The sequence below is a fragment of the Passer domesticus genome, chromosome 4 (assembly GCF_036417665.1).
Source record: "Passer domesticus isolate bPasDom1 chromosome 4, bPasDom1.hap1, whole genome shotgun sequence".
Lineage (NCBI taxonomy): Eukaryota > Metazoa > Chordata > Aves > Passeriformes > Passeridae > Passer > Passer domesticus.
This window is the reverse complement of record NC_087477.1, coordinates 21,656,810-21,722,775: the sequence shown is the minus strand read 5'-3', so window position 1 is coordinate 21,722,775 and position 65,966 is coordinate 21,656,810. Positions and strand designations below refer to the sequence as shown.

Below are 65,966 nucleotides of genomic sequence, written 5' to 3'. Positions count from 1 at the left end.
CCTTCCTCTGCCACAGCCTTCTAGGGAAGGATGTATTTACAGCACTTAATCCATAGCATTGAGTTTCAGGCTACACCCTTTTGTCATCTTGTGTCGGGGTATTTTGGTGAGGAGATGGGACAGAACATACAGTGAAACCAATTTTTTATGCCTTTAGGCTCTGGAAGAAGTGCCTTTTACAGGACAGGGAGAAATACAGTAAGCAGTAAATCAAAAATTTGTGCAGATTGAAGCTGGGCAGTGAAAACTGAGTTCTTTCTTTTGTCTGTCTTAGGTTGGAAGATGTGGCTGGGGGTGTGTATTCTCTCACCCTCTGTTAGAGTTGAGGTAGTTACCTTCTGTTAATTGAGCAGTTTGCTTTATCTCTTCCACAACCAATCCTCCCTTCAGGGAGATATCTGCTGTTAATGGGCCAATGAGTGTCACTGCATGACTAATAAAATTACATCATCCATTGGGAGATGCTCCACCCAGGGGGAGGAGCCAAGCATTCCTACTTGGAGATAATCTGAGACTTGGAACACCACAGGCAGGCTTTTCCCACTGGATTTCCAGAGGCAGACCAGGCCCATCTATACCACCACTGGACCTTCAGAGGAAAACTCCACCCTTCTCCAGGATGACTGCTTCAGCAGAACCACACCTATCACTGCAGGAGGGCTGCAGCCACCATTTAATGGGACTGCTACAACACCCTGACCCACAGGGTGTCAGGTCGTATTCTGACTCTTTCAGTGTTGTTTTGTATTACTGCATTTTTATTTTATTTTTATTTTCTTCCCTAATAAAGAACCATTATTCCTACTCCCATATCTTTACCTAAAAGCCCCTTAATTTCAAAATTATAATAATTCAGAAGGAGGGAGGCTCCTGCCTTCCTTAGCAGACACCTGTCTTTTCAAACCAAGAAATTGTCCCAGTGAAGGAAGTCCATATCAGATCCACATGTTCTTCCAAGGTTTGCTCAGTCAACGTGAAGATCACTCCCTTTTTTTGACTGCCACTTCAGCAATATGTATCAATAAGACAAAGGAAAAGTTATTGACACAGAAAACACTGTAAAGCAGCAAGGAAAACCAGAGACATTAGAGCCAAAAGCTAAAATGGAGTTTTCCCCTGCCCAGGTACCAATGCTATTTACTAATATCTGTGGCTGGCCCTCATCTTCAAAGTGAAAACCATGAGAAATATCCTGTTAGGAAAACCTAGCTGTTTGTCCATCCTAAAAAGATGCTTCAAGAAAAGTTGTGCAAAACAAGGAATTTTTGTATACTATAATCTTCCACTGGTCAATTATAACCTGAGGGAAATTAATCTTTATTAAAATAAATATCCTTATACCTGCTATGGATTGGGTGATAGAATTTCCTTTTAAAAGTCTTGGTTTGTGCTTTTTTAAGCTTTTCAGTTATGTAAAGAGACTTCAAATTGTTTTTCTAGCTGGATAATCTAATCTCCATTTCTCAGCAAATCAAAGTTTAACCAATTTTATATTCTGCAAATATTCACATCCTATTGCTTGGAGTATCTCTGGGCTATTAGAGAAAATTTTAGTGCTGATAGTAAGGACTGAAACAGAAAGATGCACATTTTTATGTGCTTAATTCAAACATGTCACTTGTTCAATAATTTAGAATAAGGGTCTATATAGGGAAAAGTAAATATTATTTATTCTTCTGTGAGAGTCTTTTACAGCCATCGCCCTTATGGTGGCTGAGCTCCAGAAATCAATATTTATTTCCAGCATATTTAAGCTTCTTATATAGCTAGAACATTAAGTTTATAAAGCTATGTAAAATATCTGAATTTAAGACTCTGACAAGGGTTTAATGTGATACAAATATATTTGCAGAGTAAATGTTGTCCCCCGGTGAATAAATTGCATGAAAACAGTTGTGAGAGGTGAATACAACACTTTCTAGCAAAACACACCATTTTCTCTAGTTCTGCTATAGAAAATATCAGAGAATTAAGTACCTCACAAAGCTTCAGCCATTTCTGCAGAGGTTCATTGAAATCTCAGATTTAATACTTAACATTTGAACCACAATAACTTTTTTTTTTGCTCTTTGATGTTATACAGCTGGAAGGAGACAGAAATAACAAAGAATAATCTGACTGCTTGTAGGTTTGGTTACTTGGATCAGCCATTTTCAAATTGTACCTGGTCTTCTTAAATTGTGGTCATACTTGTCAGTAAGAGATTACTAAATTCTATGAAATGTGTGGATTTTACATTGGCTGAGAACTGAAACTCCAAATCAACACTTTCTGTAGCTCTGGGGCACTGTGTTCTTCAAGAGCTGAAGTTGGTGATATAGTTTTATCTGTTGAAGTTGTATTGTCTGAATCACATCTAACTTTCAGAGAAGTGTAATTCCTTGGAAAGTAGTGCTTGATAGTTAAGCTCTCATTATTTTTTTTTCCTGTCACTGATATTCTTCTACGTAGTTTTGCTCAGAATTGACCTTTCTTTGTTAGTTCTCACTAGGTTAGAATGAAATGTGTGTTTTACAGTTGGGCTTGGGCGTATAGGACAAGCCTGTCACTCAAATCTGATTTTGTCTTCTTCAGTACAATCCTTTTGTTCTTATATTTCCTGATTATATCAAAGCTAATCACATTTTATAAATGTGCTGAAGTGTTGTTCTGGCTCTTGATTCTCATTTCTTTTTCCCTAAAGCTCACAATTTCTTTCAATCATTACTGCCTAATCTCTGGCTTTTACCTTTCTTTTTCCTCTATCAAAAAAAAATAAAATAGGGAAACCAGAAAAAAGGAAGAAGTGAAATATATATTACGTATATTCTATATAAAGATATGTATTTATTGATAAATTGAATTTGATCTAAATTCTAACTAAGCAAGTTTTTTGGATAATTTATCCCTAACTTTATGATATTTTTAGATGTTTCCTGTTACTTCACTCTTCTATATGACCTGATTATGTAAATTTCAACTATGATCTAACCCTCATAGAAAACTAGTTTGTAATGGACTATTTTGGTGAATAACCCTTCTTATTCTTAAAACAAAGATTTTTGTTCTCTGTGCCTGATGGTTGTAAAGTTAGCCTTAGAGTTGTTTTGAAATTTGAAGATCTCCTGTTCATAGTTTAAGTTGACTTGTGTTATTAAATGTATATATTTCTGTGTAGTTTACATTCTATAAACAACAGTAAAGAAGAGTCATTCAAAAGATGCAGTAATTCAAGTGCATTTAGATTAAGTGAGTAAAGTTTCTAATTTTAGATTGAGTAAAGTTTCTCCAGTTAAAAAAAACCCATCTTGCTGTTTTTTATCTGCTTAAAAGGATTTAAAGGAGGGAGAGTGAAAAAAAACCCCAAAAGTGCTTTGTATGCAAGAAGACTTATGGACTATTTTGTTACCTTTCTATGATAGTTTAAAAAGGTCAGTTGCCATATTAGTTTAATAATACATTGATTTTATTTATAGATACAGACTTCTTTAAATTAGGATGGTATTTTTAAGAGAAAGGGTTTTTTTTAATTATTTTAATTTAGTTCGTATTTCAGGTTAAGACCCTTCTAATAGCAGCTAAAGAAAAAAAAGGAATGACAATAAAAGGCAGGACCCTCTTTAATCAAAGCTCTACTTTAGATTTGCATAAATACATGAAAGAGTTAAATAGCAGGCCAGAATGAAATATCAGGTTCACCATGAAGCATTATTGCATATAGTTTTAGGATAGGGAAATTTAGTTAAATATTAAAAGGAGCTCTTGCTCATTCTAAATATAATTTTCAAAGGATGCTAATTAGTCTAAGATATATACTAAAAGATGCTGTTTTTTAATATCCTAATCTCTCAAAAGAACCCCCCATTTTAGTATATGGGATACTTTCTCAATTTAAAATCAAATTCTGTTTAATGAAAATCATTGATCAGCTGCACCAGACACTGTCATGGAGATGACTTTTAAATTAAGAAGTGAGTGCATAGGCATTTCACCTTTGAAAGTAAATTGTCCATTTTTCTTGAGACAGCATGAGGTTTCTCTGTCCCTCTAAAATCTCTGGGCTTTGAAGAGACATGAGCTCTGTGAGCTAAGCATTCCTCTGTGGATTTTCTGTCAATCCCTATGAATTTGTTACATTTATAATGATTTTTCCCAATCTCCTCCTTCAGTGACAATCTTCTTTTAGTTTTTTTCAAGAGGTTTTTCTTTAAAGAAATTGTACAAAATTAGGGAAGGAATGATCTTTACAGTGACAGATTTTGCCTGAGAAGAATAGTGATAGCAATGAGTAATATCAGTGATGATGATGATAATGATGATAATAAAAAATATTCCAATTTCATTTTCATTGTGGACAAGAGATACATCAAGTTTATGTAATCAAGAGACATCTTTCAGGTTTTATACTCTCATTTGCATTGATATTAATTTAATTGATACCACAATTAAGGATAACATTACTATAATGGGAGTAAAGGGTGTTATGGCACAAAGATAACTAAAAATTTAATCACAGAAGCAAGACAAAACTAGGGCAAATTATAAGAAAACTTGATACATTATTACAAACAGATAAAATTGTTTTGATCATGTTCTACTAAGTAATCAGTAAACATATAGATCAAGCTAGGCAGCTTAACTACCTTCAAATATTAATAATTATAATTTCATGGGACATAACGGGACTAGGTGGGACTTAGGCAACCATACACAATGGAGAAGGTGCCTGCTAATTTTCAAAGTATTTTTAGCTTGGTGCATGTACTGAAAAATACAAAACTTGAGATATTGCAGGCTTTTTGAACTGAATATATGTTATATTACACAATTTCTTTAAAATCCTATTAGGAATGAAGGGACATATAGGGCAACTGGTGAGGGATCTAAAGAGTAATTCCTATGAGGAGAAGCTGAGGGATCTGGAGGTGTTTATTCTTGAGAAAAGGAGGCTCACACAGGAGATCTTATCACTCTTTACAAATCCCTCAAAAGTGGTTGTAGCCTGAAGGATAGCAGTCTCCTCTCCCAGGTAACAAATGACAGGACAAGAGGAAATGAACTCAAGATGCATCAGGGGAAGTTCAGATTTTACATCAGGAAGAATTTCTTCACTGAAATGGTGTTAAACCATTGGAATGGGCTGCCCAGTAAAGTGGTGAACTTGTCATCCCTGCAAGTCTTCAAGAAATGACTGGATGTGTCACTTTTTCCTGTAGTTTTGTTGACATGGTAATGTTCGGTCAAAGGTTGGACTCAATGACTTTGGACATCTCTTCCTGCCTTGATGATTCTTATTCTATTCCCCTATGACTCTGTGACTCTAGGATTCTAAGATTCTATGTTTCTGTAAATAGAAAGAAGCAGCCAACAACTTCCCTCCAGCTATCTGGACCAAATTTATCTGAGAAGCTGTGTGACAGGTGCTGTGAGGGGTATGCAAAGAGCCAGTAGAGATGATGAGGCCATGACAATGTCACTGCACAGGGGTGGTTATCAGACAGCTGGGGCTCCCAAAAGCCTTTCCTTCAGCCTTCAGCCCCCTGAACAAGCACTACTGAGTGAAAATTAGAGCTTTCAGCTTCTAGTTGTGAAGAGGAGGCCTTGATGGCAGAAATGGCAGTAATTCAGCTGTTGGTCAACGGCTTTGAGTGCCTTGAACAAAAGAGATGTAATATTTTCATTAGTGTCCAGCTTGAGGTGGTGTTTGACATAAATTAATTCAAATTGCTCTTTATATGTTTTTGCTCTTTCTGCTTTAATATCATTCAAGCATTTTCCCTTGCCTCTCCCATTCCTCTTTGTAGAAAAAGGGACAGGGAGGTTGAAGAACCACTTACCTTGCTTAACTCCCTGATCATCTCTTGCTGGCTCTCCTGCCAATAATGACCAGTGCCCCAGAGCACACTTTTGGTTTGATTTATGTGTTTGAAAGTCTCTTTTGGAGGAATAGTGAAGAGATAACATAATTAAATCTGCTGCCTCTAACAACACATGGATGCAGATAATGACAATTTGATTTTTGCAGTCAGATTTTGTTTTTTAAAACTCACACAACTGATGTATGATTTGAGTGACATTTTTCAGAAACCTAGTTGATATAACTCTGTTTTCATTGAATTTCTTAGATTTCTGTGGGAATTGATACAGACTCTGGTTTTGTGTCTGTAAATTAAGCGATTCATATCAGTGAAGGGCTGCATGAAAATCCTTTCTGACATTTTTATAGCCATCTTCTAAGCAGAAAAGCATTTTGAGATTTTACTGTAACAGTGTTGTTGTACAGACCAAAGTAATTTCCTGATTAAAATGAGTCTTATTGCACTTCTGTGCAATATGCTCCATTGTACTAGCTTGTGCTTTTAAAATGCATGTATTTCAAAGAAATTACTGACTTTTAGACAAATTTCACTCTTCTAGATCATTACATAAACTTGCAATGCTTTGAAAAGATTATTCTTATGTATGTCCACTTATCATGACAAGTTTCTGCAGTTGCTCAATAGTCCTAGTTTATTTACACAATTCTCATATTATCTCTGATAGAGAGGCATGTCAGTTCATTAGAGCAATAAATAATTTGGTAAAAAAAAAAAAGAGATAAAAATATTTTTTTAGCACATTTGCATAGAGAATAGGAAGGACAATCTGTGACTATCTTTGAAGACAGCAACTTTCTAATTTAGATAGGTCAATCAGTTTAGATAGGTTTAAAAAAATGAATACTATTAAGTAAAATGTAGTTTTCTAATTCAGATATATGGTATAAGGACACATTAAAAATATAGAGTGACTGTATTGAAAGGATGGTGATGTACATCAGCCAGTTACTTGTTTTATATATATTTAATCCCAATTTATCAATTGCAATTAAGAATTAATAGGTGGTATTCTAAAATATAAATGATGCCATCTCAATTGCTAGTATTTCACTTTACATACAGGTCTTCAGTGGCACAGAAATGTTACATCCCATTGGTTTAGCTTTTTCACTTGCGATTATTTTAGCTGTTCAAGCAGAAAAATTCAGTCAGCAATGTCCTTATTTGTGAGTGAAAATGAAAATGACAATGAAAGAAAGCTCACTAGAAGCAGAAATTTTAATAAACAGACTGAATTTTAATTCATTGATAATTGCTATTCAAAACACTAGATAATGTCACTCAGCCTATCAGAATGCACTCCTTTGTGTAGAGGAACTAGGCAGTGTCTTTCTATTTTTGTCATACAAGTTTTGAATTTCCTTTCATGTTACTGTTAATTCCACATGAAAAAGAATTCAGAAATTCTCTTTCCTCTTTTTTGCTTGTAGATCTAGTATGTTTTAAGATAATAATTGAATTAATTTCTTGCAATATAAGACTGCAACTATTTCGCAATTTGCCTTTCTCCTTTAATCCACACTCTTCAACTTATAAGCGATACAGATTTAGGTTTCGGTTTTAAATCTTAAAATATTTCTCAAATATGCTTCTATACCAGATTTAAAAAAAAAAATCTGGATCTGAAAGGCACTGTGCAAAGTCACATAATTGAATGAATATAAGCATGCAATTTGTAGTCCACTGGAAGTGACTAGAAAGTCTTAAAAATTTTGATATGGTTTTCATTATTTATTTAATTAATACAAAGCTTATTAATTTCTTTTTCTCAATGTTTCTTGCACCTTTCTGCCTATTTCCAAGCAACTGTTCTTTCATACCTTCTCATTTTATTTGGATTTTTTGTTTATTAATTTTTGGGCAAAAAAGTCATTGCAATTAGAAAAGATCTCTTAGGACAGAAAGCAAAGCCCCGCAAATACAGAACTGTAACATAGACTATAGTCCCCTGTGTTTTAACCATTTCATTTTAATTGTTTTGAGAAAGATCTAGCACACTGTAGAATACTCTCAAGAGAAAAAAGTTAAAGGAAATATCCTTTAAATCTTACAGTAAGTCATTCTTCAAATTCAGATTACATCGTCCTTTTCTCAATTTGATCTCATTATTTCTAGCTATATCCCATTTGTATTTTAAAATAATTACTCTTGCCCCTTGGTGTTTACCTTCTCATTGCTTTTGACAGATATATCTTCTCCTTCTCCCCCCACTTAATTGTTGGTTAGTCAAGCTGTACATATTTAATCTTTCTAAGCTTTTCTTATGCATCATCCCTTCCAACCCATTAAGCCCCTCTTTGCTCTCAGTTCCTTTCAGTGTGTCAAAGTACAAAAGCTGGAGCTGATTGCCCTTGTCAAGTTCTCCAGTTCAAATTTGAAAGGATAATGTGATCTTCGTTGACTTGCAAAGAAATGACAGCTTGGTCCCTTGTTTGTGCTAAGGTCCAGTTTCTACTCTCTGTGACGATGCAAAAACATTTTCCTAAAGATGCTGATTTCCTTGCTGCTACTGTAAAAGAGCCTGAAAGCACCAAGGCGCTGGTTGATGTCTAATCAACTTGGTTTACACATAATCTAAACCTGAAAAATTCAAATTTTCATGAATCTTTTTTGTTGTGCTATAGATACCTATGCATATGGAGGAGTTAATATCATTAAAAGGCCAGCAGAAATGGAAATATTTTCATGCTGTTGCTTGAGAACTGGCCACATTTGAAAGGACATGGTGAGTCTAAAATACATAAGGTTATGAGGATAAAGTGTAATGACTTGGCTTGGAAATCAGTGTTAAACTCCAGACATGAGCTGCAAAATGGATACTGACACACAGATTACAACAGAAAACACAGACTATGCTAGTACAGCTTGTGATGGGAGCGATTTCTGAAAATATCAGAATTATCAGATGGGCAATATTTGCCAACAGAACAACGTCTGTGATTTTTTTTCTGGTGCTGTTTTTACAAATAAATGGCCTTCACTTAAAAAGTCGGAATTAAATTGGTAGGGTATATCTGAATTACTATCTGCTGGTAGGGTTTATCTGAAACCACAGCTTTATTGGCAGGTGATATTTCAGCTCAGAAACAGATGAGCAGCTCTTGCTGTTTCTCTGACGCCACTGGCTTCTTATGCAATCTAAATAAATTACTGAGCATGGCTCTGTAAATCAGAGGGATTTGTATTGACCAGCCTTGGAAAAAATGACATGTGAAAGACCCAAGCTGGGAAGAAGATGGGAGATGAATTTTCTCACTAAATCAAACAAATAAAACAAACAAAAAAAAATCTCCACAAGGTAAATGTGTTTGTAACTAACCATAGAGATTATGCTTCATATCCATTTTCCTGTGCTTGTCGGCATATTTCAATTTTTAGAGATCTCTCATGTTTACTGGAGTACCTTGATTTCAAAGATGGGAAAAGATCCCAAATTCTAAAACTATACATATAGGTGGAAATGTAATGTGTTTAAATCTGTGTATATATTGATACAATTTTAAATTAATATAAACAAAAATATTTATATCAGCATGTTTTCTTCTGTTGCTACGTGAACATCTTGATGAAGGCTTTTGCCAAATGTCTGTTTGCAGACTCTGATACCCTACCATCATTACCGTTTAATGTTTAAAAAAAGTCATTAAAACTACTGTATTCACATTTAAACCAGGTCTAAACATTCAATTTTAGTCCAAAGTATTTAGGTGGTCTCTAAATGCATAAATAGAAATGAGAAGGAAAAACATGAGAGATACTCTATCCCATGCGTTAATAAAATCTCTTTTAAAATAATGTGCTTCTCTGAAAATAAGAACATAAATTATATGTCCTGCATGTAACTTGTCAAATATACTTGCTTGCCTGTGGATCGTAGTTTTTGAGATGGCTTAATTCTGAATATTTTCTTAATTTATTTTTAAAATATTTCTAGATTTCCAGTTTAATTTCCACTTGACTCTCTTTGCTCACTAACTCCTTAAGCTTTCTACTTGTGACAGATTACAAAGGTATCATTAAGTAATGCAAGTTCATGTCCTATTGGTAGACAATCCTGTTGACCTTCACTTCCCCCTGTCCCTTTTTGCATCCCATTTTAATGCTGGCAGTCTCATTTTTACTTTATCTAGGCTTTTAGCTCTGCATTTCTAAAACAAGCACAGGAAACCATGAGTGCTTTGGTGCCCTGATCTCACCTTGGAACTGTGGCTTTTCAAGGCAAGCTAAAGGGTAATGATTGTCAATGGTTTTATTCTCCTGTTATTTATATTTGCATGCTACTGTTTTAGTAGAAATTACTCCTTTTTTTTCTGAAAAGGCTGTAAAGTGTAAAGGGATAAGGAGTTTGTGCTCTCATTGTCCTTAACTCTGCTAAGTCAAGACATGAGAATTATCTTTTAAGTCTCACCATTCTTCAGTCTTATCACCTGGTCCATTCCTTGGCTTTGATGTTGAAGTTCCTGTGTAGAACTAATACGGTCACTCATACATTAACCTGGGACATTAATGCTTGATGGCAGTGGTTGGCTGAAGCTTCTCTGTGGTGTTTCTTCTTCTGTGCGTAGCTCACTTTGACCTGGCTTTAATATGCATGATTTGATTAACCCCTGGCCAGTAATGAGTAAAGCCCTGAAAAAAATAAGGTGTGGTAGCAATACTAATCACCCTCTAAATCTCTGTAAAACAAGCTGGTGTGAAAAGGACATAGGGAATTTAATGCCAGTGATTTTGTTTTCTAGGCAGAAGGGTATTAAGCAAGCTTTTGCAAAATACATATTGTACTGCCCTTTCGTTTCAAGTCAGAGAAGGGAGCAAAGGCATCATCTGTCATGGGGGTGAAAAGCTGCCAGGTATCTCAAAACCTCATCTTTCATCTTCAGCAAGGAAAACTGAAATTAACACTGCTGATATAAAGGCAGGTATAAAATCATATGAGTTCAAGATATGAATCTAGATATAGACATTCACCTTAAAATACGAAAAAGGAGGAAAGTAGAACTCTTCAGCTGAGTAAATCTTAGTATTCCATATTTATGAAAAGCAGCATCATAACTATAAAGCACAGGGAAAAAAAATCCCTCCAGATACTATACTGAAATCTCCCTTTTTAAATGTCAAATTCAGTTGCATTAGGATAGTTTTAATGAAGATACTTATTCTGACTCTTTTGAAACCTTTATTCAACTAGCCAATACAAAAAAGAAGAAGAATTTGCATTTTGAGTTAAAGAAAATTGCCTGTAGTATGTCTTAAAAGTTGTAAATAGTCATGACCCATTATCAATTGTTTAGTCAATACCCACATACAAATTTTTCCCTTTTATTATGTACAGCACATCTATTCAAAATGCTGAAAGTACAGTATTTCACAATAATCTTATTTTATTTTCTAACTAGTATCTCTAAGATACCTTTTGATAACATGTAAGCTTTACATACCCGGACATTTGTGAAACTCATCTTTCTACCCAGCCTAACTGTACTCCTCTGAAGTAAATTTTTCCATCAAGTGTTTCCCATCTGTTCTGCTTGTTTGGAAATAGACATCCTGAACTATGGAACAGCTTAGTGGATACAGGATTTTTACATGCTGTATGTGCCACTCCTGAGCTGCTGACAACCACAACCCCAAAAGTTTGGTCCACACCATTGTTTCCGTGGTGGCAGAAAAGATACAGCAAGCTTGTTCCTTGCTGTAATTTATATTTGAATAGTCACTTCTATATGACATGGAAGTGGGTTTTCTCATAATACTAAAACTGATCAACTGTGTAACAAGAATTGTGTTATGATCTGGAACAGGCTTTACAAAAGGTGAAGAAAGGAGTATTACAGTGAGGACTGATTTGAAGTGTTTTTAATATCTCCCTCTCCTTCAAATGGGACCTTTTTAACATTTTCTGTTACATTTAGTAATTACTGGATTCACAAAATCCATTATAAGGCAGAAAAATTCATCATAAGTCAATTTCTCTGAGGTCTGAACTTTTGTAAAAAAATGGCTATTGATAGCCTTGAGACACCTGATGTGACAGAACAGATCTGGAATGACATGACATGGGCTTTAGTTTCCTTGTTTACTAGACATAGCAATGAATAAATATGGGGTGTATTAAATTTCTAAAAATATATTCCTTAAAATACCCCAAAAACCAACAGGCAATCTAGGTAATACCAGTTAATCCAAATTAAGATTTTCTAGATCTTTACTCTAGAGAAATCTGTACTTTTATATCATTCAAAGTTGTCTCACAATCATCTGAACAATTTATCCTTACTATACTTTTATCAAACATAAACAATATTAAATGAACTGCTGATTTTTTCCCTGAATTGTGAAATATGGTGTGAAAATTAACTCACAACAATTAAAAATTAAATAGTTTTTTTTTCTTCAGTGATTTAATTTTGCCTGCACATGAAAAAAATATTTTCTCTAACATAATATTATTTTCTCTATAAGATACTCCCTTAGTAATTGTGTTTGACTTTGTCCACAAAAGAATGAATTTGTATCAGGTATAAAGCCTTATTTTTATTGTGCCAGTGAGCATCTGCAGGTTTAGGTATTGAAGATGTGGCTCCAGCCTCTCCAAGTCAGAGTGTATTTGGAGAGAGGCTCTGAAAAAAAAAGGCTGCAGAAAGGCAATTAAGATCTTCCAGCTTTTTCAGATTATGTGCATCTGCAACAGACAGGCTCCAAAGATGTGTCTCTGGACATACTGGAAGAAAGACAGGTTTAATTAGTAACAGAAATTATGAACTCCTTTGAAAGTTTTTGATGATTAGCTTGTATGGATAAAGTTGTCATTCTTCTCTTGCCTATGGGACACGGGTCTGCAACTGGATCCCTGTGCAGCTTTGCAAAAAGTAAAAAGGCAGCAAAGAGGGAACACTTCTTTATGCCAACCCACTGTTAATAGAAATAGAAACCCTTGTCAAAGTAAGGTTATTAAGAAAGTTATTAAAAATAAATATTTTTTAAAAAGCAAGGAATATGTGGTTCTTTGTTATTCTTAGGGGTGGGAATGTGGTAACTTATGTCGCAAAGAAGATGGAAGCATCACAGTAGGGAGATTATTTTATTTGTTTGATGGTAAAGGACTGACCAAAGAACAGATCTGGAGTAAGCAGTATTATCAGAAGATCTCAGTGCTTATTTGCACAGAGAAAAGTGATGTTGACTATAGTTGAACTTTAATTACTTATGACAGCAGGGGAAACTAAAAAGAGGGAGCAGGAACGTTGATGTTACTATATTGTCTTTGGTATGGACCATAGAGTGGAATTCAGACAACTTCTAAATATCAGAATAGTAATCAATGGGGCAATTGTGAAAGTATTGTTTTGTATTGTATTGCCCTGTAGTTATCCAGAAGGATTGAAGAAGTCAGCCTAGAAATCCCCTCAGGGGCTAAAAATATAATTCTGAACTCCTGGATAAGACGAAGTCAAAATCAACAGCACTTCTGTTCTGCTTCATTTCAAGAAGCTCGATTGTTGAATGTTGCTCTTTGAATGATATTTTTTTTCTCATTATGACAAGGAAAAAAATCAAACAAAATAATTAAAAGTTTATCCAGCCCTTATCTATTTTCTCCTAACTGAGCATAGCTGCCTTTTAACAAGTGAATAATCCTTCCTACCCTTGTAGCTCTTGTGAGTTGCTTTAAATTAATCGTTTTACTTGATTGACAAACTAACACAGTGGTTTTTTTTTTATTTTAGGACATAACTCTGTCCTTCACTTTTGAAACATAATTATGTGATCATGTTGGAAACTCCAGGAAAAATGTTAGCCCAAGAGTTAAGCCTGACTGTTAAACAAAACCCAGACTTTCAATATTATAATGTCTGAGCAAAAATTAGTATGCCAGTTCCCCAGGCAATCAAAGCACACACAAAGCACAAAGGATCAGGATTTCATCCTAGCAGATGTGTTATTGAGAAAAATGGCCACTTTTGGCTTTGTGATTATTTGCTCAGATGTTTAATCTTCACATGATAACAGAACTTGAAGAAACTAGCTGCAAATCTGTTTACATATCTCTGAAGCCAAGAGCAGGACGTGCACTCACTGAGCTGAGCGAAAGTGGCCAGCTGAACACAGTGCCCTGACAATGGGGCAGCAACCAGAGGTCAGGTTCAGCATATTGATCTCCTCATGCCAAATGAGCCAGACCTAGCCACAGAGCCACAGGGCATGTTTGCTCTTCCCCGTGCAGCACAGCGCAGGAGATTTGCATTAACCAGCTCCAGCCCTGAGCCAGGCTCTGCCAGCTCTACTGCTTCTGGTCCAGGCATTACATTAGCCACAGCTAGATCAGTGAGGTGGTGTGGGATGGAAAAGCTTCCTGCAAAACCTGGGCTTCAGAGCAGAGCCTCTTCCCTTGAGGCGTGACACTTCTGGAGCCAAACCTGCCTTCAGCTCCCCTTTGGAAACCAGATGTTGGAAGGAATATTTTTCAAGCATATCACATTTCCAAGATAGCTACCCTGATTAATAATACTGTGGTAGCATTTATTAAGTTTCCCATCCTGAGAATCTGCAAGTTATGAAAGGACAGGGTTTGGCACTGGTGTGCATCTGACAGGTTGGTGAGCTTAAGCCAATGCCAGTAGAAGGAGCAGGACTACTTGTATGAAATGTGCCTCTACACTAAAACTGGTGTTCTGCTAAACTTTTCTTCCTAATAGCTGCCAAGTTCCGTGTTTTTTGGGTTTGTTTTTTTTTTTTTTTTTTTTTTTTTTTTTTTTTTTTTTTTTTTTTTTTTTTTTTAACAGACCATTTAGCCTCACCAGTTCGGGTCATTTTAAAGGCTGGGAATTAATTTTCATCTTCCCTTGGTATATAGCCATGCCCTTAGAGACAGGTGCTTCCTTCTTGTCTGTCTTCCACTCTGATATAGTCCCAGGTTAGGAGGGTTGGAATGATTGCTTTATTTAAAAATTCTTTTATTTTTTCGCACATTGGGACACTTGTGATATAAACACCAGGATGGAGTTGTCAGCAGAAGGAGGTTGCTGCATCCCCACCTCTGCTTCACCCCAATATAGACAGTGTGCAGTAGCTTTAGCAAAGACATCAGTGACAAAGTTTACACAAAAATGCAGTCTTGCCATGTGCACAACAATGGTTAATCTGCAACTTTTAAATTATATGAATTGGCCTACAGTAACTGTACACTTAAAAAGTACTGTGGAATTAAATGTGACTCTCAGAGAGCTGTGTATTACCTCCACAAATTCTAAAGGAGTGCCTTCAGATTAGGAGACAAGCAGCACAAATCACAGCCATGAGATATGCTTGCAAACATGTAAAGCAATGTAGGTAATAAATACATCCAACATTTATATATACTGTTAGGTGATTAAATATTAGAGCAAATGTTTCTTAAAGTAACTCTTAAATATTTTAGCCTTTATTTAAGTTCGATACATGCCAATGTAGCTATCTCTGTGTAAAATGTTTGGCTTAATTTTTTAACACACATTGGTATACTCACATTTATTTTATTACGTTTATTTCTGATTTACTCCAAAATTACTGAGAGGGGTAGTTCAGGTTCTTCATGTCTGGAAACAGTAGTACATCTCAAAGACAATTCAGAAATACCAAGATGAATGGCTTTCAGAAATAGATATAATAACTCAAAGGAAATAGTTGCTATCTGTGCTACCATTGTTTGGTACATTTTCAGCTGTTTCATAAAATTCATAGAAAATTTCTTAATAACAGATTTTCACGTATAGTCTGCACATTAAATTTGGACTCAGAACTATTGCAATCAAGAAGACTGGGTTTCAATTGATTCACATTTCCAGATTCCAACAAAGATATTCCTGGAAATTGTCTGGATGCCTCAAAGACAGGGGTTATCTTTCCTGGTGAATATGGTGCATGAATGTGAGTGATAGAAAGAGCAAAAGATAATGGACAGAAAAGATCAATGTATAGCTCTGGCAAGGGAAAACACTGTGAACTTTAAGAAAGGCAGCATTGTGGAGAAATATCTGGCAAAACCATCTTAAATTTATTGCATCTTAGATCATTACAAATCCAACTGCTGATTACAGGACATTACATCATGGAAACTCAGCTGTTTGATGGAGAAGAGGCATCCTTGTGCATGAGGGCTTATGCCAACAAACTGGGAAGCCAGCCAAGGTGACAGACCAGAAAAATGAGGTACCAGCTCTGCAACACCAATAAGGCATCAAGGCAGAATGCCATTGTTTCAAAATATTCCAAGTTCAATCTACATAAGTGATTTAATGGGATGGCATTTTTTACCAGTTAATTGAAATTATGTGTTTAAAAGAACAATCTCTTCACTGACAGATAATTCCTTTTTATGAAAATTCAAGCTGGAACACTTTGAGCAAGTCCTAGGTATATTTTTTACCCAACAGTACTCCTATAAAATTATTTTTAATCCAATAATCTGCTAATGTAATTTCAAATTAATTTAAAAAGTGTAATAGAATCTGTCATATTTTAAGAAGAAAGGAAAATTTCTTTTGCCATCGAAAGGTGGAATTTAGATAAGCTATCATGAAAATTTGTTGATAAAAACATGAAATGGTAAATTCCTCTTCTCTGTCTGTTGTATTTTTTTTCTCAACTCCACCAAAAGAGGGAACAGATTTAGGGTTTTCTTTAGCTCAATGAGAATTCTAATTAATAATGGCAAATATAGCAATTACTACGCAAACAAAATCTAGTACAATCATGCTTAATTGTTATTTTGTTTTGGTAATCATTTATCTTTCCCCAAATTTAAAGCTTTGCACAGTTAATGAATAGCTTTCATTAAAATTCTGTAACTCCTCATTCTATATATTGTTCATTAATTTCAGTGAACACTGGATGAGAGAATATGGCTATCTGCATCTCAAAAAAACCCCCAAAAGTCCTTCTCTGAGAAAAAGCTGTTCTGTATGGAAACTACATATTGCAATATCAGTGGTTTTTTAGTTCAGTGAAATACTCAATCTTATGAAATAATGTGAGTCTGGAAGAAGTCTTGAGAGCATCCATTATTTTCAAAATTAAAAAAACTAATGCACTTCTTATGTCACACATTGTAATGAGGAAAAGTTTATTTTTAATTTTTAGGAGTGCTATAATACCATAATGTTCCTAAATTATTTCCTGGGTATATCATTCTAGTAAAAAGACATTGGGAATTGTTTTCACCTTTAAGTGTTTTCCTGTAAATATATATGTACATTTTTACTTTTTTTTTTTTCCTTATACACATGTTCTCATATATGTACATAGGAAAATAAGCAAAGTATGTATATGGTATAAATATATGTAAATACAAAACTACACGTGTGCTTGCAGGTTTTTTGCACATATTTTCAGGGTGAGACTTACTGATTCTGCACAGTTGTCTGTCTAAAAAACACCTTCTGCTCTCTACCATGAGAGAGTGGAGTGACTCATCTGCCAGACTTGGGGGGCCTGTGTCTCTGACCTATATTATTCCTGTGCGCAAAGAAAATGCAAGAAAACTGAATTTTCTGCAGTTGGCTACTGTTGCAAGCAATTAATATTATGTGCTTACATTCTAATGCACAGAAACAAGTATGTTGCAGATGTGATGGAAGTAATGGTGTATATTTATAATCAAAGGTTACAGGCAGTATGAACCTAAACTAAAAAGTTTGTGAACCACTGCTGTGTTTTCATTACCTTCATTAAAAAAAATCAGGGGAAAAAATTAATCCCCTCTTTTTTTTTTTTTTCCTCCATCTAGTTGCTATGATTTATTTTAAATATTAGAATTACAGTTTTACCAAAGAAACAATGTTTATTATTTAATTTGGTTTTTTAGGTATGCTCCACTCCAGATGTGTATTGGTTCATAGGATGCCCCCCAATACCCTGTAAGTTTGGAGAAGAGCAAGGAAACCTCTCCATTTCAGTCTAAACAGTTCTTAAGTAGTGAGTCAGAGACAAAACTTAGAAGAGTTTTTTCCTGCATAATTTCACCTTCTGCACACCAATGCATTTAAATAAACCTTTATTAGAGTAGCAGTGTTCTGGTCATGACCTGGACTGTTTATGTTGCACAACAGCTTTCCTTCCTTCTTTGGTCTTGGAAACATTCCCCATTCAGGCTGAGACTTCCTTTGGTTCTCTCCCTGGGGCTGAACTTTAATGGCATGTTTGGGCAAAAACATTTGTGCCATTTGCCAATTAGGGGACAGGGAATAAACAAACAACTCTTTCAATTGCAAAAGTATTGCTTTTGACCTGTTCAATTTTTTGTTTGTTTGGGGTTTTTTGTATTTTGTTTAATCTGAAACTCAATATTTCAGAAGTAATTTTCTTTCTCTGGTTGCTAATGGGTAGACACTGAATTGTATTCCTGAGGATTACTGCAGTTTTCTGTACTTCATACTCCTTTTATACAGCAAATTCATATACATTTAGCTATGAGGAAAAGAACTGGGAGGAGAAGGTCTTGTCAGAAAAGCAATGAAGCAAAACCTAGGATACGTGGATTTAGTTTCTAACACAGCTGTGCATGTCTTGAATGGTCAAGCTAGCTGCTTAGAGACAGATCTTTCAAAAGAACCTGAAGACTTTCCAAGTGCAATTCACTTGCTTTTTGGAAAACAAAAGTCACAGTTTACTTCTCACAACACACTTTCAACGTCTATTGGGTAACTCCCAAGGATGAGGAGCATGTAATAGATTTTCAGAAATTCCAGCAAAATTATTTTGTAAAAAAGAGATGATAACGCTTCTTTTATTTCTTCTAACTTGTTACTTTGTGAAAGAAGCTTTTATTGTGTTTGCTTAGTACAATGAAGCTGGGAGCTGAATAGCAATCTGCTGAATAGTGGTGGTGATACTAGGAACAAATTTTTACTTCCTATGCTGCCCATTTCACAGTCTGAAGGAACAGGGCCACAAATGGTAAATTGCTCAAGGGCATCAAATGTCACAGGAGGAATAGATGGCTGAGTACTTCTGCAGATGACTGAAACTCAGCCAATTAAATAAATATAAGGGACTGCATTAATTATGGACTTGATTTAAATCATGATCTTAAAGTTCCAATTAGGAAAACATTTGAAAACATGCTTAAGTCCCACCATAGGCCATAACTGCATTTCAGCTTCTCACTAGAAATTAATCTGCCATTAAAAAATTAAATATGAATTAAAGGATAATTTTTCTATAAAATTCTTTATCTCTCAAAGTCAATCTTTTGGTAACTTGTGGATATCTGAAAGTAGTTTCATATCTGTGAAATGTTGGACAGTTGTAACTTCAGTAGTCATTGCCAGATCCATTTCTGCATGTATACCCATGTGAAAAAATATTTTAATATTCACATTGCTGAGAAAAGACAGTGTTATAAATGAAAAATAAAACCCATATGAGATTGTCCTAAGTTATTTACATATTGTATACTGCAGAGAATGAGTATAGAAAATTACATTTCCAGTAATAAAATATAACATAAATTATTAATTATTGATTTATTTTTCATCTTAATACCAGAAATTAAAAATTAATTCTGATAAGTCCTGATTTTGCCTGGTAATTAATGAAAATTATACTGTAGGTCCACAGGTATTAGATCTTGCTGTTCCATAGGCTTGTCTTCTGAAATCGGTTAGTGTTGTTGCATATACATTATTAAATTTTTATTCAGGGATTTCCAGACGTTTTCAAACATATGGGGGCAACAGTTTCTAAGTGTTAACTGAATGGCATCTGGCTTTGAATCATTTCAGTGATTGAAATACCTCTGGCACCTTTGGGTCAATTGTCAGTGAATTCAGACAACAGTTTGGGGGGTGTGGACAATGTAGCACTAAGAGATAATTATGAAAATTCAAAATAATATATCAAAAAATTCCTACATTTACCTCAAAAATTATACTCCAAACAGTTAATAATATTAAGATTATTAAAATAACTGTTCGGATACATGTGTACAAGCAACATAATTTTCTCATCCAATTAACAGCACCAGGAGTGATGTTTCTCATGGTGTTATTTTCTATTTTGCTTAAGGTAAGAGTCCTAGTCTTTTATGTTTAAAAAAACCACTGATTTAATATGTAGAATTCTCTTATTTAAAATGTATGACACACTTTTCCTTCTGCATCAAGCAACTGGATTCAGGGGAAGAAAGTGTTCCTGACACAGTATTATGTGCTGTGGGCACTGGAAAAAAGGCACCCCAGGAGGCACTGCTAGTCCTGCATTTCTCCAGACATCCAATGGATATGTAAAGGGACTCAAAGGCATCTTTTATCCTTCAGGAGATAGGTCTGGGGAGAGGAGATTGGGGTCCAGCTCCTGGTCACTGTGAAGCTTGGGTCCTAGGTAGGGATGTGTGAAGACTGTCACATCACAAGGCACCATTGAAACTGGCTTTTTAAAACAACTTTTGCAGGCATATCTTACACTGGTTTCTAGGCTGACTTCTTAGGTCTTGTAATAAATCACATCTGATTCAGGGGGATCAGTGTGAGACCTGTTCAAGCACAGGTCAGAAAAATCTGATTTTTGGCAGGTGTGTGATGGGGACAGGAGCCCTCCTAGTGGCTTTAGTTGATAGGACTGGGATGGCTATGTTTGTCCCAGGTCAGTTCAGTGGAAAAATTATAATCCTTGTGAAGTGACTTCCTTGAAACCACCACTTGTATTTCCCACCCTCGGTGAATTCCTTATTTGTCTCTCTCAGTACTGCCTTTCCCCAAAAAAGCTGCTTACTTACAGATAAATTTCCATACTCTCTTCACTCTTCCAAATGACTCATAACTCTCCCAGTCTCTTCTCCTGAACAGAATAATAGGATCCTTCTTGCTGTCGTTTATCTCTGTGAACACCCTGAATTATAACAGTCAAGCAAATAAGATTCAAAGAAATGTTTTAAATTATGGGGGTTTTGGTCTATTACATTTGCATATGATGAAATTATACGACCTTTATGATAGTCCCAAATGAAGTGTACAAAGTGGAATTGGTATAAAAGAGGAACTTTTCTAAGATTATTTCCATCACTGGATATAACCAAACCTATTATTTTTCTCCTGCAAATGGCTCCCCGGTTGGCCAAAAATACAAATGTATCCTTTAAGGAACATAATTGGAGAGTGCTTTCAGATTTGGTTGTTTCTGAGGAAGTTTTGGATCTTTAATTCATTCTTTATAATAATGGGGTAGTTCCTCACTGTGTCATTATAAATTATGATAGAGATCCAGCTGAGCCCTTGGAATTGAGTGTAAATTTAGTATTAACGTTTCTTGGGAATGTAGAACTTAATGAATAGGAAATTTATAAACGACTGTATTCTACTGAAGCAATCTGCTTGTAAGCTCTTTGTTCTGAATCCCATCCCTTGTGCACAGTCTCAAAAAATCCTTTGGGAGTGATGAGTAATACACCAGAGTGAACAGAGGCTGGATTTGGAGAGAAGTCAAGATGTTTCTGATCACTTTGGAAAGAGACAATGTCATTATACTAAGTAAACACTAAAGTGAACTATGGGGTGGAAATTACAAGATAAAACCAAGAGGGTTATTTTTAGTCCATAATCTACATGTTTTAGACCCTATAGGAAGACTGAGTTAGTTTTACAGAATGTTGTATTTAAAATAAATATATTACTGGAGATATATTAAAAATCACTGTGGCTTTAGGTAATGTTTTTAGTGTTCAGATCTATTTGACACATCTGTCTGGAGCCATGGGAAAATTGCAAATTAAAAAGATCCACAAGATAAGCACACACCAGTGTCTGAGGGAGACTAGTCATTTGGGTAGACCCTTTTTTTTTGCATTCTCTGACCCAAATAGCTTATTTTTCCCCTTTGATTTAGAACACAGAAGTTATTTGCTATTTGCAGATCAGGTTATTTGGGTCAAAGCACTGGAGTAGGCCTAAAGTATCTGAACAGCTGGGGGCTTTCTTTTTTTTTTTTTTTTTTTTTTCGTGCATCAGCTTTGTTCTACTTCACTGCTGCTCCACATTTTAGCATCAGCAACCAGTGCCAGCTCCCTGATCCCAGAACCACAAAACTCCATCTGGGTCAGGGAGCAGGTGGGATAAATATGCCTTGCAGGTGTGTATGGTGAGGACATATCTTTTCAAACAGAATTAAATATTAGTTTACAAAGTATATGAGCTGCATGCAATACACATGCTCTTTAATAAGCCAGTTGGTGCAGCATTTCTGAACTGAAAATATAATTCAGAAAGTTATCTTGATTGAGAACTCTGCCATTAGGAAGTAACAGGGAGAAGGTATTGATCAAAAATACTGTAGCAAGCAGAGAGATGCAGGAATCCCCTCTTAGTCCAGTGGTCCTTAATATCTGTGGAAGAGCAGGAACAGCATATTACTATTTTGGAGTGGATAACTAGCTGGGAAATGTTAAAAATACCCATACGGATTAAAAAAAAAAAAGAAAAAAGAAAAAAAAAAGAAGACTGGAGTGCATTTGGGAAGAAAAGATAAAAACTGCTGCTTTGAAAATTATCTGAAACAAGGACAGTGTGGGGAAAAGCGATAATGATACAGACTTCAGAAGTGCAAGAGAAGAGATGATTAGATGTCATAGTAATAGACAAAAATCAGTTTGGGTTTATATATACAGAATTAATGAACTGTGAAAGAAAGAAATGATAGTGAGAGAGAACAAAGTATGCATACACCCTCCAAGTATACTTGATGAGTCTGATAAATTTCCTTGTAACTCTGCAGGGAGTCACAGAGAAGACATCTCTCAGATGGAGAGAAGGCCTTTGTTTTAGATTTGGTCCTCAGAAGTAGGTGTTTGAAATTTAAGTCTGAAAAATCATTGTGTTTTATGCCCCAGCAAGGAATGTCTTGCTGTCCTGAATGCTTTCCTTTCCTTTACTGTCTTCAGTTTTGTCAGTACCTTAATATGAGTTAGATTTACTGCTCATCCTTCACGATTCATGGGAGAAGCTGGGTCCAGGAATGTTTGGCAAATGTTATTTTATGTGTTGTTTAAATTTGTGAAGAATAGGTGTGAAATTCTGCTTATCTGAATCTCTGCCAGGTTTTGGGTTTCTGGATTTAATCTTCAAGGGTACTTCAGTACCCTTGTCTACCCATTTCTTAATGAGATTACAAGTAATAACACAGTAATTGTGCATGGAGTAGTGCATGAAAGATAGACAGAAACTTTTTGTAAGGGCATGTAATGACAGGAAAGAAAGAAGGAAGATTTAGATTAGAGATTAGAAAGAAATTGTTCTCTCTGAGAGTGGTAAGGTCTGGCACAGGTTGCCCCATCCCTGGAAGGGTTCAAGAACAGATTCAATGGAGCTCGGAACAACCTGATCTGGTGAAAGGTGTCCCTGCCCATGGCAGGGGAGTTGGAACGCATGTTTTAAGACTGCTTCTGTACCAAACCATTCTGTGATCCTATGATTTTTCCCACATCTCCATACCAGCTGCGTCCTGCAGGGTAGAAAGGCTAGTTTAGCTTTGCATTTGAAGGGTGGGAAATATGATGGGGAAAAAACAAAACAAAACAAAACAAAACACTCTTTGTAATAGTCTGTAACATTTTAATCAAAGTAAGGTGAGGCCTTTTATCATCTTATCTCTGCTCATGTACTCCAGCTCCTTACCAGTCAAGCTTGTTCCTATGGCACATGTGAATATTCCCTTCCATAAATTCACTGTGTTGGGATACGAGCAGCAAGGTGAGCCACTCTTTAGCCAGCCTTTGCCCAAGGGAACTCAAAAATATTTTTGTGGTTTTGTTACATCACATTTTTAAAGATCTTTAAACACCTGGAATAGGGCTATAGTTCCTTGTTGGCATGCCTGCAGAGTGACCTGTTTAATAAGGAAAACACCACTTCCATTTGCAGTGTTTTAGTGTCAGGCGTGTAACAATCCTCTGGTAGGAGCTGCTCCAAAACTTAACACCCTCAGAGAATGCATCCAAAGGTTTGCTAGGTACACTTGGGCTATGGAGGGCAATAGCTGAAGGGTTTGCAGATTTCTGCTTAACAGTCAAAAATGTCATGTATTTAGACAAAAGATAAATTTTTGCTGAGAACTTGAGGGAAAATACAGGCTTATATAAAAGCCTAACCAGGAATTTTGACATGCATTTTTTACAACATTTAGATTTGCAAAAACCTTCAGGCTACTAAGTTTTATAGTTAAATAAGAAAAGTATGTGCATTTCAACTGCCACTTTGCATTGTAATATTGCTAATTTTACCCAGTTATGAAAATCTATGGTGCTGACATCAAAGAAAAATATTGCTAAAATTAATGAAAAATTAATTTTATTATTGCTATTTACTATCATACCTATATATATAATATAGGTATAATATAATATAATATTTATTATTGCAACCCTATTACTATAATCAATAGATTAAAAAATTGTTGAATAAAAATTAAAAGGTTTTCCTCACAGATCCTTGCATTGTTATATGAAGATTCTAAATGAATATGTGCTAGACATGATTGTTGCATGTTTCAGTGAATGATGAAATTACCTTCAATGGTTCTCTTTTACTGGTAGCTCTTTCACATGCATTTCCATTAGAAAGAACAAAGTGCTCAGTATTAAGATGAGAGTGCTCTTTAGTGGCCTCAATAGCTGGCTCATTCAACAATTCCAACTGTCAATATGCCAGATATTTCTATGTAGTGTTCCCATTTAATGTTTTAATCAAGAAAAACTACTGTAATAGCAGCAAATTGGGCATATAATTAAAACAGAAAAATTTCATATTTTCCCTTTCATGTAACTGTGCTAATTCTCTAATAAATTTCATAAAGTTGACTCGTATTTCTGCTTTGGCATTCTGACAAAAGAACAGAATTCTTTGCAAGTGTTTGCTTAATTTCCATTTTTCAAAACTAATTTCAATTTGTATTGCTTCACTTTAAATTTATTGATTAAAGTAATATTAAGTCTTGAGAAGCTTTGCCAAAGAAAATGAAAGAATTAAATTATGTATATTTAATTAGCTACAGCTCTTATTTATGAACAACCTATTCTCTCTCTTTTAAGGGTGATTTCTTATCAAGTAAACTGATTCACTCATAACACATTAGTCAATCCTGTGAGAAAGATGAGGGGTAAGGGGACTGAAAAAGTCCTTTTATATTTAAAACCTTTAAAGAAAATTCAGAAAGCTTTTTATAAAATAAAAGGCTTCTGTCTTCCTCAAATCTCCACAAGATTTATATTTTTATCTGTTCCATTCCAGTTGGCTTCAAAATTGCTACTTTCAGGTAACAGATTCTTGGAGAGTGAAAGAGTGAAACTTGGTAACATATGAAGGAAAAAAACCTCAGCAGTCTGGATTTCTGAAATTCTTGAGTGTCCATTTCAGATTAAGATTTATGTTTTAGGTATGGATTCCATTAAAATGAGGAAGTATTGCTGTTGTTTGTTGGTTTTGAAGAGATTTCACAATGCTAACCACACAGGTAGTTTTCTTTGTTATGAATAGAGGTTTTGTTTTTATGGCCAAATGTTTTTGTTAAATTGGGAGTGTGCTCAGCACCTTCACAAAGAAGTCCTAAATGTTCAAGCCACATTAAAAAAATGACACGTCACATTACAGCAATAACAATGAACAATAAATCAGTTAATTAAACGTGTGACAAAAGTAATTTTGGGGTGAAAATTAAAATTGATTTCTATTAGAAAGGAAAAAAATAGAACTTACAATTCAGCATCATATTTGTGCAGAACTATAAATTTAATATACCCTTGTTTAGAGAAACTAATATTGAAGATGACAGTCTCTGAAAATTGAAATAATAAGGTTCTTTCTATGATAGCTTTTCTTTAATTCTATAGAGAAGAATAAAAAAATTTAAAATTATCTCTTTTCCCCAGACTAGGGAAATATGTTCCAATGGAGGACAAGAACTTTCCCACTCACAAGTAACCTTTATAAAAGAAAAAAAATAGGGATTAAAGCAAAACATACTTTTAAAACCAATAGGCAAAATGGAATAATCTACCAAATCTGGGAATGAGAACACTTTGAAACCACTTCTTCTGCTACAATTGTAGAGTAGCTGATGATGTAGTTGGTTTTTCCCTTCTTCTCCTGGATAAGCTCTTACAATTTTTTGTCCAAGCTCCACAAAACATACAGTCGTTGGATAGTCAGTCACTTAAACTCCGGCTACATAACTACTGACGTATTTTCTGTTAGATAATAATAAGAAAAAATCATAAATAAGATCAACCTCTTGCCTTTGAACTTTTATTTGATTTCTTCTTGCCCCAGGCTCTTTTGCATTTTTCATCACTTTATATAAAAACTAACTCCTAAATAAATGGTTCTCTTTTCTTTCCCTCTGTTCCTCCCTTTCTTCTCTCTCTCTCCTCTTACTCATTTATGGCTTCTTCTTTTCACTGTGGGGGTGGCTGCAGTGCAGATGACACACACGTAAATGAATTTGGACATGATTTTTAACTATTCCAATATGAAGAATAGTGGCATATTCATCCTAATATCAGACTCTAATGTTGTAACATTTCTATCTTAGCATTGTAAAGGTCTCCAGAGAGCTGGTCTGTAATACACAAGAAGGTTAGGCATGATCCATGCTGACAGTTTCTTTGTACCAAAACATGCCAGCAAAAATGTATTGCTTTATTAGGACATCCATTAGGACCCAGGGAATTCTGGTTTGCTCTTATGACTTCTTTAGGGTGTTAAAAAAATATATTATAAAATCCTATCTTCTAAGATTTGACCACAGACTTTAACTTACAGCAATAAATGTCCTGTACTATACATGTAGTGCTGTACAGCTTCCCTGGTCATCCATCATTTGTTAAGCTGTTTTAATTTAAAATATATAACAGTAACCACGGGAGCAAGGAAAAGCAGCTTCTGGGTACAAATGGCTATAATGCTTTAAAATTCCCATTCAATAAGATTTTGGTGTAGCATTGATGGAACAGCCTGTTCTCTGTGTTCTACTGGTGGGAATGTTCTCGTGGCACATGTAATGCAAAATACATATTGCCAGATTGGTTTTATTTAATACTTGTTTAACAAGAGTGTCCCAATCCACTAATTGGAACAAGTAACCTAGAGGTCCATTACAAATTGCTAAAAGGACACATATGATAACCCTAGGAAAGAAATATGATTGCCTTTATTTATTATTAATCATTCTATAGTTAACCAATTAACAAATAATTTTATTCTTTCAGGCTTTTAAGGAAAGGCATATTTCTATGGTAATTATCACCACTCAGATATGAATACTATAGAATAAAAGAATTAAACATTTTAATGCTACTTTGCTCTAAGCAAACAATAACCCTTAAGATTTGTAACCTCCAACCCCATTGATAATTTATTTAAATAGCAAAACAATTAATTTTCTAAAGTATATAACCATTTTTACTCTGAAAGCCCATTCTTCTATGTCAGTAGGTAAATATGCTGTTCCCATATGTTTTTCCAGCTCAGAGTACATTGATAGGAAGCTCATGGTGGCACTGCTCTGTGGTTGTTTTATTGATTTGGAGTTGATTTGTTTGAGTCCCACTGTCAATTTTTAGTTTTGCTAGAAGAGGCTCAACAAAACATTTCACGTGTATCTCTAAAATAAATACTCTTGTGCCTAAGGAAAGAGGATGTGTCCTATTTCCTTTGCTTTGTGTAAAGCAGGTTCACTCTCTTGAGAGCAAATATTGTAGTCCTTGTTCCCTTGATTACCATGTCAAGGTTTTCAGTGGAGCAAGAACTGGATGTGTGCTTCTTCATCTTAAGGGAGGTAGGTACCCATGGCCCTTGGCTAAGGAATTGCTCTCAACTGCAGTGTTTTTTTGGTGCACTGAATATTTAATTAGTTATTGCAAAGTGGAACAGCTTTCAGGCTGAAATAGGAGGGGGGAAATATTTTCCTCCCTCATGAATATCTTATGGGATATTCTCCTGGAAGGTAGAGAATTCAGATCTTCTCAAGCAGAGAAGAGAGTGAACCCAGGTCTCTTACACTCAAGCTTGGGGCATAGGCTTGGAATTAAATTAACTAGAAAGCTGTCTAGTTGTAAATGGGTCAGCCTGTGTGTGAGTAAAAATAGTCCAGGTAAGTTAAGTCACCTTGCTTCTGCTCCTGTGAATCCTAACCAGGGAGAGAGGTCTGCATCTAACATGATCCATATTTGAAGCATATTTTTCCACTCCTTAAGCATATGCACTGAATTTTGGTGAGTCCTGCTATGATCCCACTGTTAGAAATTAAATTGTTCTGCGTTGTGTATGAAACCTCCAAGCCAAAGCAAAGATGGGCATTTGATTTGGTAGCTACATAACAGAAAGTCATTGTTTTGTCTAAGTATTAATCATATGTGAACCATTACTGCAGCCAAAACCTACATACACCATGGTCTCAGGATAAAGCAAAGAGAACACCTTATATGCCAGGATAGCAGTATCCTCTCCTGATAGGTACACTGAAAGAAAAGTTCAGGAAATGATTGAATTCTGCTAGCAAAGTCTACTTGACTGGACATACACACTGTGAGGAATTAAAGATTAGACTTGGTACTAGGTTTAACTTCAATATGAGTTTATTATTTTCTTTTTTGGGGGGTGAATTATCTTTATTTGAAATTGTTTAGCAGCTAAGATTAAAAAATTAGAAATAGGTCTAAGATGGTTTCACAAGTGAGAGTCATAGAAAATAGAAATCACAATGTGTTTCTCAATAACTTTGTTCTGTGTTCTAACCTAGATATTACTTTTTGCTTTTGAAAAATCATCAGACCTTTATAGATAGCTAGCATGTTCTATCACCTCACTTTTTTACATATTTAAATACAATGGCAAGTATTTTGCTAAATAAAAATGATTTCACTTTAAGATAAATTCTCACATTGTGACTGTGTTGCTACTAAATATACTTTTATCACTCAGTCAGCAAATAAATTTTGGGGTCCCGTTCATAGTCAAATCTCTGAAGGGAAGATTCGTCTGAGAAAACATTCTGGCAACTCCAAATAACAGCAGTTATTAATGATGTGAAAAAAATATTTTTGCAAATTGATGCTGAATGATTTCTTTAAGATAACTGAGACCCATTAAAACCGTTTTTCCTAGTGAATAAATACCCCATACAATTTGTAGGTTTTCTTGCTTTCCATTCTCTATTTAAGCCATGATACAAAGCTCTTCTCTTGTCAAAGCTTTTTTGCATTTTAATGGGCATCTAGAGAATATTTCTACTACAAAGGCATGTGTGGGTGAGAAACAAGAATGGAAGAGATGAAGTTGATTTCACTTCGCCTCTTTCACTTATGGCTTGATGGCACCTGCCAAATTTGATTTTGGAGTGTGCACATACAGCATATATTAAAAAGCTTGTAAATTTTCAGAAAGGGAAATCAATAGAAGAATTCAATATGAAAAGCTCATTCTTAACTGATAGGTTAGTTGAGGTTTCATGGCTCACTGTACATTTTAAGAGCAACATTCTAGGCTGTTACTGATCATGAGAAAGAGTTAATTTTAAGAGGAAATGTGTATGTTGAAGAATGCTAACTTCATAATATACTTTCTATCCAGAAGGTCACAAATGGATAGCACTGCTAGAATAAAGGCCACATCCTAATTTTTAAATCTCAAAAATAAAGTCCTTAAAATTTACATTAAATAGATCTTATTATTCTCTTCTTCTTGTTCAAACAAAGGTTCAGAGAGATGAACTGATTCAGCTGAGGTCAACACTGCAAGTCCACAAAAAAAATCCCTAGGGTGAGTGATCCATTTCAAGCCTGGCAAAAGCCTTTTTTAAATTCCCCTCCCTTTTGTAGTCACATAAAATTCTATAGCTCAAAGATAAGCTATCTTTCAACACTCTTCATGTAATCAATCTGTGTTGCTAATAGCTCACCAGTGAGATGATATGTCCACATCACCAACCCTTTTGATGGACAGCTTTTTATCAGTAAGTTGCAGAAACTATATAGTAACAAATTTCTTACTTTCTCTTTTGTAGAACAAAAATGTATTTGTACTGCCACAGGCAGAGATGTACACTAAAAAATTGAGAGGTATACACATTTCATTAGAACCAAACTTAAACTGATACATTTTCAAAAATGTGATTATTTTTAGTCCTATAAAATTTGTTGATATTTTACATCCTACTAAGTTCTCCTTCTCCTCCCATCTGTCTCCTTCTCTGTCTCTCTCCATCAGTATCTCTTCAGTATCCCTAGAAATCTGGATCAAAACATTAAGGGTCACTGAATGCAGCAGAATCTGTCTTCTCAGCACTGCAATTAATCCAGAGATTCACTAAATATCATAAACACAAAAGAATCTGGATATAATTTAAACCCAAAACAAACAAAAATCTCAAATTTCCTTTCTGTTTCATACATATTTACAAAAAGCCCCCTCAAGAATCCTGAACAAACCAACATTACTATCAGTGCCTGTAGTGGAGGGTACTGTTATTAGAGTGTCTCACTTCAGCAGTGAACCTTTTCTTCAGATAAGTACAAAAACTCTGCCTTATTAAGACAAATCTTCCAATTAAAGAAAAATTTTTCATTGTGAGGATTGATCAGAAATCTTTTCAGGGCAGAATAAGTTTTGAAGGTCCTCATTCTATTAGCTGTCTGGCAGATGAAGTAGTAGCTTATACATCAATTAATCTACAGAAACTATTTATGTCCTTTTGTAAAAAATGTACAGATTTTTATGACAAGTGAGGGAAATAAACCTTTTTACTGTTTCTTTCTATCTGAAAGAGAATTGGGAAGAAACCAATACTTGATATGTGCCTGCGGAGAGGAGAAACAAACACCTAGCAGGTAAGAAATCTATTCAAATTTGCTGAGGCTCGTCAAAAAAAGGACAGATGTAGGAGCTAACAGCTCTTTTCTGAGCTGATTGAACCTAAAAATAGTTCATTTGGGGGTTGCATAAACTATAGTTTGGGTTTTATATCCCTAACTTTTATTTTTATCTCAACTGCCCATGCTTCTTGTGATTTTCTTCAAACAGCTTGAAAACTATACATCAGCCTCCTATCTGTTGTGTACATTGTGCACAATATTCATTATTTAGATGATCTCTAAGAAGTCTGTTATGGTAAAAATGTGTTAAAAATTCTTAGCATAGATTGTATTTTTATCAAAAAGATTAAAATCTGCTACCGAAAATCAAACATGCAAGCCTGAATGTTCCCTGCAGTTGTGACTTTTAAGGACTGAGCGTTGACTTGCCATAAATCTTCTCTTTCACTGAAGTTTGAAGATGTGGGGAAGTTTTCTTATTTCTAGTTATTAGCTATGTGTTGAAAGAGATCCATTCATGTTCCATAAGGTCTCCTGTAACATTTTTAGGTACTTCAAACATTTGAATTTAACTGTGGACTGCAATGCAAATGTGAGGTGAACTTTACAGCATCTCTTAAGACAGTTTTTTGACCACAATAGGTTTGTAGTTTCAAAGTAGTTTTGAGGTTTCCAAAAAGATCATAAGGAGCTAGAAAAACAATAATTCTTGACTGTTTATTATTTAATTGAATTATAAAATGGGGAGAAATAATAATGAAATTATAAGAAGGGTTGTGAAATTGAACTGTGCTGTAAGATGAAAAGCAGTGGTAATAATTGCTAAACTCTTCTCCTTAGTCAAAAAACAGTCAAGCTTCAAAGGAATGGCAGAAACTCAGTCCCTTCAAGGGAAACATAGCGATGGGAAAATACTTTTATTTTTGCCATAGGGACTATACACACTGAAGGAAAAGACAAAATGTATCAAACACAGGGTGACTCACAGGGTGAGTACAGAAATTTAGTATATCTTTATTTAATCTGCTTAGCTTTTCCTTAACACAAAAGAAGAAAAGCAGTTCTGCCTTTAGTACTGAGAATTATACAACCAACCAGAGGTTTCCAGAATTCTGTAAACTCAGCCTCTTTAATATCAATATCACAATAAATAAACCTCAGGGGTTTACTGAAATTTTGTTATTGAGTTTTATACACTCTCTTATATGCTGTATCAGAAATACCTCATGCTGAATGTTAGTCTTAATAGCCATTTCCAAATGGCTTTTTTTTCTTTTTCTTTGATTCATCATGTTTAATAATAAATAAAAGTTTTGATTAAGATGGCTGCAGTTTATTTTCAGAATGACTTTCAAGCTCTCTGTTTGTCTGCATGTTGAACAGAAAATGAAAGCAATATTAGTGACAAGCATATTTTGTTTTTTTTCAGATTTCAAACATTTTTAAGGTCATGTGGGTATTGCTGGCCAAGCATCAGTAGTTTATTTATTGCTGGATTACAAGTGGAATCGTAAATGGAATGAAATAAGATGGATATGGAGGATTACCAACTGCTGTTGGCATACAACCACATGCTTAAAGATGTCTTCATTCATTAACAGACTCTTTTAGCTTGCCAAGGTTGGAAATGAAATGCAAGTCACAGCTTGTACATTTATCACTGTAAGGAAAGCCTCCTGCCAGTACTGGTTAGGCAAAGTGTACTTGCAGCCATTAGTAGTCCAGTCTGATTACTGGGCTCAATCTGTTGCCAATGGCAACCAGTGCCACTGCCAATGCAGTGACAGCATTGTTTCCATCTGTGCCTACAGGACAAATTTTAAATCTTAGAGTTTAAATTTCTGAAACAACCTTACAGACACAATTAATTAATCTGTACTTTTCTTAGGGATTCTTTTTTCAGCTGGTACACCTGCAATAAGCAAAATGACCCTTACCTTGCGTAAAAGCCAAATAGCAGTTGGCCAGTAGCACCTCAATTATAACTTGTTCTATGAATTGATGTCTCAGGTTTGTGCTCTTAACTACCTGCAGTTCTCCTTCCCAGCATTACAGTGAGTGCCTGTGCAGCTTCTCCTTCCAAGACAGAGCTGGTGAGTGCTCGTCAACAAAGCTGAAGGGAGAATTTCTTGTGGGATTTAATACAGGAGAAGGGTGGAAGAGAAGGCATTAGGAAAAAGAAGCAGGATGTAGGGGTTAATGGTAGAAGATTGCTGGTTGGTCCTGAGAAAAAATATTGGACAATATATATGAAAATAAAGCACTTGAATACAGCCCTCTGTTTATTTTTGCTGCTGCATTATATCTTGTACAACAAATTTTGATCACATAAACGTCATGCTGTGCTGTTAGCTTTGCTAACTCAAAATCTTTATAAAATTTCTCTCTGTAGTACATGGTAATACTCTTTTGCTGAATTATTGCTTTAAGTCTGAAAATCTACATCAGAAACTGGGTGTATCTAAGTATTTTCTTGTGTTTTAAATGCGTCTGGTGCAGCAGAACTTTTTAATCTGAGCAGCCTTTTTGTAGTTTACCTTGGAGGTCAGGAATAAAAGGTAAACAAGCAATTATTTTAAGTATGGGCATAAAAATGTAAGAAGTTAAGAAGAAAGTGCCAGCTCTGTTTCAGTTCTTAACAAACTAAAACATGCCTACCTTTTTGAACAGATGTATTTTTAAAAAGCTTTGTTTTTCTTCTTTTTCTTGGATAGGCCACAGTAAATTTACAACTGGTATTCATCCTCGCCAGTTTTCTTACACGATAGAAGAAACAGCCAGGCCAGTCTAAGATATGACTGACTCTCGTCTGCCTCTACTGTAATTTAGTGATCTTCCAGCACAATTGGAGAAACAAATTCATAGCTGATATACTGCCAGTTTCTTAAGAGAAAACCTGCTAGCAACAACATGTGAAACTGGCCTGGCTGACTTGGAGATGAAACAGACTAGCTGGGATGGATGGGCTTCCTGGCAAACTCCAGAAGAAGCAAGAAGCCAGGCTGGTCCTAAAACGGCTTTTCTGCCCTAAGTATCCCACAAGAAACTGAGCACAGGGAGCTCTAGATGGTACCATTGTCTCAGGAGCAAGGCCAGTTTAGCAACCCTTTTCCATTCTCTGAAAGGACAATAAGGAATTTTTTTTTTCTCCCAGGGAGGATTTGAGGATGGTCACAAGTGTTAGAGCATCTCTCTAACTGGATGATAACCATTTTATCTACTGGTTAGTATGAAAAGAGTGGCAGCACCTCTGTGTAAATTAATATGACAGCTTACACTGAGAGGCTAAAAAGTCTTAGTATAGGAAAAAAGAGTGCTATCCACAGCATTCTTTAGAAAATAACTTGGAGAGAAATTAAACTGATTTAAAAAAATGCAAACAAGAAGATAAAGGACAAGGCAAGGCATTCAGGGTGCAAAGTCAGGAGAATAAAACAAACTAAAACCCAAAGAAAACAAAATCAAGAATAACTATTGTGAGGAACAAGATCTTTTCATAGCTCTGACCATAACAAGATGGTAAGTATTTAATAAAGTAATTCTACAAAAATAGGAAGAAGTGAGTGCATGTATTTTTTTGTTCCTGAACATCTTTCTCAATCTCTGAGCAATATCTGATAAATTGTGCAGTTTGTTAAAAAGAAAAAGAGAACCAAAACCCCCTGCAAAACTGAAGAATTGAATCACAAGGACTTATATCAAACAGTTTTAACCTCAACCTGTTTTAAAGTCTGATCATATGCCTTTATGCAAATTTCCTAAATAGCTAATAAACTGAAGCAAAGGCCAAAAGCCTTTGACATACGGGTTTAAAATATCTGACAATTAGTTTCATTTAAAGGAAAACCATTGAGCCAAAGCTTGAACTCCCGTTTCATCCAAATCCATCCACAATTTGTCAGTTTCTGCTGTGCACATTCTGTTTCTGAGATAGTAATTTAGCACAAGTCCCTTCTCCAAAAACGAAATTCAGCGTCCTTGACTGGTATTGAGAGAAAAATGGGCAGAAAAAAGTGATCATTATCTATCCAGGGAGAATAGTAGGAGAAACTCACATAAAACAAGGGCTCATTCTCTGGAGGTGAGAGTACAATTAATATATTTCAAGATATTAAAGGCCAGAGGGATGTTGTGAACAAATAAGCATAATTTAATTCTTAATGAATTATAAAAAAAAAAAAAAGAAAAATAGAAAAAAAAGAGAAGTCTCCCAAATGACTAGAAGCAAAAATTGAGTCACTACAATCTAATTTTAGCTTAATTCTGTTGCAAGCTTTTCCTAATATCTAAAAAATGAAATGAAATTGTGATAATTGTCTGATTTTGAACAATTAAGCTGCAATAAACAGGAAAACAGGTGAAAGAGCTCAAGTATAGAATAGGTTTGAAAAGGTTTAGAATAGCTGCAATTAATGACATGTGGGAAATAACTGAGCAGTCACACTTATTTCTATGGAGGTCTGCTAAGACAGAGACAGCAGCAATGTTTGGAGAAGTTAGAAGACAATGGGGAAAACTGAATCCTGAGATGGTTATAGAACAACAGATTAGACAAAATGCATTTCCCAAGGTAAAACAAATCTTGAAATAAGGACACTTTACAGGTCCTTTCTTATTCTGTCCCAGAGTGAGCTCCGTATGCTGTAGTTTAATGAAAGTATATTGGAGAGAAAGAACACAGAGGCAAGTTTCTGATTTGATTATAGCTGCAGTTTAAAACAAGGACGTGAAATCATCCAAGTTAGGAGGAAAAAGACACAGATGAAAATGTGATGAGAAACACAAATGCTGAAGAGAGGAGGGGAAGGGAGGGGAGGGGAGGGTTAGAGTTAGTGGGTTCCTGGGAAAGAGGCTGCTGGCCTGTGGGGAGCAGAATAATATATCACAGATTCATAGAATGGCTTGGGTTGGAAGGGACCTTAAGCATCACCTCATTCTACCACCCCCCCCACCCCCGCCCCCACCCCCTTATCTAGTTTATGATGTGCTGAGTCTTACTTTAAATACTCAATTTTAAAAATTATTCCATATACTCACATGGCAAATTAAACGGACTTGTTGAAATGCAGCCAGACCCGTCAGAGGAATATTGCTCTCTGTCCCTCTCTGTCCCTGTGCTGCCTGCTGATATGAAAAGGTTTCAAGAAGGTAACACTTCTGAAAGTGTATGGTGTATATGCAGAAAGAAGTATATAATAATACTACTAAAGATGCTGTCATAAAGATTGGAAAGAAGTTATTACCTCTCTATAGCAGTTGCACAAGGAGTTCATTCTCTCAGCAATACTCCATATCACACTCTCGTCTGAAAGTAGATACAATGACTACGACTCAGTTAAACAATACTCAAAATTCAATCAGTAGGAAAAATGTTTCACGTTCATTTGAAACGTTTTTTGTTTTATTCTTCGTCCTCTTCCAATAACAATGAATTAACATTTTCCTTATTATCAAAATAACCCAGATTAAAAAAAAACAAAAACAAAAAAACCCAAACAAAACAGTGTTCTAAATTTGCTCAATAGCAAGTTTGACACATTTATGGATTGATGCAGAAGTCAAATAATTAAAAAGCTAATAAGGAAAAAAAAAATCCAATCCCCTATGTCCACATCTCTGTCAAATCACAAATATAATCAAAATATAAAGAGGGTTAAAATAGAAACATAAGCTTGGCTATATTAAAATTAATTTGAAAGCATGAAATAATCACTGTTGAAAATTATGCTCTTAAAAAAATTCAATTAAAATTCATGACTCACTTTGGTTTTGATTTTATCCCTTCTGCTCTGGATAGTTACAAACTGCATATCTAGAGTCCAGTGGGGTTTGGGAGGCAATGACGAACAATCAGTCCAAGACATTTCTTTTGGATTCAGGCAGTACTGACTGAGTGAAAAAAGGATGAAGATACTGAGTTTCCTGCATATTGCAACAGCATTGCATCTGACCTGGTTTTCTTTATTAAATAACGTTTTTGATTTGGTTTACAATGTTTTGAGAAGGCAATGTTATGGATTTTTTTCAGGAGCATAACTTCGTGGGATTTTACATTTAAGATGCATTTCAAGTAAGATCTATATTTTGAAAGCAGCAGCAGCATGTTTCTAATTTTCTCATTTTGCTGCATCTTCTAGCTTTAGCTCAAATAGAAAGTCCAGAACTGTTGAAGCTCTGCACTGACATTGGCACAAACTGTCCAGAAGTGGAGGAGAGAAACATACTGCTATATCCATTCCTCTCATTTTAGCAGTTCTAGTATTTCTGTTGCTTTTATGGCACAGTCTCTCACAATCAGCTGAGCTCAAGAGAATCCTCCCATCATGGGACCTTAACCTAGAACTGATCTGATTTTTGTCAGCATTATGCCAGTGCCAATGAGGATGCTTCTGCCCCAGCCCCCCAAGTATTAAAGGAAAAAAAAGTTTTCTGTACAGGGCTTGTATTTCTATAGATTAATATCTCATCTGCATGTAGGAGAGGAAGAAAGGAAGCAAAACAAAGTATGATATAAAAGAAAAAAAACAACAGTATTTAAGGCAACCTTAGTATTTAAAATCAAACTGGCAGCTATGAGAAAACTCTGAGAAAATCATATCAAATTCTAGATGACCTTCTCCTATATATTCAAGTTACCTTGGAGTTAACCAAGATTATGACATTACCTAGACAAATTATTTAGGCTCCATTACAGATGACAGAGGAAGATTTGTACTGAGGGACAGTGTTTCATCTTGCCCATATTAGAGCACAGAAAAATGTGGTCACAACAGCAGTGAAGCAGAGGAGGAGGATACAATCTTAAAAGGAAAGTGAGAGGACCAGCCACAGGAAGAATGCACAGAAAATTGTTGCATTATGATAATGGTGTTTTATTGATTTAACAGCATCCTGCAAAGTAATTGTAGCAAGATTTTTAGGACAAAGCTATAATATGTGTTGGCCCTCCAACATAAATTTTATCATTAGTTTTGAAAGGTAACCTCACATGAAGTAGTAAGCACTGTCTTTGTATAATTCTGAGCATAATAGAGTACAAAATATGGGCAAAATTAATTTAGATGTAATGAAATCACTGAAGAAACTCTCTCTTGTGGTACATCAGGACAACTCCAGAGGTGCCAGTTGGCTTGTAGAGGCAATTTAGCCTGACTGCTTCAGTTTATCAGTATTACTGTATAAAAAGCACTGCTTATGGTGGGAATTAGTTGTCTCAGCTTACCTCATGTTCTGAATAATAAATGTTTATGCATGTTGCCTTCAATATGATTTGTCATATAAATGCTACATAATTTAGTTATTAAGATAAGATACTATGTGACAATATTTATATAACAGAATCCTCCCAATCACTCAACTGCTTCTAAATGCTAAGGGCCAATTAGATGATTTTTGCTTCTGAGACCTGGTAATCATTTGTTGACAGATATTAAATGATTCATATAAACACATTCAACTATTTTCTCCCATGAAATAAATACCATTTTCCTTTCTTTTTTATCTTTTTTTTTTCTTTTTAATGAATGCAGTGGTTAATTAAAGCTCAGTAAATTTAGAGCACCCAACATTTGAATTGCACTACACATCACTTCAAAATTATAAGCACTTAATTTATAGTGCATTTTTAAAATTAATTACAAGTCCTACCACCAACATCATATTATTCTCCATAAGGAGTTCTTCACTATCCAGCTGCTTTGTTCTTTGTACCACCTCAGCATTTTGGCCTATCAAAAGCCAACTCATCAGAGTGAACACATTGCAACCCAGTTTCCATGGCAAATGTCTTCTGTTGACAATATCTAGTGTTACACAGTATAGCACTTCCAGAAAAGCTCCCTAAATTTGCTCTTTTCCCCAGGGCCAGCAACACAGCATTCCCAGAGCTGGAGTAGGGCTTGTAGTTGAAGAGTGGCTCTCAGCACTACTCATGAATTCCATGATCTGTTACAAAGGCCTTCCTCCCACATCTACCTATTGGTTTTTTGATTTGAAAATTTGAATGGAAGTTGGTGAGTTCCCACTTCACTTACATAAAAGATAAAAAAAGTAATTTTAACAAAACCTCAACAGATTGCAATTTTATGAATTGCATCCAGCATAATGCAAGGCAGAGATTCGACCTTGAAGTATTATATCCAGTTAGGTTTGAGGCAGAGTTGGAAATAAATTGGCAGAAAATGTGCATAAATCTGCTACAGTAGTTGCTTTGAAGTCTGTATTTAATACAAGCTCATGGGCTAATTACATTATCATAGTTTTGCATTGGCTTATATGATATATAAGCCAGCACAGTAATTTATAGCTTTTCTGCTAAACCAGTGCAGAGGTATCTTGTCAGGCTGGCTGGGTACACCAGAGAGGAAACTTTTTTTCACTTTAGAAAACAGTACAGCAAAATCCCAAAATTTCTAATAAAATAAACCAGCAGGTCTAGTGCCAGATGCTCATGAGCTGTGTTTGGGTCTGCCATTACCTTCAGTGAAGAGCAGACGTGGTCTGACTGTGAGCCAGCCCTGGAGTCTGCCCGATGTCTGTCCAGACCTCCCACCAGCTCCTCAGCCCAGCGTGTGACATATGCTGCCTTTCCACTGGCAATCACAAGGTAACTCCTCCGTTTGGAGTTAGAAAGCCACGAGCCGCTGAACTTCTGCAGCTCTTTGGATATGTCACCTCATGAAGTGCATCTAGTGCCTGATGGTTCATTATGCCTAGAAAGCATAACACAGCATTTTTAATGAGCCGGGGCAAAGACCACCTTCCCTTTAAAAATTATGCATTTTTGAGAGTCTTCTCTCTTTTTCATATAATCAGAAGAAATTAAAATACATTACCAAGGCATTGTGGCATCACAAAAGAGAATTGTGTCGTGAATGTGAACAAGGCTATTCTGGTTTTTTCAAATTTTGGGTGTGGGTTTTTTGTTTTTTTTAATTAGTGCTGCTTCAAACATCAAGCAACAATAGAGCACAAGTTAAAAATACAAAAAATTCTATCAGATACAAGATTTTTTTATTGTTGGTACTAATTTTTTATAAGGTAGATATTTTTCAATAAGTAGATTCATATTCATACATGTATGTATGAATAAAGTACATGTACACATGTACGTGTATGGTTATTTTCCCAATTTAAATAATTTTTCTAGTTACTATATGTTGTTTTTCTCTTTCTCACAGAAAGGGACTTAGTAAACAAAATGAAATGCATAGTATTCTTGTTTTGCTTAATTTACATAGACTTTCTTTTAATATTATACATTCACTTTCAAACTAAGAAAAGGGTTTATTATATTTGTTTATTATATTTGGGTATTTCTATATGTACAAGAATCTGTCTTTAAATATCATCATATGGCTTGCTGCTTCCTAATGATGTAGAGTTAACAGCAGGGAAACTTTCCCTCATTTAAAAAAAACAAAGGAAGGAAGAAGAAAAAAAAAAAACCACCAGTTTTTTTCTTGCAAATATAAACATATCACATTTTATTTTTAATTTGCATCAAAACCCACAGAGAAACTAGAGGTGAATTTAGGCCCTCACCAGCTTTTTGCACATTTTGCTGGCACATTTAACTTCCTCTGTTTAGCCCCAGCTATTTGCAATGCCTCCCACACTCCTTGGAGCAGGCATCCTGTTAACTAACTTCTTGTTTAAATGAAGGGCTATGCTGACAATTAAATGTAGGATTGTGCATGCTTCAATGCTGCGCCTTATTATAATCACCGTGAGTAGAAGCAGAGTGCTGAAATTATGGGTTTTAGTCTGCATCTGCATGGCATTATTATGCTTATCAAGGTGAAAATGTCAACGCTGAAGAATATAATTGTGTACCTTGTGCTGCAGCAATAGTTAAACTGAACTCCTGCCCCAACTATTAATGCATCAGAGTGCTACACTTAAGAGGCACTATAACTCTTTATGTGGGCAGAGCTTTCAAATCATGAATTTATTTCCTTCCTTTCTGTTTTTTAAAGACTTTCAGACATGAGGGTTTTCTATTTGCTTACTACTTCAATATAGATGTTCTGGTGCAGTTTTTTCCTTTTTAACAAAGTTCAGGAGCAGAAAGCACAGCGTAGGTTTGTGCACAGCTCCACTGCCCTCCAGGAGGTCAAGTGTGAAATGAGTTGAGAGACACATTGACAGTCCATACGTGAGACAAAGCTGCTCAAGCTAGTTATCAGTAATTCAGATCCGTGGGTCTAGTCTGGGCTCTTATTATATCAAATCTAATCAAATAATCAAGTAATTCAGTGAATTATCTATGTTTACTAAATTATCATTTTGATCCAAACATTGTCGCATACCAATTCCGCATGTTTTATTTGTTGATTTTAAAGTTTAGTCATCTTGAATATTTTGTTTTGTTATTCATTTATGCAGAAAACTAAATTCGATTTTCCTAATACAATATACTTTGTTGGGTTTCATGCACTTGCGCTGTTTATAAGTCAGTCATAACTTTTAAGTTATCTGTAGATAGGGGAATATCGCTTCTCTTTATACAAAGACAGGGAATGTTTTCACCTCCAGTCACAGTGATTCTTTGTGCTGAAGCCATAGAATTGGCTCAAAACATATGCCAAAATACGTCCCCATGCCTGCACGTTAGTTAGTATTTTCCAAATTGTAATACTGAAAATTCAGTTAGCTTTCTTTCTTTCTTTCTTTCTTTCTTTCTTTCTTTCTTTCTTTCTTTCTTTCTTTCTTTCTTTCTTTCTTTCTTTCTTTCTTTCTTTCTCTTCCTTCCTTCCTTCCTTCCTTCCTTCCTTCCTTCCTTCCTTCCTTCCTTCCTTCCTTCCTTCCTTCCTTCCTTCCTTCCTTCCTTCCTTCCTTCCTTCCTTCCTTCCTTCCTTCCTTCCTTCCTTCCTTCCTTCCTTCCTTCCTTCCTTCCTTCCTTCCTTCCTTCCTTCCTTCCTTCCTTCCTTCCTTCCTTCCTTCCTTCCTTCCTTCCTTCCTTCCTTCCTTCCTTCCTTCCTTCCTTCCTTCCTTCCTTCCTTCCTTCCTTCCTTCCTTCCTTCCTTCCTTCCTTCCCCATCCCCTCTCTCCATGATTTCCCTGTACAACAGATTTAACAAGAAATGGATATGCTAATATAATAAACAATCTTTTAATAACTTCAATCAGTTTTAATTTCTAAAAAAAAAAGAAAAAAAAGGAATTGCACAGTCTTCAGTATTTTATGACTCATTATTTTAAACTCATTTATTTTTTGTAAAATGCTATTTTTCCTCTCTTGATCTGATTTTTGCCATGAAGAAAAATACAACACACACTCGGGGATCTGAGGATTACATACATGATCTATTACATACATGATTGAAGTTTGCTTTTCTAGTCCTTTGTGTAAAGGAAGAAAATGGCCAGAAAATATTTGTATTTAGGAATTGTTGGGAAATTTCTTAAAGATAAAATTAATCTTAGCAACACTGAAAGAAGATTTCACTTCTTTTATTGAAACACTTGGCAACCTAACAGAAAGAGCATCCCCCTTGTGCTTCTGAGCAGCTCTAAGGAACTCAGTGCAGGGGTGAAGGAGGGCTGTGGCTGCACAGTAGTCAGAGAGAGACTGGGAAGATTAATACTTCTAGATTTACTCCTATATCATTTGTGGGAGTGAAGAAGTTACTCATACCACTCAAAATAAGTAAGAAAAATTATTTTGCCTTTGCAGCACTGAACCTTGGCATGCTTTCCAGCTGCCAAGCATCAGATTTCTGCTCATCCTTATATGTGGACTCCTGGAATCTGGAATTACAGAAATTAGAGGTGATGGCATGCTTATGCTGCAGGGAGAAGACAAGGTATAAGGCTAAGAGGGTCAGATTTCTATTAAACAGCATTAAAAGTGAAAAAAATATATTCACTGCAATTTACCAAAACAGGTGTATTTTCTGCTACTGGACTGGGAAGAGAAAAGAACTGGGTTGCTTGGAGCAGTAGTGGATCAGTCTGAGAATCAGAGATTTCTTAATAATAAATATAAAAGTTGCAGATGTTGAGTTTGCTTCTAATCTTGCTTGCATCAATATAAATCTAGAAAAGCTTCTTGAAACCAATGAAGTAAAACTAATACAAATCAGTATTTTAAAATGAGACAGTCAGCCACTTTTTACACATTACTGTCAGAGCTGTATATCTCCACTGATTTTATTAGAGTTATATGTCAAGATCAGACTTTTAAATCATTCTACAATCAAACCTCCTGCTGCAATGACTAGTAAGCCCTTTCTATTGCATACATTGAAATAGATGTGAGAAGCCATTATCAATCCTGCAGCTGGAAAGCAGAGTCTGTGCTTCTGACATTTTCTCCCTCACTCCCCATGTGGAGTTCTCTATGCAGGCCAATATTCCTGTAGAGGTGGAATTTTTAACTCATCTCAAGGAGCAGTAGGCCTTTTGAGAGAGAAGCCCAGACTGACTCAGGCTGGAAGGGACCTCTGGACACCACCTAGCCCACTCCTCTCCCCACTGGTGTATGATCACCATGTCCAAGTGCTTTTGAACATCTCTAAGGATAGAGACTCCCTCCCTCCTCTCGCTGCAGGCCCAGCACAGAGTAAAGAAGGGCAATGCCATGAGGCTGGAGAGAGAGTTTGTGCTGTTTGTGCCTGCAAGTCGAGTGGGAGGGAGGGGAGGCAGGGGAATAGGCTGTGACATGACTTTGCTTTGAAGCTCCTATCAAGTGCAAATAAGGCTCATACTAAATAAGTCCCTGCTAGGGACTTGTATATTTTTATTTGTAGTGTTTAGCTTGCAACCAAAAATCTGTTTTGGTTCAATTCTTTCAGCATTCAGAAAAGCATTGAAATGACAATTTACTTCTGGTTCAAGCAAAACAATGGTTTGCATGATTATCAGTTCAGCTTCATGGTTTGATTACAGAAAGCTTTGATTTTAAAACATTGAGTTTAACTCTGTCAAAGCATCAAACCTCATAATTTTTTATCTAAACCTGACATTTTCCTCATGCATATAACCCCTTTCTGCCCTTCCTCTTTCTCTCTTGCTAATAAACTGCTGACAAGCCATGTTTGATTGTCTTGTGAAGGCAAGAAGATCAAATACATACCGAATATTAACAAAAAAGAAAGGATATCCTTAGGGGGAAAAAAAAATGTTACAGAATATATTCACTTGCTCTGCTGGAAAGAGTTGTCAGGCACAGTGAAAAACCAGTTCAGAGGCATCCTGCCATGCTGAGGGAGCAGGACCCTTGGCATCCTACAGGGGATTTGGGGATTTCAGGAGTGCTCTGCTCACCCCTGTCACTCCTGGGCTGGCCTGAGGGAGGCAGGAAGAAAAGGAGGGGCGCTGCTCCCAGCCACTGATCTCACCGCTATTTTTTCTTTCTCACAAATGGAGGTTAAAAATTCCTGCTCAAGACTGAAAAACAAGGCCCTTCTTCCCCAGTTACATTGTGTGTGTTTTGTGCTTGTTTATTCTTTTTTCCCTGCTTGTTTTTTTTGTTTTGTTTTGGTTTTTTTTATTTGTTTGTTTGTTTGTTTGTTTGACTGTAACATTTTTTCCCCTAGTTAGATCTACACTGTGGAGAATAACACAACCCAAGATTTATCTTTAGCCTTCTGGAATTAGGGCCACATGAGTGATTTCTGGAAAAACAGTATGGGACTTGGCTTACAAGTTTACCACAAGCAGTGATGATTCCCATAGGTCATAGAATCATCCAACCTCCTGAGTAGTAAGGGACACAGAAGGATCATCGAGTCCAACTCCTGGTCCAGCACAGGACATCCCACAGCCACACCACAGGCCTGAGAGTGTTGTCCCATTTCTTCAACTCAGTGTTCTGTCCCCTTTCCTGGGGAGCCAATTCTAGTGCTCAGCAACCCTCTGTGTGAAGAACCTTTTCCTGATATCCAGCCTAAACCTCTCCTGACACAACTTCATGCTGTTTTCTCGAGTCCTACCCCTGATCACCACAGAGAATTCCTGTGTGGCCACTTGCTGCTGCCACTGCTGTACTGGGTGGGCTTAGAGAGCCAGAGAACAAAGTGTGGCTCACATCTTAGCACCTTTGGCATCTTGAAATGTTACATGAAAACTCACATTGCAGTTTAAGAACCAATTTAGTAGCTGCAATTTTACCTTGGAACTATGTTTAAATATTACTTTGTACAAATTCTATAAACATGTTTGCATTTAATGTTCCACACAACTACATATAGAAAAAAAAAGGCTATACCTGATCCTTGATCTGTATTAGTGGGTCTGACATTTCTCCTTAGTCTTGTCTATGCCAATTTAGCTAACAAAAATGTTAATTTACTACTAGCCTCAGAGTAGGTCCTCTCTTGTCCTCGTATTCCAGCCAGAACACAGAGGTAGCACTGAACAGAAAAAAAACCAAAAGGAAATTTAAATAAAAGAACCAGAAAGGGATAAAAAAAAGTGAAACTTTTCTTGAGCAAAAGGACAAGTAAAGAGGTCAACACCTTGAATTATTTACAGAGGGCCAGCAACTCAGGTTCTTTCTGCCCAGTATACAAGCAGTCTGTTTATTCTGATAAAGAAACAGCTTTTTATGTATATCAAACAACATATTCAGAAAGCTTGCAAAGAAAACTCTATACCCTCAAAGACAAGTGCTTATCTGGAACATGGAGGAAAAGAAACTCTAGAAGTTAATGTTTTTGCCTCCCTATATGCACCAGCATTCGTATTTTCACCATGAGTTAAGATACTCACATATTTAAAAAACTATGTATACATACACACACACACACAAACACATACTGAATCTCCTGTTTTCAAGCTGAATAATGCAGCAATTTATTTTAATATAAATGAAACTGTGACTCATGCTTGACTTGAGATTAATTTGAAAAAGAATTTCCAGTACCATGAAAGAACTGTGGCTTCCTAGCTGTTGTCTTGACCTACTTGACAGGTAAATCAGGCACAGCTTTTTTTCTCCAAGGTTATCTATTCCAGGGATAGGTTTTCTGTTTGGTATGCAGGCTTGCAAAACCACCCTTTGAAGATGTGGAGTTGTCTTGCTCTCTCTAGATGTTAAGCTTCCTTTAAACTGATGAAGTTTAGGGAAAAGAGTTCTAATCACCAAAGAAATCCTTTAAAGCATTGATGTTTTTAGCTGTTAGATCACCTTGTAACAGCAGCAATGGAGAATTAAAACTTGTGTCCAGTTGTGTGTGAAACCTTACCTCTGCACAGAGGCCTCAGTGTGACAATAACAGGAAGCAAACATTGCATTGGAGCTGTTCTTGTGTCAGTCACTGCAAAAAAATTCTAGTGCTAATTTACTTGATGTTACAACCTAATCCATTACTGATGCAGCAACGCAAAGTTAGAAAACAAAATATTTTATTATGTGCATGTTTCTTATTAGAATAGAATAATCCAGCCAGAAACACTCTGAGACAGTAAATATTTGCAAGTTTGGATAATATGCTTGTCTTCATAATTGGCAGAATTGATCTTGCTGAGTGTTCACAGTTCAGAATTATGCCTCATTGTCTCATATATACAGACCCCTTTCCTTTTCAGATTTGTACAGGCGAGTAGCTAGTATAAAATAAAAATTCACTGCAGGTTAATTTTAAATTGATTAGAAAAAGAGGGTGAGGTTTTAGGTGGGGAAAATAAAAACCCCAAATTAATTCTCAATCCTCTTTTCTGGAACTATGCTGATTTGTCACATAGACTCAATAAATATTATAATAGCATTACATTGTTAGTATCGTAACAGACATTCTATTTTTTAAGCAACTCTCTAATGCAGAAATTCCTAAATTTTTTTGGCATACTTGGTATCTGATCCAAGAGGAATTTTAAAATCACGAGACCTAAACTGAACAGCTTCTGTAATTTCACAGCTCATTCAAGTTTGCTTCATGTTATGCTGCCATTTCTACCTCAGAAAAGCAAGTGTTACAACCTTGAGTTGGACTGTGGCCCTTCAGGCTTTCTGTGAGCACTGCAATCCACACAGACACAAGACAGATGTTTTAGTCTGGTCAAATGTCTTATGAGCTATTGTGCTTGTCCATCAAAACACCTGTCAGGTAATGGCAGAGGAGTGTGAGTGATGATAGAAAAGACCTTTCAGGTCTGTTGCACATACAAAGGGCTGCTTCAGATGTGCTCCAGCCACTAAAGTTTCTTGCATGATGAGACATCAGTTGAATAAATTTTGATTATGCTGTATGCAACAGTAAAGGAAAAAACATAGGAATCAACAATTACTTCAATTTGGATTATAATACTACTGACATTTCAGCATTTTTGGTCTCTACTCATCTGGGAAATTATTTTGCCTTGATTTGGCTTACCTCCCCAGAGAGCTGGTGTCAGAGCAGAGGGACTTGTGCTGCAGTGCAGTGAAAACTCTTCTAGTAAGGTTCCTTTTGTGATGCATGGGCATGGTTCTAGTCAACACATACCATTATTCCACTTCCAGAGCCAGGAAAGTTTGGAGTACATAATCTATTTTACTGATGAAGTGCAAAGTCACATAGTAACCACAAAAGTCAAATAAAACATCTACTCCAGATGATTTATAATGGAGGAAGTTGTCCTGTGGTGACTTTATGGTGCTTGTATCCCCAATTGTCTGTTCTGTTTATGCTGGATATTTAACCAAATACCATGTGAGGACAAGCACTTACTCAATTTAAGTGAAAGCCTTACAAATGTTTTTAAAATAACTACATGGTATGGTGAAATAATACTTTTCACTTTTTGGAGGAACTTTTAAGCAATAAATTTTGTAAGCTTGGTACTAAAAACTTTATAGTCCAAACTTCAAAAAGCCAGGTGCAAGGAGCAGCTTGCTTACACATAAGCACAAACTTCAAATAATCCATGCGACCACTCAGTGAATTTAAACAGGAGTAAATCCTAAGTCAGCCACAGGCAATGGCAGGTGTTTTAGGAAGTGGTGTCCCTCAGCTGAGCTGTGTGAGGGTGGTTAATTCCTTCACTGCCCTACACCAAGGGGACGTACACAGCTGCAAAACAAGATTCTGCTTCGGTTGCTCAATTCTCTCACATTCTCAATACTGTTGGCTATATTAAGTAGATTAATTATGTTAATTAGGACATTTCATATGTGAGTATAAATGATGCCATGGCAATACTGCAATTTTATGGCTCTGTAATATGTTGTCATTCCTAATATTGAGGTTTAGTGGTTATGTTAAATTTAAAGGTGGGTACCTGCTTAGAAGGGTATCTGTCTTCTTCTCTCCCCTGTCCCCAGGTACACTGCTCCATCCCTAATATTTGCCAAAACCAACAGCCCAGTTACTTCATCTTAAACTTGATCAAGAATATGCTCAGACTGATTTATTTTTTCCATGCAGATGTGAAAACCAGGCCCATGATCCATCTCCCTACATAATTCCACTAGCACAGCTCTGGGTACAGAGAAGCATGAAAAAGTCCGTGTAAGGAATAAAAACAGCCCTGTTTTGCATCAGTCAAAGTTTCCATCATCATCCTACTGCAGCCCAGGGCACCAAAGGTGGAGCTACTACAGCTGCTATCTCTAAAATGCTTTTCACTGGCAAAGAAATGTAAGTTTTAGAGAGCAATAATCTTAGAATTTAATTTCAAAGTATAATTAATGAAGAAATTCACAAAAACTGTTTATTTGTTCTGTACTCACCACTCAGTAATTACGACTTTAAAAAAAAATGGTTCTTTAATGTGAACTCCTGACAGCAAAAGTACAGGAGAACTAACATACAAAGTTTTCCTTGGCCTTATTGATTTCCTTGGCAAAATATATAGCATGGGCTTAAGTGATCATGAAGGGGAGCTGCAAAGAAGCGTAGACATAAAAGAGAACAAGCATAACAAGGAAAACTACTGGAAAGAGCTCAACATTGTACCATGTCTAAGACTCATCACAGGAGAGCTACTTTGAAGGTGTAAAATACTCACATGCTGCAAAAATAGAGAAAACAACACTGAGAGAAGGATAAAAAAAAGGAGGAAGATGTGAGAGTATGAGAGTATGAGAGGGAGGCAAAACCAAAGAATAAAGGAAGTGCAGGAAGTGAAATGGCAAAGTGAGAACCAGGGGGAAAAAAAGTGATGTGTTGCAACTCTAGTATCCTGTAATGGACTAAAGATGAAACGAGAAAGGAATTTTTAAAGCCTGCAATCAAAACCAAAGGATAAATTTACTTTCTATTTGAGATTAAAATGATGGCTTAGGCCTAGTTTTCTATTAGATGCTGTTGTGTGAAACCAGATTTCATTTGTAGTTTTTTTCACTTCTTTTTTGGTTTTAAAAAAATTATTTGGAATTTTTAAATTAGCATTTAAATATTATTTAAATGCTTATCATGTATATCTAAAGCAACCAGTAGAGATAATAACTAAGATCTTCTTAAATTTTCTGACATTTAACAGTGCACATAATGCACAGGCTTTATGAAATGCTGATTAATTTCCTTGACCTACTGCTGAAATTTGAATAAACATATCATTATAGGCTTTAAAATGGGGCTTTTATGTATAGTGGCACATTAAGACCTGATATGGTAGGCCTTAAGTAGCCTATTAGAAAATCTTTCAGCTTGCAGACAATTCCAGCTATTGTGGGGTCACTGAAGGTTAGCAATTTATTCTGAAATGAATGGGAGTTTTGTCATTGATTTAACAGAACTGGTAAAGACGTTTTGCTTTTTTGTTTTTAATAGTTCTTCTGGAAAGCACACTGTATGAACAGAAGTCTCAATCCTATTGGAAATTTAGCTCTGGGGCAGTAAATCCAACATTTACATGGATTTCTGCACCCAGAAGCACTGGGAACACAGTGTGATACATGTCCTAAGTTTATCCACATCTTTTGCCTCAGACAAACAAGTCGGTGAATTCAATGAAAGAAGGAAACTCCAAGAACACCCAATTATCAAATTCCTCTAGGAACAGGTGCTAGCAGAAAGCATTTCCACTTCCAAGCTAGGCATCAAAATGCCTCAGTCACTTCAAAGAGCCAAAGTGTTATGGCATCCACTTCCAAGATACCCAAGGGTAGGTACACACAAGCAACATCCACTAAATAACTTTGAATCATATATTAGTAAGTAGGGATCTGATATTTTAGGAATCATAAAAAGAAATTGGTTCATTTTGGTAAATGAGTAAATTATAATTTATAACTCTATATCGGTGACAAGTATAATTTTTTTATATCTTGCTTCTCTGACATCTTGCAGCCCCCTGAAGTTGCAAAAAGAAATAGTAAATAAGAATATGCTTGAACTAAACCAGGGGAATTATAGTCCACTTTGTGGTTTAATAGCTATCTTGCTGTTAACTTTTAAATTTTTATGATTATGACAGATTTTATCTATAATAGCATAACATAGCATATAATTAATAATTATATAGTATAGATATATAATAATATATAATGATACAATAAAATACAAAATTACTGCATACTCTAACATAAATGCTATTCTTGGAGAATTGATTTCAAATCTGAAGTAATGATTAGATGTTCTTTGCAAACCCATGGCAAAGGGATGTCTCCTTACTAGAGAATATGAGAGGTGATCTGCAGGGTTAGCTGGCAGTGTGGCAGAACAGGGACAGCAGCAATATTTACTCAGCAAGGGCTATTACACACTTTAAAGGTCATGAATGGGATTGATATGGGATAACAAACATGTTAATTTCCTCATTTACTTCATTGTCATTCCAGAAAAAAAGCCTTAGCAGATAAATACAGCCAAATTTCCTACAGGAGTCACAAAAGTATGCATTAAAATGTGAACAGTGGAGAATAGAAATGGGTTGGAACAAGAGACACCAGTGGCTAAGTGTTTTACTGAAACAGGAGCTTTGACAGAAAATACAGAAAAAAATCTGACTGAATCATGAATCTAAGTTCACTGACAGCCTCAGTGTGGGTTTTGCTTGACCCATGTGTAAGATAAACAGGGACTGTCCCTACAGCCTTCTCTTCCAAAGGGATGCATTTATCTACATGTCATGTACGTGTTCACAGTCAGGCTTTTCGTACGCAGAGTTGAAGGGTGCCAGATTCTGGCATATGGCTTTTTCTCTCTACAATTCACATATTAATGATATTATATTAATGGTATTGTGTTATATAAATGATAATATATAAGTTATGTTATGTGTTATGTTATTTTTATTATTTTGTGACACATATATTTCGGATTGCAACCTGCCTTGCTAAGTGCACAACCATTGTTCATGTCATCCCTTAGCTGTGGTTAAAACAAATGATTAATTTGACATTTTCTGGGAAAATACTCTAATTTTTCAGAATAAAGGACACAGAATGCATAAAGTAAACAAATCCAGGAAATCTATTAAGAAATCCATAATTCCATGGATTTTGATTGTTGATTTGCAAAATGTACTTCTTCTTCTTCTTAAAATAGTGTTAGATTTACCTATTTTTATCTTTTAATTTAAGAGCCTGGAAGAGAAGGTTGACCCTTTCTTCTGGACACTGTAACAACTGAGCACATTCAACTCCTGTGCAATAATTTACTTGTTCATAAATAATAACCTGACCGTTGTTATGGACATGATGAGAAAACAAGTGTTAATAAAGAAACTGTCAGAATCCACATATATTTATTTAATGACCTTTGTTTGAACTATGAACAAATTTGAGAAGTACTGTGTACTACTGTACCAGAAGTGTTTTATTCACGGGGGTCACTGTAGGCTCTTGTTGAAAGACATTCCTGTCTTAAAGACACTCTATATAATAAAAGGTAAAGACTGAAACAGAAATCAGCTTTAGAAATTTTCTGTGGTACCTTATTCTTGAACTGAAATTCTGTAAAAAATTTAGGAATTTCTGGTATTTGTATATTAGAAATATAAAACAGATACATGACAGTGCAGTAATCCAACAAAAGGGAGTTATTGTGCACTAGTACTCCATCATTGTTAAAGAGAAATTGTAAAATCTTATAAACAAGTGGTTCTTGAATAGTTTACATAATTTGCTATTGGATACCAGTAATATCACTTTATTTAAAGAATGGGGAATCTTGTGAAAGAAAGCAAATTTTTTTCCCAGTTAGAAGAAGCTGATGGTAGGTGTTCATATGTCAGGATTAATCACAGATGATTTTCTCAAAATTCAAAATTAAAATAAATAGTTTTCCTTGGACTATTTTTCATACCATTTTTCTTTGTTTTATATTTGAAACATGAAACTTTGCCAAGTATAATTTTTGTTTCTCAGTTGTCTTTTGGGATGCTTTTAATATTATCATCTAATTTAGAATAGGAAACTTCACCCTTCATTCAGCATCTATAGAACATTTTTAAAAGTCAGTACAGTATCTGCTTGTCTGTGCATGCAAACAGAAATAACTACCTAGGGAACATAATCATGGCAAAAGGTCATGTTTGCCCTTTATTTGAAATACTTTTAGACTATCAAGTGGTTTAGAAGTCACTCAATCAATACCAGAAGTCAAGGAAAGCAGTTTGTTTTATCAACATGAAGATAGTTTGAGTTTTCTAAGATGGAATGGTGTTTCCTTCTGCATTTTAATTGAGATTTCATAAAAACCCTGTCTTAGTGTCACTGGCAATGGTGTTTAAGTTGCACTACATCACAACATCCACCTGAGACACAAATGTTTTCAGAATCTGAAAGACCCACATGAGGCCCCTTCTCATCCTCTTTCCCCTTCTGTTTTCAAAAGGCAAATCATCATGAAAGCTGAGACTATAAACACCTCCATACTCATGCAAAAACAGTAAGGGAGTGCTGAGAGACATACATTTAACCCATCTATGCCATGATTCATTTTTAATTTTCATGCTGTTTGTTCTATTAACACAAGAAGGTCTTTAAGGTTGGATGTGGATACACATTGCAGGCACATTTCCTATAAGAAAATGCTTTTGTATAAAACCAGAGGTCATTAAAAGAAAGAAGTCTGTCTGCGGTTCAGAGGCTTTGGAATAGATATTTTAAAATTATTTTACTGTACAGTCCATCTGAGTTATTTTAATTTAAAAGACTTAAAATTTTTGTTGCTATCTGCAACCTATTGTCTAGTAAAAATTCCCATGAACCATGTTTTTCTATGTAAGTATTTATACTGAAAACTCCCCTATAAATCAGATCCCCAAATCTCCAGCATCTTTTAATGGAAAAAAAAAAAGACAATTCAAAAATAACATATTTTTGTTGAAGGACTGATGATAATCATGCCATATAAGATTGTATGAACATGGGCAAGGTGACAATGTAAAAGTACTAAAATAGCATTACTTTTGGTTAATTCCACACATCTGTTTTCAATATAACAACTGAAATTTGTCAATTAAATAATGAAATGGAAAATTAACATGTCGTGAAACTGTAAAAGGAGCATGAGTCCAGAGGGACCAGCATTAATACAAGCTACCAGAGTTTGTGAACCACGAATTATTAGCTGAGTGAATAATGAGGGCAAACTGCAGAATTATAGTTAATAAGGGGAGATGGCCAACAAGAAGATGGAGAATTGGGTCCACATCTAAGGTGCTGCACTTTATTTGAGACTAGATTTCTGGAAAAACCATGCTACACATTGAATTTTGAAGCACTCTAAAAATCAACTTTAATTGTTCAAGAAACCCTAATAAATCTTAAACCTCAGTTCTTCCATTATGATTTTTCCTTTTTTTAGGGAAAAAAGAGAAAGAATTAAAATATCTGAAATGTTGTGCTAAGAAATATGTGTATTTAAATGAAAAATAATTCCATTAGAAAAAAATGTAAATGTTCAATCTGGCTCAATGACTTTCTAAAACAGTCATTATCTCAAAATTAGTATAAAGACTGAAGAACTAAAATAGCTTATTAATGGACTGAGACTCCTTAAACTTTTCATAATGTGAGTCAGGTGCATAGAATCTTTTGAAAAACCTCACTAAGTAACTATCTGCATCTTTAGGCACTTAAATGTCTTTCCCTACTGTACTCTTCTCAATTGATTTCAATGAGGGTGCTATAATTTAAAAACATTGTGATTTCTTCCCTGGTATAAGAAGAGACTCAGGCTCAACCTCTGTTGACAAGGTCCACAGGGCAGGGCTACACCCTGTACCAGGGTGGACACTGCCAGAGGTGCAGCACACAGAGGATTCTGCTGGACAGGGTGCTGGGCCATCTTCTAGACTCTGCTTTTGAAGGAAAGTTGGGACAGGATGGCCTTTGAGAGGTCCTTCCAATCTGGTATTGCATGATTCAATGATTCTATGAAGAGACTGTTTCAAATACACTTGAAGATACATGGGAATTTAGTGGGTAAAATCTGACTTTTAGTGAGAGAACCTACTGCAGGTTGAAAAGTTAGTGCTTCACTTCTATGCCTCTTTTTAAGTTAGGGGGGCCTAATTTCACAAAGGGGGAAGTCGAGGATATCCTTACCATTGCTGTTGCTTTGAAAGTACAAAGGGATATGAAGCAAAGGGCAAAACTGAAGCAGGATCCTGGTGGTATTCCTCAGATGTGCTACAGGCAATAGGAGTTACTGCATTAGCTGGAAACAAAGCTGTGAAAGGATGGGAAGCAAACCATGGTTCTTCCCCCTTCTAATGGGGTAGCACCATCTATCTATGTGCCATGAAGCTAGATGGTATTGTTATTCGGGCTCAGCACAGATTTTGGGGCTCAGTGCATACCTGAACAACAGCTTCATTCCAACAATACTGTGAACATTATTGGCAGAAACAGGCTCTTTTTCTGCAATTTATGTGCAGGAAAATTCACTGTATTTCCATTTTTTTTTTCTTTTCCTGTTTTTCCAACTTTCCTGGGAAAAAAAAATTCCCAATTTTTAACTCCTATCTAAAGTTTCATCCTTAAGGATTTCGTACTTGTAAACAAAACTACTAAAAGCTGACAGTTGGAAATGTCATGTCTGCTGTCAACCATTCATGAATAATTGACATCAAGATTACCCAGGGAAAGCTGCAATTATCCTGACTCATTAACATATGAACTAAGCCTGGTTTTGTTCTATAGTTGTAGGATTTTCCTTCAACTCCTTGATGCAGAAGGTAAAAAAGCCCCAGCGGGAGTTTGCTATACAAAGAATAAGTCTGAATGAATAAACAAAACCTCAGAACTATGAAGACATATTAGAATTTCAAGTAGTGTTTTGTTTAATCTTGTATGTACCATTTTGCTACTCTGCTATTTTACAGGGGATATCACTGTGACAGATTTGTGTGCTCGCCGACGGCTTGGAGAACAGCTTTTTGCAAATAGAGGTGTCAATGGGAAGATCTTCTTACCAATGTTCATATTTTCATACCCATCCAGCTGAAGGTGTCTAATCAGAAAGCTGAAATGGTTGGTGTTCAAATGGTTGGTGTTCAGAATTAAACAAGCTAAGTTGCCTGGATGATAACAGCATTAACAGAGGGAAATTTTTTTTTTTATGGAATTCCTTTTTTTTTTTTTAAAGAAAAAAAAGAGAAAAGGTCTTAACTTGATCTTAAGACTAAATTTAGTAAATCAACATTAACCACTGAAACAAGCAGGCAAAGAAAGTAGTCAGGAATTTCACAAGCCAGGAAAACCAAGAAATAAACTCACAATATTTACAAAGATAATGGAAATTACTAATGGCTGCTCCAACATATGTTAAATGATTTCTCACAACGTGTACAATAGAATGGACACGAATTTTTTGTAAGTAGGGTAGCCTTGAGGTCCAGGATAGGATCTGAAGTAAGAATTCTCTTCCTGAAAAAAAAAAAAAGCCCTTTGAACTGTGAGTTGAAACCATGAAGCTATTTCCCACAAGTAATTACCATTTTGCATGCCACTCACTGCTGGTCCTATTGCCTTTAGAAGCACAGCATATATTGGAGGCTATCATATCAATCTACAGAGTTGAATTATAATTTCTTTGATATAATGACTCTCTTTGACAGTCACACACAGTCAAAGTCACTGTTCAGAAAGGATAACCAAACTATTGCCTCTCAAGTGTAATACATTGCATTAAAATGCAAGTCATTTCTTAAAATGCACATTCACTGAACTCCAACCCTTCATAAATCTTGTAACATTTCATTTCACAGCTCTGGAATCTTTAAAACTGGGGCTCTGGTAACTTCCTGCATAACCTTAAAACACATATAAATTTCCCACTTTAGCATTTTTCTTCTCTTTTGTGCAAAAATTGCAAAAGAAAATGACAAACAGTTTGGAATCTCTTGCCTATATGATCTTTGCAGCACACCTGTCAAAATCAATTATTAGACACTGGGTCTTCTCATGTTGTTGAAGGCTTTTTGACATCCACCCAAATTTCCCATCCTTTAATTCCATGTATTTGCTCTGGGTGATAATGTCTTGAAAAAAAATAATTATTTTTTCTAGGTTTATAGGTAATTTATGTGGTCTTTATATGATCTTCATTCCCCCTTAGTAAATCCAACACTATTCCTCTCAATGCAAAAAGTGAAAATAAACAAAAGACCCCCCCTATATGTATAAGGGAGATTAGGGGAATTAGGAAGGAGCAGAGGCCAGTTCCTGAAGTTTCCTCCCCATTTTTGCAAACACAGTATTTGAAACTTAGTGCCAAAAAAAAAAAAATACAAATGACAATGACAGATGTGTCCAAGGCCAGCCTGGCTGGGGCTCTGAGAAACCTGGTCTGATGGAAAGTCCCTACTAACAGCAGGGAAGTTGGAACAAGATGGCCTTTAGGGTCCTTTCCAACCCAAATCATTCTATGATTCTATGACATCTACATCATCTTCTCTGATAATTTCATATTTTTATCCAAATCCTTTTTAATCTTTGAGTATTTATGTGGTATTTTTACTTCTTGCACTGCATACAGTTCCTCTGGTATCACATACAATAGCCTATTGACTGCGTTTTCAAAATACAATGTGAATCTGATAGCAGATGACTACTCAGATTTTCTTCTTTGAGAAGCTTCAGCATGAAACAATATAATACATATTGCTGCAATGTTAAAATTTTATATACTGTATTGCATTCAGGACCCACAATTCTCAAGGAGCAGGGTAAGCCTATTTAAAAAAAAATAAATTTAAATGTATACCCACTGACACATAATTCTGCAGTGATCACTAGAACCTGTAAAGCAATAATCACTCTACATAGCTGAATACAATAATGCATCATTTTTTGCCATAATCAACAGAATAAAATCAATTGCATATATACGCAAAAATCACCTGCATAAGTTATAAACAAACATAAAATATTTTCGAGCAGTTTGTATGTATAATCCATTTGATTTCTCAGCATTTTTCTTGTACACAATCAGAACCAAAAAAGCCTCAGCAGACATTCTCAGAAATATCTAAATTTGCTTCTAATTGTGATTGATTATTGCTTATGTTCAGGAATACATGCACCCACAAACCCAGCCTCATTGTGCAGGTTTCAGCACAGGAGCAATTTAAGGTTTCCAACCTCTGGAATTTAAATGCCTCTCTCTGTGGAGACTCAGAACAAGATGAGAACTCTAACTGAAGATTAAAGTGGAGCACAAGCCTCACACACAGAGACATCACTTATTCATGAGCACTTACATATGTGATGTTGTAAGTCAGCAGAGCGAGCATTTCACCACACCAGCCCTATGATTCTCTTATTTCTTAAGAGCCAGACACAGAATCCCACTTTTGAAAGTGGTAATTTGCATATAGTCTAATTGTCCTCTTGAAGTAGTAAACATTTAACGGGGTAACATTGACTAACAGTGCCCATTTTAAGGGACTGTTTTTCCAGTGTGGAGGCAGTGATTTACACAAATAGCAGTCACTGGCTTTTGTTTAACACAAGAGCATACTAAGAGAAAAGCAACTGAAAGCAGAGTGTAAAGTCCTACTTGGAGGCTGTAGCAAAGCTGACAGTACAGTAGAAAAGACTAATCAGTACATAAGAGATTCAAGGCTGCCAGCAATTAATTCTAACAGGAACTGAGCATATTAAGGGGTCTTGGTCACATCCTAGGAGTTTTGAAAAAATTTAACTTAATCTTTGCCTTCCACTGAGAGTTGGCCAGGGTCCAGACCATCATTGTATGGGGAGAGTATAAAATCCCCTTGCACTATTTTCTGTAAGTTATTAAACATATGCTAGACACCTATGGGAAAGAAAAAAAAAATAAAAATAGGGAGAAAACCTACTGACCACAATTTATTGATCACAGAAGGAGTACCTGTTCTTCTTGTCACCCTAATTTTCAGCTGGTTTAGCTCCTCCTTGTCTTAGTCATTTTCTTAGGTACTGGCAAACTCAAGATGTCAAACATCACTTTAATTTTGTCATGCTAGCGTATTTGCATCTATGTTCCTGTCACTTTTGAATTCCAGCTTTCAATCAGAAACACTTCTGATTATTTCCCAGCAGCACAATTTTACAGGCTCAGTAAAAAAAAAAACTAATTCCATACCAAAATGATAGTATACCGCATATCTAAGAGAATTTTTATTTTTACTGCCTTCAGTGGCATATGTAGATACTCACATATCTTGTGTTCAAGAAGATTATGTTATGAAGGCAAATTAATTTGAGTGATGGTTAACAATATTTCAGTTTTAACTTGTGAGCAGAACTTGAGTGACTCCATCAGTGCCCTTCTTTTAGGACACAGAAAGGGGCAGAGCTACAGAGACTCACTGGCCACAGGACATCTAGAAATGATTGCTGGTATTTACAGTATCACAGAATATTTTGAGTAGGGACCTTAAAGAACATCCAATTCCAACCCCTCTGCTGTGTGCAGGAAACATTCCACTAGAGCAGCTTGATCAAAGTCCCAACCAGCCTGGCCTTGAACACTTCCCAGGATGAGATATTAGTTAATTTAATATATAATAAAAATATCCTCACCTCAATGTCTTTAGCTTAAAAGAATATAAAAATGCCTTAACATTTTAAGGTTGTGTGATCCCCTGATGATGAAAGAAAGGAAATCAATGATCTCCAGTGTACCCAGATATGGGGCTTCCCATTTTTTGCTCCTTGCCCTGTTCCTTTCCATTTGTTCTTCAAATCCATCACGGGCTTTTTTTTTCCCACAGGCTGGCTGTGGAACTGTCTGTCAGGAGCCTTTATGGCCATCAAGCACTGCTATTGGAATCACTTCACTTTCCTCAACAAGAACTTCATGCCTTGCTCCTCAAAACCCAAACAGACCTTAAACATAATATAAAAGAAATTAAAAGGAGTTGTGTGGATAAATAAGCCATTTTACATTTTTTTCCAAGCACTATTACGCCTTCCTAATTCCTTGTAGAATAGACATGGAATAATCATTTATATGAGAAAGGATTTTTGTTGTTGTTTTTGTTGGGGGTTTTGGTTTTGTTGGTCTTTGGAGTTTTCTTTTCATGAAATATCTTTCTGTGTATGAAGAAGAGGATGAGTTTTCCTATTGTCTTTCTGTATAAAGTGTCAATTTCTTGCAAATTTTAGTGTCCCCATACTGTTAGAAACAGCAGGTGTTGAGCGCCCTTTTTCCTAGACCGAGCATCCTTAATTTACTCAATCTTACCTTTTAAAGAGTTTCTTTTAATAATTTCTTTCTCTTCCACTATTCTGCAGGCTCTGTTCAGTTAACTTGGGTCATTCCAGTTCTCCAAAGGAGAGCACAGCAAAATAACAGATTTTAAGACAAGACCTAGGATACCCTGGGCTGAGAGGAACCTTGGGGGTGGTCTCCAGTCCCACCTACTGCTTAAAGCACTGTATCAAGATTGGACAAGACTGTGTCCACTCAGGTTCTCTAAACCTCTGAGCACCCCTGGGTAACACTGAGGAGGCCCTGTGAGTCTGCCAGCACCTGACTCAAATTTCTGGTAACTTGTTTCTAATCACAGCTTTAGATTTTTCTCCTCATAATCAACAGTTACTGCTCTATCAAGGTACATTTTTAGTGGGAACTGAAAACCAGACAATCAGCTCCCCTTGGCATTGCTTTCTGATAATTTTCTCAACTACCAGACCAACATTTTCTTTCACTTTCTTCTAATAGCAACAGAGGGTGCTTGCTGTTAATCCTGGTATCTTTTGGGATCTTCAGTTTCTGTATGATTTTATTTTTCTTATTTAAATTGAGGTTACAGATTTTATGTTTTCTATGTGCTCATTCATCTAAATGTAAGCTAAAAAAAAACAAAATGCATTTATTTTTCTATATATTCTCTATTTTCCAGATCTGCAGTTATCTGCAGAACTGTGGATGAAAAGATTTATCAAGTAAGCATATAGCAAAAAGTCTAAGAGGAATGTTTGAGATATCAAAAAATAAAAATCAGTTTTCTCCTTCTTGCTCTTGCTCCAACTGCAAAATGGAATACACATTAATGTGTTACAATCTAATTTATTTTCTTTTAAAATTATAATCAGGTTCCAGGGTTAGTTTTTCATAGTATAGATTTGAAAAAGAAAATAATTCACGACTCCAATTTCCCTTTATCTTATTATATTGATAGTGGAGAGATGGGGCTGCTCAAGCATTACAAAGTCATTTTATGTTATTTCACTGAGGTTATTGTTGTTATATTATTAAAGGATTTATTCTACTGGGTTTTCTCTAAATATGATGATTCATATCCTAAATATATTAAAGGATCACTGTATAGAAATAGCTGACCAGAGCCATAGGACTGAATTACGTGTGAATAGATGAAGACACACCTTAAGTACACAGAAGAGACTCAATCCACAGCATAAGCATAAAGAAAATTTAAAAAAATAATAATTGTCTGAAGGATATTAGTGATCTCAGGTCTTATTTTTCTAAGCTATAGTGATTCTAGGTCATACTAAAATTGCAAAATAGTAATAAAAAATGCCTTGTTAGATGGAAGCAGCAATAGTTTAGAAATATCTAAAATGTAAATATATAGGGTTTTGCAGTATTAGCAAAAAACAAGACCAAAATCTAACTGAGGCCTCTTTACAGGTTGCAAAAGAAATACCTGTCCTAATAGTTTTCCTTTTCTCTCCTTTTTTCAGTTAAAGGACCTTTCATTTTTTGAATCAAGCAGGCAAGCCACTTCTCATCAGACAGAAATGCATTTGAGTTTTTGGCTATGTAATACCAACAGCATCAAGCATCAAATATAGAGAGCTTTGTTAGTGTAATTATTTATATTATTATTAGAGTTATTATTCAAGTCCTGTAACTGTCCAGGATTTGTATGGAGATGATAAAGATGGCATAACCAGCAGTTGTGGGAAATAACAGTATTATTGCCTCCCAGTGAAATGCAAACAGGGCTGGATCACTGAGAGAAGGGAAGATTGAAAGTTCCACCAGACTAAGCCATCAAGCTCAACCCTTGTAGTTCATAGATTCATAGAATCACAGAAGGATTTGGGTTGAAAGGGACCTTAAAGAACATTTAGTTATAGATTCCCTGCCATGGACAGGGACACCTTCCACTAGAAGAGTTTGCTCAGATCTCCATCCAACCTGGCTTTGAAGACTTTCAAGGATGGGGCACCGTGTTTTCTATGGGCAAGCACCTCACAATTGTCTCAGTACAGGTCAGTAGTTCCCAGGGTTGGTTCTCCTTTCCACCCTTCTTAATTATGGGTACAAAGTTTTCCCTTTGCCAGTCCCCAGAGGCTTCACCTGACTGCCATGACTTCAGCTACATTTGACAATTCCCTCAGGACCCTGGAATGCATCCCACCAGGTCCCATGGATCTATGTTCTTCCCTGTTACAGTATTGACCACACAGATCAAGAGGATGGAAAAAGAAATTGATAGGCACCAGTGTTCTGTGCAAATTATTTTTAAAGTTTATGTGAACATCCTGGGTTCTTTACCAAAGCATATTGCAGTACTGAGTAGGAAATTAGCCATTTGAGGGTAAATCTTCTCATCATAACTCCTTTGAAAGTTAATATTTTCCAGAATTTTTAATGCAAATTTGTATACAGTAAGTTTTAAACTGCATAGTGGTTAGTCACACAGGAGATACAGAATTATTTCATTTCCTTTGAGACAAATTTGTTTGTTAAGGGCCCCTTTTCTCTACAAAAGTCTGTGTGATTGTAACAGAAAGGATTACAAAAATAAGAACCAGTATTTTATAACTTGCAGAACAGGACTTATGGTTCATCTTTTCTGAAAACCTGGAGTTGATAATAAACCAATTTTACTTCTGAAATCAAAAGGGTAAATAAATGATGTGTATAGAAAAACATGTGGAAAAGTCTGATACTGCAAATGTCTAATCACATCGTTTCAGCAGGTTAGGAATATAAATAGGAGTTAAGAACCCCTGCTGAACCTGGAGCATGGTTAACTTTATATACTTGAGTAATATTTAAATCAATGGGAATCCAATATAATATTAAGTAATCTTGTATTTAAAGGAATAAAGCTGAGAATATTCTTCCCGGTTATGTGCAGTTATTACACATAATTCAATATCCTTTTATTTTTTGTATAATTTAAATTCACATTTCAGTTTTCCTTATGGTTTGATGAACTGCATAAATGTTTGGTTTATTGATATTTTGTGAATAATGAGGTCCACTGGTACATTCCTGTAACTGATAAAACACCCGCAAGCTCCACATTTATTCAGCACAATATATCTTTTGGATTCTGAGTTGCTAAATGTAAGAAATTTGATCCTAGTAATACTTGAAAATAATGAGATCACTTAGTAGTATCAATTAATTGTAGTAAGAAGAATTATTTGTTTGACATGTTACACTATTATTTTTTTAGTGGTATAAATCCATCTTATTTTACCAATTCACTTATAATGCTATGGTCATAATATATATTAATCATTTCCATATCAAGATGCATAATTTTATTAATGTATTTTTATTGCTTATTTTAAACTTAATAAAACATTGTTGCTGTGTTTGCCTATTTTATGTTCACATATATTAATATAATATTATATTTTTACACATACTAATTACAGTCACATAGAAACAAACGCAGAAAACCTCTAACATATTATGAGGAAGGAGAAAAAAGCCTCATTGTTTTCATCCTAGTCAGACTCAGTAAGGGTTCTGAATCCTGAACAGGAAATAAAGGCTTCAGGATAATTCGGATTTCAAAGCCTGAAGCCAGCTACCTCTACACCAGTATAATCCCTGGGTGATATTTTTGGTGATTAATCTCTGGTAACTAATAAATATACCAAGCATGTTTTATATATGAAAAGCAGTGCTTCTGCTTTTCATATATAATGTGAGTGCTACTTTAATTTGAGAAGGTTGGATAGGATAAAAGTTCCTCCAGCTTTAAGGCTGCTGCAGACCTCTAGCTTGAAGAGTCCAACAGACTGAATCATTGATATTGAGAACATCTTCAAACCACCACTGAACCTGAAACAAAAGTCTGACCTGTTTGCTATTGATAAGTGATGAAGGTTTGTTTGTTTTTTTTTTTTTTGCGTGTGTGTGTGTGCTTATTTTCTGTACAAAACTTTGACACATGACAAGACAGGCTGTTTCTCAAACACTGCATCTGTGGACAAAGCAAACAATAAAGGAAATTAGATGGCACAGTTGTAGCATGGTATATTAAAGTCTCTTTTAACTTATAGCTTTCAATTTTACACTGGTAAAAAAAAATAATTTCATTTTACACTTATAAAATGTTCTCATTCTGAAAGATGCAATGAATACACAGATTGTGACTGTCATGTTTCAGATGTGAGGTTTCTTGCAGGAGAATGTGTTCTTTAGTAGTCTATAAAGCTTTTAAAATATTTAGTCTGGGCACACACAGTTATCTAAAGTTACCCTTTTTTATCCAAATCATCCTCTTAGTCAAAAAATAACTATGTTTCTGTCACTTCGAAGTTTTCAAAATCTTGCACTGAATCTTAAGGTGCAGAAACATACCAAGGCATGTGACACATTACTTTTCTAAGGAAGAAAAATTTACATTGATAATTATAGGTTCTAAATACTTTTGCCTCTAAAAAGTCATAGATAATGGAGAAATGACATTTTAGTCTATTCTAAATCATTTAGGATTTAAGGCACCAGAAGGCTACTACTGTTGTATGATCTTGTCCTAGGTATAAAGTGGACAATCTGTAACAGCTTTGGCATTATAATGGTAAATATATCTGCATTTTCACTCAAACATAAAGCTTGTAGTAACTTCTCTAACAGTTAATTAAGACAATATCATTATGATCCACTAACCTTTGGCATATCTGATAGCATTAAAATGATTATGTTATCAAGGCTGCATCAAAGACTTCTTTTTGTAGCCTTTAGGCAGAAAATAATAGCAGATTGGTGTGGTTTTATGACTGATTTTAAACCCCATATATCAAGGAGTTGCTACCCATAAGAGGTCTACAGTGTTAGCAGTCTCAGAATGGTTAAAGCAATGATCTGGGTTTTATTTAGTACAAGAATACTGATTCTTTGTGTGTCTTAGGCAGTGCTGTCCTTTCATTTGCAGCACAGTTTTAATTCTGATCTGATAGTTTTAATCTTTCATCCAAGAAGTTCAGCACTATATCATTCACGTGTAACTGCAAATGTCACAACCATTTAAGGGCCAAAAAGGTATTGTCATCCCTATTGATTTTATTTTAACCTTTTTTAGAGAAATTTGGGACTGACAAAGGAAAAAAGCTATTAATTCTAATCCATAATTATTCTCAGGTATTAACAAAACTATTTAACTGTAGTAAAGAAGTTCAACTATATTAAAAAAACAGATCATCAGAACTAAATAAGTAATAGATGGGAAATAAGTAATAAATGGGAAAGAACTGATTTAACAGAAGTCAGTCTGGAAAGCCATTAGTAATTCCTGCCTCCAAATTTGTCTAGAAACACTAAACCTAGTAAAATGCCACTGTAAAAACCGTAACAGAAGATATGCAAGAAGAATATCAAAACAAAGTTCACAAAATGGGAATATGTTTTTCAAAAGTGTTTGTTAGTTTAGTTTTCAATATTACCACTTTCAGTGATGAGTCATAACATCAAATACAGCAAAAAGCAACTATGACAGAAAAATTAATATAATTTCAGGCCAATTGAATGTATCAGTTTAGTTATCCAATAACAAACTACAAATAACATTTCTCGTAATCGTCAACTTTCATAATTTTGAGTCAGATTGCTAGAGCACTGCTTTTCACCTGATCTCATTTTTCTCTTACAATTATTGTCAATCTTAGAGAGATTTTTTCATCATTTTTAGGTTCAGGATATTGTATTTTTGAAGCAAGTAGAGCTACATGACATGGAATCTTGCCAGCTTCCGATTAACAATAAAAATGTTAAGAGTATTGGACTGTAATATAATGATAAGATTAAACTGCGAAACAGGTTTGATTATAAAAGACCTCATCTGAAAAAAGGTAATCCTGATGTGAAATGTTATATATTATGGCTGAGAAGAAATAATAAACCAATTTATACATATACTAAAAGTTAAAATATTCAATTATATTTTAGAAGACATTCTTATCAGTGAAACACACTTGTTCTACCAAAATAAAAGTTGTATAATTGGAAATGAAAAAGTTATAGCTGTGTCCTTCAACTTTTTCCAAGGTGCTTGTTAATTTTTTTTCTGGAAGAACACTTATCTTATTTTGGGGAATGGGGAAAGAAACCAACTTATCATTTTTTTTCATTCAGTTATTTTCCTCTTAGCTACACCATTCCCTTAAAAGTCTCCCATGCAGATCATATTTTAGGATAGGTACTAAAAGGTAACCCATGGACTTACATGAACATTTTCTTATTCATTTTGGACCTGGAAACAATGCAGCACAAAGCTTTTCTTTACCTGTGCTCATACTGTACTTTTCACTTTGATTAGTCAGCCAGGTGTGAGCTTTATGCTTTTGGTAAAATATGGTTTCCATTATCCTGGTTGGTTTATTCAGGCTTTTATAGAGATATTGCTACCTCCTAATTCAGTTTCCAATACAAACACAACGTATTAGCTTCTTCAGAATGATCAAATACAGTGGCTATTTGAATTAGATAAAATCAAAACATTAAATTTGCTGAACGGTACAAATATTTGACTGACAATTCATTTACTCATCTCAGATTCAGAAGAGGTTTTGTAAAAACCCCTCTCAAACCTAGAACAAATTTTAAGACTTAATCCCATTAATCCTCCAAAGCTGAAAAACATAAAAAAATATCAAATTAGTTTTGCAGCGTGTCCTGTTGGTCATGCAGGTCAGCAGATTCAGGCTGCAGAAAACAAAATGGTAGGTTAATGGGTCAAACTGAAAGCTG

The 65,966-nt window shown here is 35.5% G+C and overlaps 2 long non-coding RNA genes across 4 annotated transcripts; both read left to right on the top strand.

Moving 5' to 3' along the window:
* The first annotated feature begins 5,292 nt into the window (after nucleotides 1-5,292).
* On the top strand, nucleotides 5,293-17,821 carry LOC135299939 (uncharacterized). Of its 3 annotated transcripts, none has more exons than XR_010361781.1 (5): nucleotides 5,293-5,411; nucleotides 8,483-8,583; nucleotides 9,989-10,088; nucleotides 15,935-16,046; nucleotides 17,701-17,821. It is a non-coding gene; the product is annotated as an uncharacterized LOC135299939 (long non-coding RNA). The 3 variants fall into 3 exon arrangements; XR_010361783.1 differs by having other exon boundaries at nucleotides 5,328-5,399; XR_010361782.1 differs by lacking the exon at nucleotides 9,989-10,088 and having other exon boundaries at nucleotides 5,328-5,399.
* A 14,594-nt stretch (nucleotides 17,822-32,415) lies between these two features.
* LOC135299938 (uncharacterized) lies at nucleotides 32,416-56,133 on the top strand. The gene is made up of 3 exons (XR_010361780.1): nucleotides 32,416-32,783; nucleotides 48,042-48,254; nucleotides 54,895-56,133. It is a non-coding gene; the product is annotated as an uncharacterized LOC135299938 (long non-coding RNA).
* The last annotated feature ends 9,833 nt before the right edge of the window (nucleotides 56,134-65,966 follow it).